Source organism: Dama dama, chromosome 9 (genome assembly GCF_033118175.1).
Source record: "Dama dama isolate Ldn47 chromosome 9, ASM3311817v1, whole genome shotgun sequence".
NCBI lineage: Eukaryota > Metazoa > Chordata > Mammalia > Artiodactyla > Cervidae > Dama > Dama dama.
The window spans coordinates 41,647,673-41,710,528 of record NC_083689.1 but is presented as its reverse complement, the minus strand read 5'-3'; the positions used below and the strand labels follow the sequence as shown (position 1 = coordinate 41,710,528).

At 47.7% G+C, this 62,856-nt stretch overlaps 3 protein-coding genes, 1 long non-coding RNA gene and 1 pseudogene across 12 annotated transcripts; 1 reads left to right on the top strand and 4 right to left on the bottom strand.

Moving 5' to 3' along the window:
- Nucleotides 1–4,868: 4,868 nt before the first annotated feature.
- Nucleotides 4,869–20,427, bottom strand: LOC133062275 (uncharacterized). Of its 3 annotated transcripts, none has more exons than XR_009694135.1 (3): nt 19,258–20,427; nt 11,869–12,019; nt 4,869–5,612 (listed from the first exon to the last, which is right to left on the bottom strand). It is a non-coding gene; the product is annotated as an uncharacterized LOC133062275 (long non-coding RNA). The 3 variants fall into 3 exon arrangements; XR_009694136.1 differs by lacking the exon at nt 4,869–5,612 and adding an exon at nt 6,366–6,469; XR_009694134.1 differs by lacking the exon at nt 4,869–5,612 and adding an exon at nt 9,814–10,420.
- Nucleotides 20,428–20,549: 122 nt separating this feature from the next.
- On the top strand, nt 20,550–24,531 carry NHP2 (NHP2 ribonucleoprotein). The gene is made up of 4 exons (XM_061151073.1): nt 20,550–20,790; nt 20,874–20,943; nt 23,427–23,532; nt 24,154–24,531. Exons 1-4 carry the CDS (start codon nt 20,631–20,633, stop codon nt 24,277–24,279), a joined length of 462 nt encoding a protein of 153 aa, XP_061007056.1. The 5' UTR covers nt 20,550–20,630; the 3' UTR covers nt 24,280–24,531.
- Nucleotides 24,532–25,405: 874 nt separating this feature from the next.
- RMND5B (required for meiotic nuclear division 5 homolog B) lies at nt 25,406–42,577 on the bottom strand. 6 transcript variants are annotated; one of them, XM_061151068.1, is made up of 11 exons: nt 42,435–42,577; nt 42,159–42,279; nt 37,940–38,087; nt 31,280–31,425; nt 31,007–31,147; nt 28,736–28,836; nt 28,387–28,553; nt 27,792–27,957; nt 26,283–26,385; nt 26,037–26,191; nt 25,406–25,949 (listed from the first exon to the last, which is right to left on the bottom strand). In XM_061151068.1, exons 3-11 carry the CDS (start codon nt 38,076–38,078, stop codon nt 25,886–25,888), a joined length of 1,182 nt encoding a protein of 393 aa, XP_061007051.1. In that variant the 5' UTR covers nt 38,079–38,087; nt 42,159–42,279; nt 42,435–42,577; the 3' UTR covers nt 25,406–25,885. The 6 variants fall into 6 exon arrangements, with proteins under 6 accessions (XP_061007051.1, XP_061007052.1, XP_061007054.1 ...); XM_061151069.1 differs by lacking the exons at nt 42,159–42,279; nt 42,435–42,577 and adding exons at nt 32,829–32,892; nt 34,544–34,595 and having other exon boundaries at nt 37,940–38,078; XM_061151071.1 differs by lacking the exons at nt 42,159–42,279; nt 42,435–42,577 and adding exons at nt 34,544–34,595; nt 34,678–34,703 and having other exon boundaries at nt 37,940–38,076.
- On the bottom strand, nt 36,251–37,933 carry LOC133062274 (nuclear nucleic acid-binding protein C1D-like; annotated as a pseudogene).
- A 3,110-nt stretch (nt 42,578–45,687) lies between the features above and the next one.
- Nucleotides 45,688–57,691, bottom strand: N4BP3 (NEDD4 binding protein 3). Of its 2 annotated transcripts, none has more exons than XM_061151064.1 (5): nt 57,562–57,691; nt 51,793–52,143; nt 51,051–51,581; nt 50,350–50,604; nt 45,688–50,223 (listed from the first exon to the last, which is right to left on the bottom strand). In XM_061151064.1, the coding sequence occupies exons 2-5, from the start codon at nt 52,111–52,113 to the stop codon at nt 49,696–49,698; spliced, it is 1,635 nt and encodes a 544-aa protein (XP_061007047.1). In that variant the 5' UTR covers nt 52,114–52,143; nt 57,562–57,691; the 3' UTR covers nt 45,688–49,695. The 2 variants fall into 2 exon arrangements, with proteins under 2 accessions (XP_061007047.1, XP_061007048.1); XM_061151065.1 differs by having other exon boundaries at nt 51,793–52,140; nt 57,562–57,646.
- Nucleotides 57,692–62,856: the final 5,165 nt, after the last annotated feature.

Sequence of the window (62,856 nt, the reverse complement as noted above, 5' to 3'; positions counted from 1 at the left end):
GGCCCACAGCCTAGATCCAGCTGATTTACTGTCTGATTTTGTATGACTCTTGAACAAAAAGTGATTTTTGGTGCGGGGAGGGCACACCTCAAATCTTGTGGAATCTTAGTTCCCTGACCAGGGATAGAAACTAGGTCCCCTGCAATGGAAGCATGGAGTTCTAAGCCTGGATTGCCAGAGAATTCTCAAGAGTGATTTTTTAAATATTTTTAAATGAATGAAAAAAATCAAAAGAATAATACTTCATGACACAAATTCTATGAAACCCAAAGTTAATATTTATAAGTAATGTTTTAAATTCTGTCAACAAAAATGTATGGAAATATGCTTCATCTCTTCTTATATATTTTACTTATCTACATAATATCCTTTAAATTTTCCTCTTGGCCCACATGGCAGAAAATATTTACTATCTGATCTTATACAGAGAAATGCTTTCCCAATTCTATCCTAGGCCATTCTCCTACTCCCTAGACTCCAATACAGGAGCTACAGATCTGGCTTTGAAATCAAAAGGCCCAGCTCAAATCCCAGCTCCCCTGTATCCCAACTCTGGGATTTAGAACAAGTCATTTCCCCTTTTGGGGCCTCCATTTTCTTCATTTGAAAGTCAGGTCAGCACTCAAGTGGGTATAAAGAGGGTGAAAACAAACCCATCGCCAGCCACAGAGCAGGTCACTCATTCACTTGTTTCTGGTCCTCCAGTCTCTTCCAGTTTCCAGTCTTCACACCTGTCTACCAAGCCCCATCTCACCTCACTCAGTACCTCATCCAGGTGACAACTGCACCAGTCACCTTCTCCCAGTATCCTCAGCAATCTCTGCCTCCACTGGCAAAAGCCCCATTTTGTTGGCTTTTGAATCATTCTGGTGGCACAAACCTCTGTCTACCTAGAAGAGCCTCCCATCTCCCTCACCAAATTCTGTTTCCTCCTAGATAACACTCCTGAAGCCCCAGCAGTGCCCTTTGGCTCATAGCTCTGCCCGCCTGCAGACTTGACTTCACCATGCCTGAGAGGTGATCTGGCTTGCACACAGCTGTGGTTCTTCCAGGTGAGGACCAATTCCAGGCCCAACCCAGGCCAGCCCTCAGCACACAAAAAGGGTCTCAACAAATACTTTAGACTGGCCTAGTGAGGCATGGGTCGGATTTCCAGGGCCATGTCCTTTCTTTCCCCTCTAGCTCCATGACAAAAGTCTCATCAACTCTGACATCCGACATGATAATCCTGGCTGCTCCCTGTTTCAACAGAGCCTCCTCCCAGGGACACCCTTACCAATCTTGCCCAGTCCTAACAGCTTCTGCTTTTCTAGAACCAGCTCCAGTTATGCTCTCTCGCCAGTCAATGTCAGTCTGATCACCAGCTTGTGTTAGGCTAGTGTAGGATCTAGCTCAGGGCCCACCATTCCTCCTTTGTCAAATCCTGCCAGTAAATCTTTTCCTGCTAGGGAAGTGTTTCTTCTAAAACTGACTCTCCCTTTAACTGTTAGGTCAGAACTCCCTCTAGCAATAAAGAACAATGGCCTAAAATTGAACTTATTGCCAACAAGTACACTTGGCCCCAATTAATGTTCCTCCATTTGGCCAAAAAGGTGAGAACTAGCCTCCCACTGGTGGGGCTTTGAGCCCTGACCCATGATGGGATCAGCTTCCTCATGCCAATCACCAGATTTTCCTTCTACCGCTAGCCACCTCTCAGTTTCCTTTTCTCCCCTACATTTTTTATTGAGATATAATTACATATCATAAAGTCTACCCACTGACAGTGTACAAGTCACTGGTTTTAGCATATTCAGAGTGAGGCAATGGTCACTATACTCTCAGCTTAGCACGCTTTCATCACCTAGAAAAGAAACCCTTTACGGGTCTTCACCCTTTACCCTTTACCCTTACCCTTACCCTTTAACCCTTTACCCTTACCATCCTTACTCTCCCCTAGCCCCCACAACCACTAACCTCCTTTCTGTCTTTATAGATTTGCATATTCTGGACATTTTATATAAATGGAATCAAATAATATGTGGCTTTTTGCGTCCGGTCTCTTTCATTTAGCATAATCTTTTCAGTGATCATCCATATGATAGTGTGTGTCAGTACCTCATTCCTCTTTACTGCCAAATAATTTTCCACTTCTTTTGCCGGTTCCCTGGCAGAGGCTGAGTCTCAAAATGCTGAAGCACCCCAAGGCTCAATCCTCTTCCCCTCTTTGTCCCTATCTCCTCAGTTCCTGGCTGATCTCATTCAATCTCTTGACACAAAATAACGCCTATGTGCAAATGACTCACAAATCTCTCTATCCAGCCCTTTTCCATGAGTTCCAGACACACAGGTCCCACAGCCTCTTCCATATCTCCACTTGGTCATCCCAGGCATGAGGTTTGACACAACCAATTCAAGAAAACTACAGTCTGAGGTCAGTTATGAGTGGTGATGGAAGAATGCTAGTAAAGCTTAGACGATAAAGAATTCGCCTGCAATGCAGGAGACTTGGGTTTGATCCCTGGGTCGGGAAGATCCCCTGAAAAAGGGAATGTCTACCCACTCCAGTATTCTGCCAGGAGAGTTCCATGGACAGGGGAGGCTGGAGGGCTACAGTCCATGGGGTCGCAAAGAGTCAGACATGACTGAACGACTAACACTTTCATTTCCACACTTCACTTCATAAGCAAACATGCTCTAATAGCACATTAACAATATTCAAAGAAGGTTTACTCCAAAAAGACAAGGATTATTTAATATTAGGAACTCTGTTAATATAAACTACCATGTTATTAGATAAAATAAGAAAGAAGTCTCAATACATGTTAACAAGGCAATTGATAAAATTCAACATATATTTTTAGTAAACATTCTTGATAAAAATATTGATAGAATAAGGTAAGTATTTATAAAAAAAAAAAACCCAAACAATCATCTTCCAGAAGCACTTTCATTAAACTAAGAAGAAACACAAGTTGTCTTCTTCTGTTCATTATTTAACCTTTTTTGGGGATACAATAAAAGCAGTTCGATAAGAGAAAGAAACTAGAGGTATAAAAACAGGGAAGGGTAGATAACCCCATCATCATTTGCAGATAATATGAAAACATAGAAAACCCAAAACCCAGGACCCTATTCCAAACTATAAAAGAAGTCAATATGGTGGCTTTTATATATGCCAACAACACCCAAAGCTATAAAAGAAGGACCTAAAACACCTAGGAATACACTTAAGATAAAGATAAAGAAAATTTGAAATACTGAGCACACAAAAGATCTGAGCAAATAGGAAGATTCAACATTAGGAAGATGTCAACCTCTTATAAACATTTGATGAAGTAATCTGCTAATGCTATCCTGATAAAAATATCAAAATGTAATAGGAACAATCTCCTACTGAAAAAAGCAAGATGCAAAATGCTATGCATAGCATGCTATCATTTCTATAAAAAGGGGACAAGCATTTGTATATAGATAAGATATGGAGTGTCTATAGAAGGTGAAGAAGGAAATGAGTCTCATTGGTTGCTTTTGGTTAGTAAAATGGGTAACTGAAAAAGGGGTAGGAGGGACACTTTTCACTGTAGACCTTTTGGGTAAAATTTTGAACCATGTGAATATATTACTTATTCAAATCTTTTAAAAACTGAAAACAATATTTCTGGGTTTTTTTAAAATATTTTAATGGCTTTGTGTTGCCAGCAAATGATTTAGGTATCTAAAACCTTCCATTGTTGGACTCCAAGTCATGGAGTTACGGATGATAACGAGGAGGTGAGGATAGGAGAAGCCACCACCACCATCATCATCCAAATCAAGAAATTACAGTGAGCTACAGCCCATGTACCAAATGTAGCCCACTGTCTTTTTTTCATAAATAAAGTTTTATTATAAACTCTACATCCATTTGTTTACATACTGTCCATGCTGCTTTCATCCTGTAACGGCAGAGTTGAACACTTGCAACAGAGATTGTGTAGCCTGCAGAGCTTTAACAGAAACATTTGCTGACTCCTCATCTAAATCAAAAAGACTCTGACACCCAAGGTCTCCCTATCAAGCCCCAAACACTCTTAACCCAGTTTCTTCCCCAGTCTGCTCCACTTCAGCCTGTCTTCCCTCCTCTCGTGAAGAAAGAAAAAAATAGATTTCTCCATCCACGCGCAGAAAAGGAAGGTCTGGACAGAAACTGAGTCTGGTCGGGTTTCTGTTCCTCCTCAGTGATACTGGGGGCTGAGGAATAGGAACACAGGACTAGGAAGGGGACCACTTGCTGCTCTCTGAATCCCACCTCTCTCCAATCCCAGCTAAAGACTGACTGAGGAAGGAAGGGAAGCCTGGCCCCTGGTTTGCTCTGCGGTCTGGGGAAAGTCCCTTCCTCCTCAAGCCTCATCAAGCCTCTGTTACTGAAGGAGAGGGAATAGATAAGTCCCAAAGATGCTTCCAGTTTTCACATTCTAGCAGTAAGACCATGACCTCCATGTCCCCCTCCAAAGGCAAAGTAAGAAACCAGCTCTCAGGGGAGCACAGGAATATAAAGCTCATACGCCAGAGACAGCCACAACCAATCTCGGTAATTCCTCACTGCTTTAGAGGGTAGGTGTAAACTCAAAGGAGAGGAGGTGTGAGCCCAGTCAGAGAGGACTGGGATCAGCCCACTTGACAGACCCCAAGCGCAGGGGATGCAGCAGAGCTTGTCCCCTGCTTTCTCCATCCTATCTCATGGAATCAACGACTCTGAGATAGGCTTGGTCTCTGAAAGCAGCAGCCCTTCTCCTGCAACTCCCAGATCTCCACCTACATCTAGGACCCAGGTCTCCCTGCAGTTCCACCCACACCTCCGGTGGCCAACATGTATCCAGCACTTACTTTCTGTGCATTTGATCCTTTCCACAACCTGATGAGGTGGGGGTGATTATCGTCAACTCCAAGTCCTCCTGGGCCTCTTTTATCTGCTGGCCTGTCCTGACCTGCCCCTTCACGTGTGTGAATGTACCCAGCAGTTGGTGTGTTCACTTTCCACTGTTATTGTAACATCAGACCACTTGGGCTTCCCTCATGGCTCAGCTGGTAAAGACTGCCTGCAGTGCAGGAGACCTGGGTTTGATCCCTGGTTTGCGAAGATACTCTGGTGAAGGGAAAGGCTACCCACTTCAGCATTCTGGCCTGACGAACTCCATAGACTGTATAGTCCATGGGGTCACAAAGAGTTGGACACGACTGAGCAACTTTCACTTCATGACCACTTAGTGTCTTAAAACAATATCCTTTTATTCTCTCCCAGGTCTGCAGGTTAGAATTCCAGGATGGCATGATTGGGTTCTTTGAGCAGTGCTTACAAGGGTAAAATCAAAGTTTCCAGCTGTTGTGATCTCCTCTGGCATTTGGGATCCTCTTCCTAGTTCATTACTGCTGTTGGCAGGTTTCAGCTCCTTGTGGTTGTAGGGCTGGGATCCTCATTTCCTGTTGGCCAGGGATCCTTCTCAGCTCCTTGTGGCTATTCTTTGTTCCTTCAAGGTGGCCTCCTCCATCTTCAGGTGCCAGGTTCAAATCTGAGTCCCCTTCAGTCACCAGCAGAGGAAGCTCCTCAGACATACTGTCCATTCTCCTGTTTTCCCAGTTGCCTAAATGATCTTCCAAAAGCATAAAACTAACCAGGTTAGCCTCCACTGAAACTCAAGTCCCCAGTAGCATCAAGATCTAAACAAAAGTCTGTAAATTTCATTCACTCAAATGTTTTCTAAGCACTGACTCCCTGCCACATGCCAGATCCACAGACAGTCTCTGGCCTCCTGGAATTTTGAGTGCTGTGAGACAGAGGGACCCCAACAATGAATATGGCTATAGTAAGTGTTAGTGGGCCCACCAGGCTGTCTTCACCCTTGCCCTCCCCTTTCCATACCTCCAGGCTTTCCCAGCACCACCCCCACCCATTCCATAAATCTCAGTAGGAAGGAGCTTTTCCCCAGATCCCTTCCTAGGTTCCAGTTCAATACTCTTAGAGTTCCTGATGCTTCCCCATCATGGAACACAGTAGTGGAATTCATATGGAACCTCTGGGGAGGCATGGACTTTCTCCAGCTCACTAGTACTTCCTCTAATGCCTGGCACAATGTTTGACACATACCAAATGCTCAGTGCGTTTTTTGGAATGAATGAAGAGTCTGATAGGCAAATGGTGGAGATGCAAAGCTCCTCAGCATCCTCTCTACTCCTGATGGTTTGTCAACTCCACAGAAAATGCTGGCAGCAAAAACTCTAGCCACTCAGCTCTAGTCATGGGTGCCTATGCTGGCATCCTCTGTCCTACCTGTAAATTGCAGCTGGAATCCCAGTTGGGATCAGCTATTTAAGGACCAGAGCTCATTCCATGGCATGAAATCTGGCAGGCATACCAGTGTTGATTCCAAAGAGGCCAAGGGAAGAGGATGAGATTTTCTGGGCCCATCAAGCTCAAGGATCTTGTTAAGCAGTGGGAGGCAGGATGGTGCTGTGAAGACAGGGCAGGTTTTACATGCACAGACTTGCACACAGAAATACACACAGACATCAACACACTGCCAGCTTCTATCAAAACAGCAAAGAAAACAGCAGAGTCTCTAACAGAGGGGAAATTTCCCTGATTTTTGAGAGCATGCAAAGCCAATGGAAGAGGATAACAGATGAAGCAGGTGGTGAGAGCTGCAGCCCAGGGGAGTCTTCAGGGGGGTGACAGGGATACTGCAGAGGAAACTTGCCTCAAGTGGCACCCACAGGCTTCAGGATGGTGTGAATAGGAATCAGACATGAACAGTAGTAGCATAAGCACGCACTGCCTCCTCCTCCTTCCAGGCAGCCCCAGAAGAAATTCCATCTGGAAAAGCACGGGCTTTCAGCAGGTGTTGGTGGTCTTTAGTAGCATTTGCCTGAGGTTGCAAATGGGGGTCCAGGGCTGATAATGGACTCAGCGGCCACCCTCTCCCTCTCTCCACCACCAGCTGGAGCCACAGTCCATGCCCCATGGCAGCTGCATCAGCACAAAGAGCCTGACCAGAACACCAAGCATCTCGCTGGACTGCCTCAGCTCCCATCTATTAAATGTCCAGATGAGGTGGTCCCTAGGGCCCCTTGGATTTCTAAAAATATCATCCTCCCCACTAATTTTATCTCTGTCAGAAATCAAAGCCACATGCTACTGCCCACTCCAGGTCACTGGCTGGAAAAGCAGGAGGAGAGGGAGAGAAGTGCTGATGCCTTGCATTAACCCTAACCCTAACCCTACTAAGAGGCAGTGTTACCCGTGTTATGAGTTAAACTGTGTCCACCAAAACGATCTGTTCAATTGCTAACCCTGGTACCTATGCACGTAACCTTATTTGGAAAGAGGATTTTACAGATGTAATCAAGTAAAGATGAGCTCTTTAGGGTGGGCCCTAATACAATAGGGCTGGTATCCTTATAAGAAGGGGAAAATGGGGAGGGGGGATCAGGATGGGGAACACATGTAAATCCATGGCTGATTCATGTCAATGTATGGCAAAAACCACTACAATACTGTAAAGTAATTAGCCTCCAACTAATAAAAATAAGTGGAAAAAAAAAAAAAGAAGGGGAAAATGCCATGTGATGACAGAGGCAGAGATTAGAACAATATGTCTCCAAGCCAAGGAACACCAGGGAAGGCAGTGACACCAGAAGCTAACAGAAAGGCACAGAAGAGATTCTCCCCTAGAACCTACAGAAAATGCACAGCCCTGTGGATATCTTGATTTTGGACTTCTAGCCTCCAGGATGGAGAAGGCAATGGCACCCCACTCCAGTACTCTTGCCTGTAAAATCCCATGGATGGAGGAGCCTGGTAGGCTGCAGTCCATGAGGTCACTAAGAGTCGGACACGACTGAGCGACTTCGCTTTCACTTTTCACTTTCATGCATTGGAGAAGGAAATGGCAACCCACTCCAGTGTTCTTGCCTGCAGAATCCCAGGGATGGGGGAGCCTGGTGGTCTGCCATCTATGGGGTCATACAGAGTCGGACACGACTGAAGCAACTTAGCAGCAGCAGCCTCCAGGATTGTGAGACAATAAATTTGTGTTGTTTTAAGCCACCCAGTTTGCAGTACTTTATTAGTGCACCCCTTGGAAACTAATACACCCAGCCAGTCCCCAGGATCTGCTTACTGAACATGTGAATACATCTCCTCCCCACCCCACCCCAGGCTATCCTCATGAGGGAAAGGAGAGGAAGCAGGCCCAACCTTCATAAGGGAAGGATTCAGGGCAAGAGTACAGATGGAGTTCCGGTCCCTCCTTTTCTATTTCCACCCGTCCCACTCTGTTCTGTATAGTGAAGGGACCACATGCACATATCTGGACACCCCAAGGCAAACGCCCACGCTCTGTCCACACGCCACCCACACACATCTTGGCCACCCTTCAGGGACAGTTCTCTCTCTGAAGAACAGATCAAGGGAGAGGGCTGGGCAGTCTGTAGTAATGGACTCAGGGCCGACTGGGTAGGGAATTCCTGCAGTAGGAGGACAGAGGGTGGGGGCACACATCCCCTTGATCTTGCACGTGTCTCACCGCTGCTCAGGCCCTGGCAGTGCCTGGTGGCCCAGAAGGCAACAGCCTGACATCCAGCATGTGCCTAAGAGAACCAAGAGGTACTTCCCCAGCAGCATCTCATCTCAACCCTCATTCTATTTTAAAGGTGAACATAACTGAAGCACAGTAAAGTTGAAGAATTTGTCCATGGCTAAAAAGCTGACAAAGTACATTTCTGGGATCAAATCATGATCTGTTTGACTCCCAATTTTTTTTCTTCATATAACCTGCTTTTCCCTAGACATGACTTAATTGGTAAACTGCCAAAACCATATAAAATAGATTAATAACAAACAGATTTCTAAAAAACAAGCAGTACAGCCATTAAAGTAACTTAATACTAGAGAAGAATAGGAGGCTGGAAATAGACCCGAACACATATTAGAATCTGGTATATCACAAAGGTATGTAAAATGAATGGATAGAAAGAGAAAGAATTCAATAAATGGCATCAGGACAATGGCAAGCCATCTGGAAGAAAGCAAAGCTGGAACCCTGCCTTGTTCCTCACACAGTAAAACCGATGATCAAAAATTTTCCTGTAAACAGTAAAACCACAAAGCACTAGAAAATTTCCTTAAAATACAAAAAGCTTTTCTAAAGCACTAAGAGACAATTCTATAGAAAAACTAGACCAGAGAAGAACAGAAAGTTCACAGAAAAGAAACATAAATGACCTATAAAAATATAAGATATCAATCTCTTTCTGAACTAAAGAAATGAAAATGAAAATAGACATTATTTCTCCCTATTAGATCATCACCAGTGCTCTTTTCTCTGAAAAAAAAAAAAAAAAGTTTGCAAAAACCCAGTCTTCCAAAAGAGACACTATTAGGACAACTTTAAACCACACCTCTTTAGAAGGCAATTGAACCACACTGCATCCATCAAAAGTTATATAAAAGTTATGGATTTATCCTTGAAGAGACTTACAAAAGTACCAAAGATAGAGCACAAGAGTCATTGCAAACGTATTCAAAATTGTAAAAACACTAACAACAAACTAAAGTATTTCAGTAAGGGTTGGTTAAATATACAACATGATATGGCAATGTATTAAAAGAATAAGACTTATCTTTGTGATGAAAATAGAAAAATTTCCCAAGATATATTGAGAAGTGGAAACAAATTGTCAGAACAATGTATTATATTATTTAATGTATGTAAACAAATACATGGCATATATTTGCATATATACACACACAAATTTAACAGTGAATATTTCTGGAGAACATTTAAATGAGGGGATAGGTGTTAGGGGAGAAGGATGTTTAACTTTTGCTTTATACTCTTCTGTATTATCTGAAAATGTTTTTAACATAAATATCATCACAATGCTACATTTTAAATTCCAAAGCCAAAATCCTGACCTTAAAGAAACCTAGCGTTCTGAAGTGTCAACCTGATTTTTCTAAGCTCTGAGCTTACACTGAGTCAGGTGTGTCCTAAGCAGCTGTGTCTGAGGAAGGCTCCATGCTCTGGAATCCCACCTGATGGTCCCTCTCCCCTTAGCCTCTGTTCCAAAATCTCAGGCTTCACTCCTGGGGAGACACTAATTGCCACTAAGGCAACTGAACTTCTAATTGAACTTCAGCTCCTAGAGTAAGCATCTAGCTTGACAAATAAAAAGTCAATTAAAACCTCATCCTTAATTTTAAATGGAAAAAGAGTTCATATTTCATATTAAATGGAGAAGAGTTCATATTTCAGGCCAGAAGCTGTGCATCCCAAGTTTCGGGGCTGAAAGATGGAGGACAAGATGTGCTCATTTCCAACAGGAAGCTCTGTGCCCCACGTTTCCAGGTTGATATACTGACAAGTTCATATTTTGGGCCAGAAACTCTGTGGACTGAAAGCTGGAAAAAAATCCATTTGACATTATACTATTCCTGAAAGTTATACTCTTTTCAGGAAAATGTATTTACATATTCTCATTAGGCAAGGTTGTCAGAAACACAGAGAAAACTGCCATAGGAAATCACATTTAATTTCCATCTAAAATAAAACTCAAATTCACCTATCTACGAAGCAGAAAAGTGAAAGTGAAAGTGAAATCGCTCAGTCATGTCCGACTCTTTGTGACCCCCATGGACTGTAGCCTACCAGGCTCCTCCATCCATGGAATTTTCCAGGCAAGAATACTGGAGACTCACAAATCCAGAAACTAATGGATACCTGTGGGGATTTTGTTGTGGGTGTTGCCAGACTGAAGTAGAAATTAAGAGATAAAAATCACTATGTATAATGTAAGAAAAATAATAGGATGTAGCATGCAACAGAGAGAAATATAACCATGATTTTGAAATATCTCTAAATGGTGTATATTCCATTAAAATGTTGAATCACTATGTTGTATCCTAAAGCAAATAGAGTAATGTGAATCAACTATACCTCAACTGAAAAAGAAAGAGTGGATGGATAGCTACAAACACAAGAAATAATCAATAATGAGGGTTAGCAAAATAAAAATGGGGAAAGTTGAGGACTAGAAGCTCCCATCAAGAAATTAATTTGGATGGGATTATTAAAAATCTCCATTTGTTCATCCACTGGAGAGAACAGTATGGAGGATCTTTAGAAAATGGAACATGGGAGTGTGTGAGGAAACAGCAATCATGTGCCTGGGATTAATCTAAAATAATCACGTGCCTGTAATAATCTATACGTCAGGTAAAAGGGACACTTTAGAAGACAAGGGTGCCCATGCCATCCCTGCCGGCCCAACTTCCAAAGGAAAGACACTGCTGCAACCTGAGTGTACAAGGACACGGAAATGAGTAAAGAAAATGGGTTCTATACATACAATGGTATATGACTCAGCCATAAGGAAGAATGAAAAATGACATGTTCAGGCATAGGCAAGAAGGTAGAGATGATCGTAGCAAGTGATAGAATACGATGTCACTTCTAGGTGGAATCTAAAAATGGATACATAGGAGCTCTTTGAGCCAAGATAAACAGTTCACAGACTTAGGAAAAAACTCTTCTCACTTACTATTAGCAGAGAAGAAAGGTGTTGCACACATAGAAATGAGCTACTTGACTAACATGTGCACACTATTTAGAAAATAAGCCACAAGGACCTACTGAGTAACACTAGGAATGATACTCCACTTTCTGTAATAATCTATATAGGGACAGTCCCTGAAATATAACATATACACATCTATGTGTGAGTAAATCAAGTGACTGAATTAAAAACAAAAAACACCCACTGCCTTGTAGTTCAAAGTTCAAAGAAGTGAATAAACACAATAAATATAGAAACATATGCTGACTCTATTCCCCCTCATCCCATGGTTACCTTGGCTGGTATCACATCTCTGAAGACTGGGCAGGCTAGGGTCCCAAGGCTGGGTTGTTTTGGGGCTCAGGGTCCTGGGAGGGTGTGACAGGCAGTGTGATCCCACGATGTTCCTGGAGTGCCTCTTGCCCTCTGCAGGAGCCCTCAATCTCTAGGTACAGGTGAAGTAAATTAAGAGATTTGAATTAATGTAAACACACATATATGTGTCCAATAGATGATCCAAAACGACCTACTGAATAGCAAGCAGGTGGAAGTTTACTGAACACACCATAATCACCTAGGTGAGAATGAGGACCTGAAAGAAAATAGATAAATGGTCATCCATTAATGTGTCAAGTTCCTGTACATCCGAAACACACATAAAATCAGAAATCACCTCTATTCCAATATCACATCACACAGAAATGATGGGGGGTGTGGGTAGGGAATGTGTGGGCTGAATAATGCTGCTGTCTTGTGGCCATTTTCTGTAACAACAGCTTGAAAAGCTGTGCTGATGGGCATTGAGCAGACTGAAGGCCAAAGGGTCTCCAAGTCAAAAACAGCTGATCTCAACAAACATCCTAGGGGTGTTCGTCAGAAAAGAATTCAAAACAGGGCCGAGTTATAGGAAGCTGAATCAAGAGGTAATGCAAACTCACCTTTGAAAAGAAATCGCATGAAAAGAGGTCAATTTCACTAAACATTAGAAATGCAAATCAAAACCACAGGAAGGAATCATCTCAGCATTCAGAATGGCCATTGTCAGAAACTTGACAAAGACTAACTGATGGAGGTGTGGAGAAAAGGGAATATTCCTCCCCTGATTCTGGGAATATACACTGGTAAGGGACACTATGAAGGATCGTGCGAGGCTTATTAAAACAAAGAAAATGAGAATGAGGTTAGAACACTCTCTAACCCCATACATGAGATTAACTCCAAATCATTAATATCTAAAGGTCAGGAGGGATTCTATGAAAGTCTTAAGGAAAACATAGGAAGGAGACGTGATGATATAAACTACAACATCTTTTTGGATTTGGATGACATCATTGCAAGGTCTTTTGGAATCCATCTCCTAGAGCAATGAGAAATAAACCAAAACCAGGGAAATGTGATCTACTTCAATTTCAAAGCAGGTGCCCAAAAAAGGAAATCTTAAGGAATGAAGAAGGCAACCCAGAATGCAAAGAAATATTTGCAAACCAAAAAAAAAAAAAAAAAAATTGCAAACCAAGATACCCACAAGCAATTCATCTCCAAAACTAACAAACAGCTCACAGTTTGGTAATATTTAAATAAAGTCGATTCCATAAAAATATTGCATTACTATGTTGTATCACAACACAAATATAGTTATGTTAATCAAATGTACTTCAATTACCAAAAAAAATGGGATATATAGCTACAAACACAAAAGAAAACAAGAAAAAAGGAACAAAATGAAAATGGGAAATTTTGTACAACAGAAAAACCAATTGAGAAATTCCTTTGGATGAGATTACTAAAAATCACACAAACTAGATTTACCATTTCAATCTTTGCTTCAAAAACAACTGATTAGTCAAAGGAGGCCAATGAACCTACAAGCAAGATAGATACAGACAAGAAAGCCATGCAAAAGTCACATTTTACCAGGCCCATGTTCTGATAACAAGTACCATCAAATAATACGTAAAAGTTTTGATGATTTTTTCAAAAACTATTCAAAAGGTGTTAGCTCTGAAGATGTGTTTCCCATATTTTTATCTGTGCCCAAGTTTCCGTGCTGAAATATGGAGAAGTTTAGATTTTAGGCTGGAAGCTATGCACCCCAAATTTCTGGGCTGAAATATGGAAAAGAGTCAACATGTTCCCAAAGGTATGCAAACAGCCATTAAGCACATGAAAAATTGTTCAGCATCATTAGTCATCAGGAAAACACAAATCAAAACCACAGTGAGATACTTCTTCATACACACTTGGATCACTATAATGAAAAAGTCAGATAACAGCAAGTATTGATGAGAATGAGGAGAAATTGCAACACTTACACACTGCTGATAGAAATGTGAAATGGTATAGCCACTTTGGAAAACAGCCAGGCAGTTCCCCCAAAAGTTAGAGCTATCACTGACACAGCAATTCTATTTCTAGGTGCATACCCAAGAGAAGAATCAAAAACATATACCCACAAGAAAACTTGTACATATATGTCCACAGTAGCACAATAGCCAAAAGGTGGTAACAACCCTCTCCATCAACTTATAAATGGATAAAATGCAGTATATCCATACAATGGAATGTTATTTAATAATGGAACACTGACTCATGCTACAATATAGACAAACCTTGAAAACATGCTAAGTGAAAGGAGCCAGACACAAGAGGCCACATATTTTATGATTCCATTTCTGTGTAATGTCTATAACAGGGACATCTAGAGAGACAAAGCGTAGATTAGTGGTTACTTAGGTCCAAGGAGGATAAGGGGGTAAGATGTGATAGCTAAAGTGTGCAAGGGCTCTCTTTGAAGTTAATAAAAATGTCCTAATTAATTTTGAGGATAGCTGCACAACTCAGTGAATACGCTAAAGCCACTGAATCGTACACTGTAAATGGGTGAATTGTATGATACAGGAATTATGTCTCAATTTGTTAATTTAAAAAAATACTTAAAAAAAAACTTTATTTATTTATCTGGCTGCACTGGGTTGTAACTGCAGCATGCAGGATCTTTTTTCGTTTTAGTTGCAGCATGTGGGATCTTACTTTCCCAACCAGGAATCAAACCCAGGCCCTTGAATGCAGGCCCCCTGCACTGAGAACGCAGAATTTTAGCCACTGGACCACCAGGGAAGTCCCATGTCTCCAATTGAAAAAAAATCATCCTCCCAAGTTTTTTTAAAAAAACAGATCTTTAGTCCATCAAGGTCTAACTTTCTCATTTTCTAGATGAGGCACTGAAGCCCAGAGAGGTTAAAATGACTTGCCCAAAGTCTTTTGCCATTTAAAATCCTGATGGCCTGACTACCCTTTAGCAGTTATGTCCTCACCCATTTTACCCTACTTCAAGTGCACATGAGTGGCCATTCAGAAAAAATCAGTGAGGTCACACAAACCACCTTAGGTCTAGCACAGAGCTCCAGACTGGTGTTAGAAATATATACAGAGTTGTTTACACAGAGTTGTTTACTGAGGACAGGTTTGTTCTTGGCATTTCATTGTCTTAGAGCTCAAAAAGATGACACTTGTGACCTAGACAAGCCAAGATACACACACTTTCATTATCCAGCCATGTTTCATCACCTTTGAACTAAAGTTGAATATCAAGTCCACAGGAAATGAGCAGAGCATGAGTTTGGACACTAGTGGACAGGATTCAAACTCAGTTTTGTGTGAACTGTATGAAGCTATTACCTTTATGAGCTTAAGGAAATTGTGAATAATAGAGGTATTCTTTGTGAGCTATTGCATATAATGTGCTTGGCACATGCATTTTTAATTCCTCTTTCCACATAAGAACTGAGAGGTCTTCATATCTGAGACCTTGGTGAGGTCAGTCAAGCACATTTGCTTGAATTGGGTTTCGTGGGGATGAAATTCTCTGCTGAGTTAATCATGCCCAGTGCACACATCTGGGAACACCTTTCCCCTTTGCAACCCTGATACATTGTCACCCAACCAACAAGTTTGAAAGAGGAATAGAAAACCACCTGGGGAGCCAGCCAGCTGTGAGCTCAGAGGAGCGCTGCTTTCATGGTCTCATGTGCCATTTGGGGAGGGCTCCCCAGGGAAGGCCAGAACTTCTACTGCAAGACCTATAGGGAGGAAGGCAGGGGAGGGTTTGGGGTGAGAAATGGTGTAGCAAAGTGGTAGACAGTAAGGCAAATCTGACAGTAGCCACCAGTCCTAAAGCTCAGGACAGGTTATCTTTACTCAAGAAATTACACAGTAAAAACATTTGAAAGATCAATTTTTTATTACATTGTGCATACAAACTTTATTTTCAAATTATATTTTATTGCTTACATAACCATTCTCATTGCTCAATTGATATATTTTTCTATTTGTGAAATTATTTGGGGTCTAAGGTTGGAATGGATTACATCCTACTTTTCTTATTAAAATACTAAGTTTCAAAAAACTACTTGTTTTGGGATAGTATAGTCATTTTTTTAATATTGATTCTTTCAATCCACAAACATGGTACACCTTTCCATCTGTTTATGTCTTGATTTCTTTCTTCAGCAGCTTGTAGTGTTCAGAGTATAGGTCTTTTGTCTCCTTAGATAGGCTTATTCCTAGGTTCTTTTTTTATGTGATGGTAAATGGAGTTGCTTCTTGAATTTCTCTTTCTGATCTTTTATTGTTAAGTGTATAGAAATGCAACAGATTTCCGTGTATTAATTTTGTAACCTGTGACTTTGCCAAATTCATTGCCGAGTCCTAGTATTTTTCTGGTAGTATCTTTAGGATCTTCTATGTATAGTATCATGTCATCTGCAAACAGTGACAGTTTAATTTCTTCTTTTCCAATTTGGATTCCCTTTATTTCTTTTTCTCTGATTGTTGTAGCTAGGACTTTCAAAACTATGTTGAATAAAGTGGTGAGAATGGACATCCTTGTCTTATCCCTGATCTGAGAGGGAATGCTTTCAACTTTTCACCGTATGATGCCAGCTGTAGGTTTGTCATATATGGCCTTTATTATGCTGAGATATGTACCCTCTATGCCCACTTTCTGGAGAGTTTTTTTTTTTAATCATAAATAGGTGCTGAATTTTGAATCTTGTCAAAAGGTTTTTCTGCATCTATTTAGATGATCATATGGTTTATATTCTTCAATATGTTGATGTGGTGTATCACATTGATTTGCAGATGTTGAAAAGTCCTTGCATCCCTGGGATGAATTCCTCTTGATCATCAGAGAGGTTTACTAATGACAGATTTATTCTTGGCATTTCATTGTCTTATGACTCAAAAAGCTGACAGTTTGTATGATTTTTTTAATGTATTATTGGATATGGATTGCTAGTATTTTGCTGAGGACTATTTGCATCTATATTCATCAGTGATATTAGCCTGTAATTTTCTTTTTTTTGTGTGTGTGTGATATCTTTGTCTGGTTTTGGTATTAGAGTAATGGTGGCCTCATAAAATGAGTTTAGAAGCTTCCTTCCTCTGTAACTTTTTGGAATAGTTTGAGAAAGACAGGCAATCTACAGATTCAATGCAACACCTATCAAATTACCAATGGCATTTTTTGCAGAATTGGAATTTAAAATCTCAATATTTAAAATGTATGGAGACCCAAGACTCCAAATAGCCAAAGCAATCTTTAAAAAGAAAAACAGAGCTGGAGGAATCAGGCTCTCTGACTTCAGACTATATTACAAAGCTACAGTCATCAAAACAGTATAGTACTGGCACAAAAATAGAAACATACATCAATGGAACAGTATAGAAAACCCAGAAATAAGTGCAAGCACCTATGGTCAATTAATCTATGATAAAGGAGGCAAGACTACACAATGTTGGAAAGACAGCCTCTTCAACAAAAGGTGCTGGGAAAACTGAACAGCCACCTATAGAAAAAAATGAAATTAGATCATTCCTTAACTCTACTCACAAAAATAAACTCAAAATGGATTAGAGACCTAAATGTGACACCAGATACTATAAAACTTATAGAGGAAAACATAGGTAGAACACTCTCTCATAAAAATCACAGCAACAACAACAACAAAAAAAACAGCAAAAGTCAAAATCTTTTTTGACTCATCTCTCTGAATAATGGAAATAAAAACAAAAATAAACAAATGGAACCTACTTAAACTCAAACGTTTTTGCACAGCAAAAGAAACAATAAACAAAATGAAAAGACAATTCAGATTGGGAGAAAATATTTGCAAATGACATTACTGATAAGGGCTTAGTCTCCAAAATTTACAAATAGCTTATGACACTTAACAGCATAAACAAACAACCCATTCAAAAAATGCACAGAGGACCTGAATAGGCATTTCTCCAAAGAGGACATACAGATGGCCAATAATAGGTACATGAAAAGATGTTCAACATCGCTAGTTATTAGAGAAATGCAAATCAAAACTACAATGAGACATCACCTCATACTGGTCAGGATGGCTATCATCAAAAAACCCACAAACAACAAATGCTGGAAAGGGTGTGGAGAGAAGGGAACCCTCCTACACTGTTGGTGGGAATGTAAATTGGTATAGCCACTATGGAGAACAGTAGGGAGGTTCCTTAAAAAACTAAAAATAGAGCTATCCTATGACTCAGCAATCCCACTTGTGGGCATATATCTGGGGAAAAAACATGATTTGGAAGGACACATGCACTCCAGTGTTCATTACAGCACTGTTCACAATAGCCAAGACATGGAAGCAACCTAAATGTCCATCAACAGAGGAACGGATAAAGAAGATATGATAATATATATGATGGAATATTACTCAGCCATTGAAAAGAATGAAATAATGCCATTTGTAGCAACATGGATGGACCAAAAGAGTGTAATACTGAGTGAAGTAAGTCAGACAGAGAAGGAGAAATATCATATGACATCCCTTATATGTGGATTCAAAAAAGAAACTATACAAATAAACTTACAAAACAGAAAGACACTCACAAACTCAGAAAACGACTTATGGTTGCCAGAGGGAAGGGATAGTTAGGGATTTTGGGAAGGTCGGGTACACATTGCTATATTTAAAATGGATAACCAACAAGGACCTATTGTGTAGCACAAGGAACTCTGTTCAATGTTATGTGACAGCCTGGACGGGAGGGGGGGTTTAGGGGAGAATGGATTCCATGTATATGTATGGCTGAGTTCCTTCCCTGTTCACCAGAAACTACCACAACATTTTTAACCAGCTATATCCCAATACAAAATAAAATGTTTAAAGTCTGAAAACAAGAGTACTTGTTTTTTATGTAACGGCTGCACTTGGTTACAGGGTTAAAAGTTCAGGTTTTCAGTTGTCCCCTGCTGTCAAGGCCACCTGCAGACTTTTAAAGTTCCATTTTATGGCCTGTTCCACTACCACAAAAATGGCCCGCCTACCACCACATAATCAAAGGCAATTGATTTATAGCAATGATACGCTTCCCTGGTGGCTCAGTGGTAAAGAATCTGCCTGCTAATACAGGAGACGCCTGTTTGATCCCTGGGTTGGGAAGATTCCCTAGAGAAGGAAAGGGCAATTCACTCCAGTATTCTTGCCTGGGAAATCCCATGGACAGAGCAGGCTGGTGGGCTACATCCATGGGGTCACAAAAGAGTCAGACACGACTTAGCAACTAAATAACAACAAATATTCATCCAACGTTCCAAGACAGAGTGCAAGAAATAAGTCAGAGGTACAAGATCCACCCCGGTCTAGGCCTGCTCACCTCCCCAGCATTGTTATGTGTGTGTTAGTCGCTCAGTTGTGTCCGCCTCTTTGCTATCTCCATTGACTGTAGCCTTCCAGGCTCCTCTGTCCATGGGATTCACCAGGCAAGAATACTGGAGTGGAGCGGGTTGCTATTTCCTTCGTCAAGGGATCTTCCCAACTCAGGGATCGAACCCGAGTCTCTCTCATTGCCTGCAGATTCTTTACCATCTGAGCCACCAGGGTAGCCCAATCAATCCTCTAGAGTTAACTGCAAACGCGCCGCCTACTCAGCGCACTTCCCCACCCTCAAGTCTCAGCCCGTGTTCACACTGTCTTCCCTCAGCTCCCACCAGCGGTCTGCGTCATGCCTTCTGTGGGTGTGATGCCAGGCGGCGGCGGGAACTACGAAGACAACAAGAGGGTTAGAGGATGCCGGCGGGAGGTCGGCAGAGAACTTTAATTTTAGGTACGTTGGTCAGGAGACTCTCTCCCGTGATTAACAGCTGAGCAGATTTCTGCGGGAAGGGTGGTACCGAGTTCTCCGAAGAAAAGCGGTCTAGACCGAAGCGCTTAGTGAGTGAATGGTTCCATCCCTCGCTAGGAAAGAGAAAGCAGAGTGTGAGAACCGTGATAGAACGAAGAAATCGCAAGTAGTGCCACGCTTTACCTTAACCTTGGCACCTAGGGTACACCACCCAGGAGCAACTCAGGACCGGGGGCCAGATGGGACTGGGCAGATCGGAACTGCCCAAGTGAGGGATCAGATTCTAAGGAGGTTTGGAATCACACTTAAGACTTCCATTCCACAACCCTGGTCGCAGACCCCGCCCTTTAGGCAAGGCTCCGGTCCACTTAGATGCGGCCACGCCCCTACAGGTACGGCTTCCTCCTCCCAGCGCCTACACCTGTGACATTGAACTCTCACACAAACTCAAGCCGGGGTCTTAGCCCCTCTTCGCCTCCTCCAGGGCCCGCCTCCCTCCGGCCTTCGCCCCTCGCCTCATAGGCCCTCCGTTGTTGTTGTTCAGTCGCGAAGTTGTGTGCGATTCTTTGCGACTCAATGGACTGTAGCACGCTAGGCTCCTCTATCCTTCACTATCTCCCCGAGTTTGCCCAAATTCACAGCTTGCCTTCCAACTTCTGCCCTAAACCGCTTCCGCCTCGCCTGCGTTGTGGGAGTGGCCCCGCCCCTACGTCCAAGATTCCACCCCTCGGCGCTCCGTGTTTGGAGACCTGAGCTTCAAGGATTGGCCAGTGGCGGAGACATGAGTTCCTAATTGGTTATGTCGTGCAGCCTCTTCCCGCAGAGCAGCATGACCCGGAAGTGATTTCTGAAGTGCCGGCCGCGTGGATTTGTGCCTTGCGTGCTGGATTGCCACAGTCGCTGCCATGACCAAAATAAAGGCAGATCCAGACGGGCCGGAGGCTCAGGCGGACGCGTGCTGCGCGGAGCGCACTTACCATGAACTGCTAGTGAATCTGAACCCCATCGCGCAGCCTCTGGCGTCTCGCCGCCTCACGCGGAAGCTCTACAAATGCATCAAGAAAGGTGCGGTGGACGCCGGGCCGGGCCGGGGCGGGACGCGGGTGGCAGGCCGAGGGCCCCCCTGACTGACTGTTCTGTCGTTGCAGCCGTGAAGCAGAAGCAGATTCGGCGCGGGGTGAAGGAGGTTCAGAAATTTATCAACAAAGGCGAGAAAGGGTAAGAATCCCCCCTACCCCCCGCCGGCTTTCGGGGATGGTATCCTGCTACTTAACAGGTAGTTGGTAAAAGTGCTCCGACTTGGGTCGTATGCAGAAGGTACATTCCCTTCCGTACAGATGTCGATACCACGTACAAGAGCTCAAAGGGACACCTTGGGGAAGGTGAATTCCAGGGGAACCAAATAGTATAAGCCAACGTACTTAGGGTTGATCCCAGCTTCATTCACTTAGCGACTATTTACCGAGTGTCTACTGTTTTTCAGGCACTGTGCTATGGGGAGACAATGGCAGTAATCAAATACAAAATTACAAGTTGTCATGGGTAAGCATGAAGGAAAAGTACAGGGTGCAGTGAGAATGACTTCATTATCCTAAAGCTTTCCTTTTTTGGCATTTTTCAGAATCTGAAAATTATTTGCGTTTTTATTCCCTGTCTCTCTCACTCAGGCCAGAAAGTAAGCTCTTTGAGAACAGAATAAAGCCTCTCACTGCTTTATTTTCAGAAGTGCCTGGTACATTGTAGGTGCTCAAGAGCTAAATAATGCTGGGAGGATTTGGTGCTCTATGGAGTCTGACCTAGGTGGGGTAGCTGAGGTCTGAAGATACAGGATTCATTTGTGGCTTCCAGGTTTGGGGGGCATTCTGCCAGAAGAAAGTAGATTCCAGGGCAGGAGAGGGTAGTAGTGGATAGAAGTGCTACCTTCTCATGGGACTCTATAAGCCATTGTAAGTTTACTTTTTGTACTCCGGAATTTTGGAAGCCAATGAGTGTTAAAGTGAGGGGGTGACATAATTAGACTTCCCATTACACACCTTTAGAAGGTTTTGTGGCAACTTTGGAAAAGATCAGAGATGGAAGAATAGATGGAGAAATTGAGATAGGTGGCTACTCTGGTGCAGAAGAGATGAGAACAATTTTGACTGGGTTATTGATTGCAGAGATGGAGAGAATTAAAGTGGATGGATGAGAGGACTTTTGCATACAGAGTGAGGCGGTGTGGGCTCCAGGCAGATGAACAGAGGGCCCGTTCACTGAGACAGTGAACAGTGAGGGAGCCAGGTTTGTATGAGATCATGAGTCTGGTTTTAGACAAGTTTTCAAGGTGCCTTTTAAACATGGGATCCCTCTCCCTAGCAGAACTGTCAAATAGGCAGGTGACTGTATGGGTGTTCAGTTTGGGAGAGGGTTGGGTTGGAGAGAATAGATTTGGGAGTTGTCAGTAGAGAGTTGGCACTTGAAGCCTTGGTTACAGATGGGGTCAGCTGAGAGAACGAATTGACAGAGCAGAAAGACCAGGCTGTGGGAATACCAGCATTGAAAGGCTTCTCAGGAATTTCCTGGCAGTCCAGTGGTTAGGACTCCATGCTTCCACTGCAGGCGGGCCAGGGTTCCATCCTTGGTTGGGGAACTGACATCCCACAAGCTGCACAGCACGGCCAAACACAATAAAGGCTACTCAAAGGAAGCGGAGCCTGCAGAGGAGGAGAGTCTATGAGCCAAAGGAAAACTAAGGAGTGTGGATGTAGTGCTTTGAACCCAAGAGCTCTTTCCTTGTGTTTTCCTCTCCCCAGAACAGGCTCTTCCTTCTGTCATCAGGGCTCCTGAGGCTGTTGCCGCAGAACCCCATCAGCTTGCCAGCTAGAACAGTTATAGATTCTCTGGCAAGCTTTCCTTGGTTCCCTATCACTCTTAGGAATGAGCCTTGAAGCACTCAAAACCCTTACACGTGACTAGTTTTTCTAGCCTTCATATCAGCCTCATCTCCCCATCCTGGACTCCAAAGCCATCCCTGGCTCCCAACAACAGCCATCCCCTGTGTATCTGGTATCTTTCTGATTCTCTCAACCTTAAATGCTTTCCCTGCCCCCAGCCCCCCTATGGGCTTCCCTGGTAGTTCAGTGGTAAAAAACCTGCCTGCTAAGGCAGGAGATGCAGGTTCAATCCCTGATCTGGGAAGATCCCCTGGAGAAGGAAATGACAACCCATTCCAGTATTCTTGCCTGGAAAAACCCCATGGACAGAGGAGCCTGGCAGGCTACCATCCATGGGATCACAAAGAGTAGGACATGATTTAGTGACTGACAGCAACAAAGCCCCTCCATGGGGACCTGACAGATGTTCATCATTCAGCTTTCCTCTCAAGTGTTGCTTCCTGATTCCTTTCTTGACTGTCCAAGGAGAGCTGAGCTCTTACTCCTTGGCATCTCTCATACTTCATCTGTCCCGGTACAGTACCTTTTGTCACACTTGGTGGCATTTACTTGTTGCCAGGCAACAGAGATCACCTCCCCAGAGGAATGCACTCACCAAACAAATCTTAATGCGTTTCTTGAGTTTGGGAGACATACATGATGGGGCTACTTGAGGGCAGGGGCCAGTTTACCCATCTCTATAGCCCCCAAGACCCAGCTCAGTGGCCTCCTTTATGACTGAAAAGGGAACCAGCAAGCTGGGAATGACATTGGTTTCTCTTATTTCAGGATTATGGTTTTGGCAGGAGACACGTTACCCATTGAGGTATACTGCCATCTCCCAGTTATGTGTGAAGATCGGAATTTGCCATATGTCTATATCCCCTCTAAGACGGTAAGGAGCACCTGAGCCCCTGATCTTGGTCAGCACAGAAGAGGGTCTGGGATCAGGTTGGTGGCAGCAGGCCATAGTGGCAAACAGCGTGAGCTTTGGAGCTAAAGACAGGCCTGGATGGATTCTTGGCTCTGCTGCTTCCTAGATGAGGGAATGCAGATAAATCACCTCTCTGTACTATTACTTTCTTGTAAAATGGGACTGTGGGAATGAAACAGGTGAACTTGAATGTGTCAGTCCTGTTAGGTGGGTGCAGTGTTCAGAAGAGATGTTCTAGGGACCTGCAGCTGTCCTTACCCTTACATAGCAGAGGCCAGGTCTGGGCTCCAAGGGGTGGGGAATAGCAGGGCCCTGGAAAGCATAGGCCCTGCTTAAGGGGACAGCCCCTACTGAGCTGGAGCCCTTTCACAGTTGCCACATGGAACTGTAGGCCCAGTGTTGCTGGACCACAGCTTGAAAGTCTGCTAAGTTTAAATGGTGGCAACCAATTCAAAATGTTAACAGTGATTGACTAGCTCATGTCTGTGGGCTGGATTAAGCTGGTGGATCATCAGTGCGTGACTCCTTGGTGCACAGGTTCTGTGGCCTTTGTTCCAAACAGCCTTTTTCCCTTCTGTGCAGGACCTGGGTGCAGCCGCTGGCTCTAAGCGCCCCACCTGCGTGATAATGGTCAAGCCCCACGAGGAATACCAGGAGGCCTATGACGAGTGCCTGGAGGAGGTGCAAGCCCTGCCCCCACCCATGTGAAGGACTTAGGCACAACCTGGGCACCTGCTCCAAAAACAGTTGGCTTGGTGGCGGGCCAGTTGGCTGCCCTCCTGCTGCCCACATTCAGGCATCTCCGTGGTCCCCTGAGGCACGTATTCTTCATAAGCAGCTCCAACAGCGACTTCACAATGGCAGAGCCAGCATCTTCTCCATCAGCGCTGTTTCCTGTTGAACTTCAGTGAAGATAGTTCCAAGAATGTGATGTGGGGGAAGTAAATCCTAAAACTAAAATGTGGTGAGTCTGTGGGTGTTTTTTTTAAGCAGCAACTACTGGTGGGGCCAAGTTGGTGGTGGGAAGGAAAGAGCAGAAGTAACCTTTCTCACCAGATGACCCCAGGACTTCAATAATGCTCAGTGTGAATGTTTGGCCACCAGGGTCAGTGCTGGACTCAAGCTGAGAATGGACCCTGCTACCACCCTCAGCTTTCCACTCTACTTCTAGAGTAGCTGGGAGCTGCAGGCAAGCCAGCTGAGCCCAGAGCCCACTTCATGGAGCCTGTAGTTCCTATGTTGGGGACACCCCCATTCCTCTTTTCTTTTTTCCCCAAGAGCCTCAAATGCCACTGGGAAGCTGACAGACACAATTTACCCACCCACACGGTAAATTTTAAGTAGGTACATGAAACTTAAATGCAGAATCCCAGGCCATCTCTCCTACTTTGCCATTATGGCCCTGGTAACCTCATCTCTTCAAACATTTTAGACTTACAGTGCCTTCCTGCTCTCAGAGGCCCAGCACAGACTCAGTACACACAGCAGCCAAGCTTCAGGAACCCTGCAATAAACTGGAAGGACCTTGGGCTTGAGGATTGGAACTGGTTTAAACTCCAAGCTCTCTTCCTGATAAGTTGTGAGCCCTTCTGGGCAAGTCATTTTATCTTTCGACATCCCTTCACACTCGTTTCCAACAAGGAGGTAACACAATTATGTGTATGTAAAAGCATCTTGCCCAGGGTTTGCCATCTTCTAGTGTTTTCTCCCAATCACATGCAGGTTAGGTTCCTTCCAACTGCACTCTGTGGCTGCCATGCTCCCAGCCAGCATGCCCAGAACCTGTGCACAGGGGGCACATGGTAATTCTTTGCCAGTGAAGCTAAAGGCAGGCAAAGTAAGGAGGCCTGTGCATATATTTGCTCAGTCATAAAACAACGGCATTCAGTTCTATCCCGGACTACAGTGGGGAATCGACACATAGAGCTGTAAGGCTGTACAATGGGAGGAGTGGACACAAGCCTTGATGGGGCAGGAAAAGACCTGGCTTGAGGGCAGGGATGTAAGACATCTGCTGTGCCCACCAAGTCCTTTGCTATTCTGTCAGTTGCCACTTAAGTCAACCACAAATATAAAGAGCAGGAGTACAAGACGCCAGAGTTTCCCTGCCGTTACAGTCAAGAAGCCAGTTGCCTGCTGTAGGCTGTCTCATCTCCCTCCTTGGCCTCTGCCAGAGGGCCAGCCCTGCTTGTGGTGGCAGTCCTCAGCTGCTCTGAAATGAACCACAGTACATGGAAGCCAACCACCCCCACCGAGACAGACCAAGGCTTGTGGGTGAAAAACCTCTTGCAACAAAGTTCCTCCCCAGCAGGAATCAGAATATGATGCGTTTCCCATCTGCTGGGTTCTGCTCCATGGGACAGTAGGGACACTTCAGCCTACAAAGGGAGAAGAACCAAGAATGTCCCAGGTGGCCAGCCAGCAGAAGAATCAGCCTAAGGTGGAACAGAACCCCATGAACTTACTTTCCTCCGTTAATGAGCTTGTTGAGTGCATCTCGGGAGATGACATGGCCACAGATGAGCTTGATGGGAGGGTTGGAATCGGACGTCTGCTGGCGGAGGATGGGGCAGGCGAACACTGAGTGGTACCAGCACTTCATGCCGAGTTCAATCTCAATCTGGGGAGGCCAACAGTGGGGTGAGTTCCACTTCCTGTGGCGGCTGTCCTCCCCAGTGCTTCATGCTGTACCTCCCCCTGCTGGGCCTCACCGGTAACTCGTCCTTGTGACTCCAGACCCCAGAGCACTGCCTCTGCTCCATCACAGCTTTGATATTCATCAGCACAGGCAGCGCCACACAGCCAGAGGCAAAGCTGCAGAACAGAGAGCAGAGGCTGGAGTGACCAGCCTGACCAAGAGCCCAGCAGACAGACAAAAGGACCAGCACACTGTGAGTACGTGACTCAGGACAGGGTTTCAAAGTGGCACTTGATCAAACCAGTCCTTAAAAATCTCTCAGGTCACGCATAAAGCTACATATGTGGTTCTGTGTCTTAACTCTAGAAAGTCATTCTAATGCACCCCAAAATTTGGACAAAAGGAATATCCAGGGGACAGATCCCTGCTCATCCAGTGACAAGTCCTTGGTGTGACAGGGACACTCATGTCTGGAAGGGCCTCCTCCTGCCTGTGTCCCCTTCTGTCATCACAGCGCATCTCCGTAACGGGTTATCACCCAGGGCACTTAGAAATGAGAAACAGTAGATTCAGTTTTCACTAGGATTGGGGCGGGGATGGGGAACCAACTGACTGGAGCCTGGGGTACCAAACCCCTACAATTCGCAAAGCAGGTGTGCAAACCAAACCGTCCTAAGGTGCCCGTGTTCGTGCTGGGGAAGACTGTTCTGTAACCAGAGTCCATGGGAACAAACTGGAGGATGGAGCCTCTCACGACCAGGCAGGCAAATGTGCCCCATGCGATTCCACAGCCAGCCTAAGTAAAATACACCACTGTGGTGCAATATGTGGTGGGGTCAGGTCCAGGTGACCTTCATTCCCTGTGAGGCCCTAGGAGCCTCTGTTTCTTCCTGGAAAATGAGGGTAACAGTACCTGTAACTCTTTGGTTGGTTTGAAGCCATGAGGAGAATATTACTGTAAAGAAGCCTTCCAAGTGAAAGCTCTCAGCACCTGTGACTCAGCTACTCAGTGTCCCTGAGGGAAGTGGTGTTTGAGACATGAGGTGGCCAGAAGGCTGGGCTGTCAGAGGGTCCTGTGATTACCCAGAGGTGAGATGCAGGAGGCACAGACTTCATTCAAGAGACCTTACAAAATGGGAACCTTGACTCTGCCACTGACCTTGTGGTGACCCCAGGCCACAACTCAATCTGGTCTCCAACTGTAGTGTGTGCTGAGTCACCTCAGCCATGTCCGACTCTTTGTGACCCCATGGGCTGTAACCCACCAGGCTTCTTTGTCCATGAGAATCTCCAGGCAAGAATACTGGAGTGGGTTGCCATTTCCTCCTCCAAGAGATCTTGCCTACCCAGGGACTGAACCCACGTCCCTTATGTCTCCTGCATGGCAGGCAGGTTTTTTACCACTAGCACCACTTGGGAGGGGTGCTAGAAAGAAAGGTAATTCCTATCTAGAAGAGTGACTGAGCAGCCAGTTTAGGTCTGTGAAGGCACCGAACACCATCCCTGGACAGGGCAGGGCCTTGACAAATTGGGTTTCCCTCAGCCCTCCCACTTGGGACTGCCCCCACAGGGCTGACTATACCTGACACTGAGGGGTGACTCCACAGAAAGGCCCAACAGGGAACAAGCATCACGTGTAAAGGTCTCACAGATCTCGGCCCAATGGCTGTTGTCCAGGAGATGGCAGTAGGGTGACTTCTCCAAACCCAGCTGCAGGTACACTAGACTGCCCATCATCACCTGGATCTCTACAAGGCAAAGGGGAATCAGGGTGCAGGAGGCAGCCTTTCTCCCAGCTCTGCCTCCAGCTCTCGGGTGGCAGGGCTGCAGAGACAGTATGGAGAGCAGGCTGTGCCCCATGGCTCCCAGGCCCATGACCTGGCCAATCGATTAAAATGCCCTCTGGCAAAGCCAGTTTTCCCTAAAATCCAGTGAGGAAGGTTTCAGGGCTGTTTCTGTGGCAAGCATGACCCCACAACGTGAAGTAGGGAGGGGTTTCAGTTTCTTCCCCATCCTTCCAGCTGCATCAAGGAGCGGGTCTCAGGCTCCTGTCCCTCTGTTCCAGTACTAGCTAATCTTTTTTTTTTTGGGGGGGGGGGGCATGCCATATAGCATGTGAGGCAGAGCAGCTAAGGGCATGCATGTTGTAGGGGCCACCCCAGCACCCGGGCACGTACCCCGCTGGTGCACATGAGCAAAGGGCTGGAAGTGCCGGGCGTAGCTGAGGGCCTCCAGCTGCTTCTCAGGGCCACCTGCCAGGAGACGGATGAACTGCAGTCGGTGCAGCTTGAACTCCAGGGAGCTATTGAGCTCCAGCAGGCGCTGCCTGTGGGAGACAGCCCATCTGGGAAGAAAGAGGCCAGCTGAGTGGGAGCTAGTAAGGCAAGAGAAGTGGGGCCTGGCAGGGCCTCCAAAATCTTATGTGATGCCCGTGAGACAGGGCTGGAGGTGTGTCAAGTATGCTGGGTGACGTGAAGAGCACAGACAAGCCCTGTCCCCTGTGGGACCACCCAAAGGCCAACGTACTCCAGTGCTGGCCCCAGGTCTTGTTCATGCAGAGCTTCCAGGATACGATTCAACTCCAGGAAAGGCTGCTTGAAATCCAAGTCCACATTCAGTGTTGATTCCTAGAGGGAGAGAGAGCCATCTACCACTGGAGGACTGTGTTTCCAAACTTCTCTGCTCCACACCTAGTAAAGCCTCATCCACCAAAGACAAGCTAGAGAGGGGCCATGGTCTCTTGCCAGTCCCTTGGACTCCTCTTTTTCCCAGTTCAAGTTCTGAGAGGCTGAGTAGCATGGAGAGAAATTACTCTTTTTCAATCCCCCTAATTACATTAAGGGAAAGCATCCTTTATTTTCACTGCCAGGGTGTCGTTTAACACCTAACAAGTGCAACTTTGTCATTTTACTAGTCTTCCCTTTTAAGATTATCAGGCACTGAGAACTCTGGTGGACAACCAAATCTAGCTAAAAATTAATAATTTCACTTTTTATTGTATATATTTTGTAGCTACTTTCCATTGATGGCAGGGGCACTGATTTCTAAAATAAATTTAAGTAACAAAAGCAAAAGAAACAAGTAGCACTACATCAAACTAAATTTAAAGCTTCTGAAACAGTAAAGGAAACCATCAACAAAATGAAAAGGCAACCTACAGAATAGGAAAAAATATCTGCAGATTGTGTTATCTAAGGGACTCATATCCAAAATATATAAAAACTCAATAGCAAAAAAAAAAAAAAATTCTTATAAAAAATGGAGAGAATATCTGAAGAGACATTTTTTCAAAGAAGACATGAAAATGGCCAAGAGGCACATGAAAAGATGCTCTACCTCATTAATCATCAGGGCAATGCAAATCAACACCACAACGAGCCATCACCTCACTCCTGTCAGAATGGCTGTTATCAAAAAGACAAGAAATAACTGCTGGCAAGCATGTGGAGAAAGGGGAACCCTCATGCACCTTTGGTGGAAATGTAAACTGGTGCCGCCACTATGGATAACAGTATGGAAGTTCCTCAGAAAATTAAAATATAGCTACCATATGATCTAGCAATCCCACTTCTGGGTATTTTCCCAAAGAAAATGAAAGCACTAACTTGAAGATATCTGCACCCCACCCCCATATTCACTGCAGCATTATTTACAATAGCCAAGATAAGGAAACAACCTAAGTGTCCGTTTATGGATGAACAGATAAAGAAAATGTGGTGTGTATGTGTGTGTGTGTGTATATATATATATATATATATATATAAAATAAATACACAGTCGCTCAGTCATGTCTGATTCTGCAACCCAATCAACTGTATCCCACTGTCCTTGTGTCCATGGCTCCTCTGTCCATGGAATTCTCTAGAATACTGGAATGGGTAGCCATTCCCTTCCCAGGCATCAAACCCGGGTCTCCTGCATTGCAGGCAGATTCTTTACCATCTAAATATATATATGTATATATATAATGAAATATTGTTTCCCAGATGGCACTGGCGGTAAAGAACCTGCCTGCCAATGCAGGAGACATAAGACACTTGGGTTCAATCCCTGGGTCAGAAAATCCCCTAGAGTAAGAAATGGCAACCCACTCCAATATTCTTGCCTGGAAAATCCCACACACAGAGAAGCATGGTAGGCTACAGTCCATGGGGGTGCAAGAGTCAGACACAACGCGACTGAGCACGCACGCATTCAACCATTAAGAAAAGTTGGGGGAGAAAAAAAAAAAGTGGGAAAATCCTGTCATTTATGATAATATGGATGGGAGCATTATGCTAAATGAAATGTTCCAGAAAAAGACAGCTACTGTATGATCTCACTTATATGTGGAATCTAAAAAGTTTTTAAGAAAACCAAGCTCATAAATACAAAGAACAGATTGGTGCTTAAAAGAAGTGGAGGGTAGGGTGTGGGAGCAATGGATGAACTGTTTTCGTTGTTTTTCGTTTTAATAAATTAAATGCAATTTTCAAAATAGAGATTAAGTCATTTAAGGAAAGACTGCATCAGTGGAAACAGGTAAAGGCAGGCAGTCTTGAAGGACACCTTGGACTTCCCATGTGCAGTCCAGAGGGGAGGATGCCCTGCAGGCCAACTGTCCACGGGAAACGGGTCTCTGGGAACAGGCGTTCCCATCAGACAATCAGAGACTGATGACACACACGTCTGAGTCATGTAAATAAACTGACCTGTCTGGATATAAAAAAAAAATAATAATGGGGTCCTAATATAAAGAACGCTACCAAGCAGAAAGCAGAACAGGCAGGCCCAGCACCTCCCCGGTGAGCCCGTTACCTGACACAACTCCTCAGCGACGCTGAGCATGCCCTGCTGATACAAGTGCTCCAGGATGGCCATCTGCAGGGTCTGCTGCTGCTTTTCCCGCGAGTCCCACACTGCGTCGGAGACCACACCGCAAATCTCAGAGTCAAAGTTCTGACAAGGACGGGAGACAGGGCCCTGTGACTCAGGCCTGCCCTTCTCACACAGGCTTCCCGAGAAGCCCTGCTACATACGCGCCCGCCACAGGTATTCCCGCCCCCAGTCTGGAGCTGCCCACATGCTCACCCTGTCAATGGCTTTGCCCACTCGGGAAACACTGCTGTGAATGTCCTTGTGGTCCGAAGCCAGTTTCTGCACCGTGTCTTTTATCTTCCGGCAGCATTGTGACATAACCAGGGAGAGGGTGGCTGACAGAGGGGTTCCCTGGATGGCTGCAGAGAAACAATGGTAATGCATCAGGACTTGGACACAGAGGAGCAGACCTTGTCTCAGCTTCCCTATTCTAAATGCCAGCATGGAGGCCTAGGAAGCAGCCCTAAACTCCAGAGTGAAAGACTCAGCTTCTATTCCGGGTCCCGCCACTTTTAAACTGTGTATGACTTGGAATTAGCCAAGTGGGACAAGCCAATTCATTGCCTGGAGTCTTCATTTCATCATCTATAAAACAGAGGTGATAGCACTGGCCGTGGAGCCTGCTGTGAAATGAAGACGTTCTGGCACTTACTGTGGGTCAGCACTTGGTTTCAGCTCATTTAATCCTCACTACCATTCTGTGCAGGGCACTGTTAGTAGCCTATACTCCAGCTGAGGAAGCTGAGGCAGTAACTTGCCAGAGCTCACAGCAGTGCCAGATCTGAAGCGCTGGCTCCTCACCACCACACCAGAAGGTTCCTTAACATCTCAAGGGAGACAGTGTGTGGGAAGGCTTTGAATTGTAAAGTATTATCCCCACATTAATGCCTCTAACCCAGAGGACAGCAGGCAGGCCAGGGTCCATCAGGGAAGCACAAGGACATTTCTGTCTCACAATACAGTGCTTTCCACCCCCATGGCTGGGTGAACCGCATGAACTACCAGAAGCTTGTAGGGCTTGGAATAGAGAAGAGCAGACAGGTCCCTTCTTCCAGCCAGCATCTCTGCCCCTTCTTTAGATGGTAGCCTCTGGGTTCAGGGAGGAAAATATGACCCAGGGAAGATAACATGACCCATGAGGACCAGGGAGTGTCTCAGCTCCGAGACCAGAAGCCCTGGAAGAGAAATGCATTCTGCCAGCTTGCTAAGCAAACAAAATGTGAAACTCCTGGAGTTGCTGGAGCACCATGGCCACCTCCAGAGAGCACTGCTCTGAAAATGAAGTCAGTGTAGATTGAAGGCATCACATGAGCACCCAGATCCCACTGGGCTGGACCTTTCAGTTACTTGAGACTATAAATCCAGCAGCCCAACACCCCAGTTTGTGTTTGTTTAAGCTAGTGTGAGCTAGGTTTCTGTCACATTTAACTGAATGAGTGCTGACAAATACAAACAGAAGGTGGTGGCTGGGCCTACACCTACTAGGATGGCTATAAGCAAAAAAAAAAAAAAAAAAAAAAAACACCAGGTAAAAACAAGTGTTGGTGAGGATGTGGGAAAATTGGAACTCTCATACGTTGTTGATGGGAATACAAAAAGTTGCAGTTACTTTGGAAAACAGTGTGCCAGCTCTTCAAAAAGTTGAAAAGAGAGTTACCATATGACCCAGCACATAAAAAAGAATGAAGTAATGATTCATGGTACAATAGGGATGGACCCTGAAAACACACTACGTGAAAGAATATAAAAGGTCACATATTACATGATTCCATTTATATGACGTATCCAGAACAGTCCACAGAAAGTAGGTTAGTGGTTGCCAGGGGCTGGAGGAGAAGCAGAAATGGAGTTATAAGGTAGGAAGTTAGACATGAGCAACCAGGGGAGGCCTGGCTGAAAGGGATGCAAGCTGATCTCTAAACTTCATCCCAGATACACCCAGACGAGCTCACAGATGTGCTACAAAAATAGCCAGAGATGTTTCCAACTCCTGCACATGCATCCCAGACACACAGTGGATATAAACTAACTACAGGGGCTTCTCCAAGTAACCTCAGGTAGCTAGGAGCCCATTAAGGGTTCATAAATAGTCTGTCTATATATATATGATTATATACATATATGATTATATGCATATATGATTATAAATATGATTATAATATGTATGTATATGTGATTATCATCAGAGTGAATTATGGGAAGACATAAGCAACAGAGCCTGCTTTTGTATAACTTGCAATTGTCAATCGGCCTTGAGCGTACGCTGAAGGATCTTCCCAACCCAGGGATTGAACCCAGGTCTCCCTCACTGCAGGCAGATTCTTTACCAGCTAAGCCACAGGAAGCCCAAGAATACTGGAGTGGGTAGCCTATCTCTTCTCCAGTGGATCTTCCTGACCCAGGAATTGAACTGGGGTCTCCTGCATTGCAGGTGGATTCTTTACCAACTGAGCTATCAGAGAAGCCCCTATATGTATATTATAACATGTATATATGATTATGACAGACTGAATTATGGGAAGACATAAACAACAGGGCCTGCTGTTATAGAACTTGCAATTGTCAGTCGGCCTTGAGCACACACCCATTTGCATTCCCTTTCATTGATTATTGGTGGGTACAAGCCCTATTCTGCACAGGGCATAACCAATAGGAGGCGACAGGAAATATAAAAAGGGGGAAGCCAAGAGGGAAGGGGAGGACAACTCCTTTGGGGTTGGCCTGCTCCCATGTCTTTTGAGTGTCTGTCTTATAAAAGATCTGTCTGCTTGAGCTGAACTGAGCTCTTAACTTGTCTGTTGTTTTAAACCCTTTAGTTCATTGTTCTAAATTTTTATTGTGACAGACAAGAACTGAGGAAGAGAGATAAACCGACCTGACAGAGTGTTTATTAATGGGTGGGGGATTCTTTTTAGAGAAATGAAAATGTTCTGTAATTAGTGGTAATGATTGTACAATTCTGGAAATATACTAAAATCCACTAAATTGTATACTTTAAAAGGGTAAGTTTTAATGTGAGTTATAGCTCAATTAAAAAAAAAAAAGACATAGGAAATAGGGGTTACCTCTGGTCAAATCTTAGACAACTTGATGGTTAACAGTAATGGATTGTAACCCATTGAATAAAATAAGAATTTATGAGCATGAACTTAAGTAAGGAAGATGGGCAAGCTTCTTTCTTATGTTAAATGTCTATTAACAAGTGTATAGGAAATGATAGAGCAGGAAAAACCACCTACGTTGAAACTAACTCTGTAATGATTTGTTCAGGGAAGAATTGTCAAGCAATGTGAAAACCAATGAGGCAGAGCCTGAAGAAGCACAGCAAATATATGTAGTCTCAAAGTATCTCCCCACAAATTACTTATTAACTCTAAAGAAAGAAATATTAACATTATTAGGGTGTAGGAACCCTGCAGACACCATCTTAACCAAGTGATCAAAGTTAACATCACCCATAATGGAACAAGCTGATACCTTGTACCTCCTGATGTGATGCACTGAGAAACACATCAGTTCTGAAGTAATCCTGCCCAAAATGCAAAAAAAAAAAAAAAATGAGGAAACAGCAAACAAATTCAAATCAAGAGACATTCTGCAAAATCACTGACCTTAATGTTCCCCAAATGTCAATGTCCTGAAAGACAAAAGCACGTGGTAGAAATGTCCCAGACTAAAAAAACTGAAGATTAGACACAAGAAACTATGTGCAGTGCTTGATCTTAGATCAGAGCCTGGACTGGGAAATAAAATGCTTTATGAAAATTACTAGGTAATGGCAAATTGAAATATGAGCTATATTCATTAGCTATATTCACTTAATTTTTTATCTTAACATTTACTTCTCTCATAAAGAAGTTACTTTTTAAAAAACTACAATGTAGAGGGGATGAAGGTGAAAAAAGGAGTTTTTGAAGTAACTATGAATGTTCTTCTACTTCAAAAACTGTCTGACATCTGCATCAGAAGACTTTATGCATCTATCAGATGCATCTGTCTACATCTGTCTTTCTGCGTCTTCCTCTTCATGTGCCACAGAAAGAGTTCAATACACTTTACAAAATCCATTACATTGAAGACCACTTCCCATATCTGCTACCATAAACCAAGAAATCCATTTATTCCAGGTTACTTATGGAGAATTAGTCACATGGAAAAATTTAACACTTCTTTTTCAAAAATTAAAGTACTTTACTGTACTTGGCATTCCTATACATAATGATATGAACTCAAAGACTGAAAGCATTGGGACTTCCCTAGTGGTCCAGTGGCTAAGACTCTGCGCTCCTAATGCAGGGGGTGTGGGTTTGATCCCTGGTCTGGGAACCAGATTCCACATGCCACAACTAAAAACGTCCTACAAGCTGAAACTAAGACCCAGTGCAGCCAAATAAATAAATTTAAAAAAAAGACTCAAAGCATTAATGATATATAATTAAAGTTCATGGGCTTAGTTAGATATTTTAAAAGTTTTAATATTTAGAATACTCTGTAACAAATATTGCAGAACAATAAATCAGAATATAAACACAATGTACTCTCCTTTGGGTTTCTCCTCTGCTTAAGTGGTGGCAGTATATAACATACAAAGTTGTTCCAAAATAATTGTACATACTTGCTGTAGCCTCAGAAACAAATAAAAAGAAATCTGAAAAAGTAAGGCCAAAAGAATAATGGGCATGACGCATAAGGACAACCAAAAACTCATAAATTCCTCCATCTCTAAGGGTTTCTGAAACCTACCTTCCTAATTTCAAGGGAAATTTTACTCAAAAGAGAAAAATAAAAAACACATCCCACACATTTACAGCTTTACTGATAGGGTATAGCCATTATGTCAAATTCAGCCATCAATGTACAACCTCATTTCCCATTTAAATTTAACAAGAATATATTTTATTTTAAATGGGACACAGTGGCAAAGTTGGAGAAGGAAATGGCAACCCACTCCGGTAATCTTGCCTGGAAAGTTCCATGGACAGAGGAGCCTGGTGGGCCACAGTCCATATTGTCGCAGAGTTGAACACGACTGAGTGACTAACAAGTGGCAAACTGCCGTGACTTGAAGAATAACCTTAAAGTTCATGTACACTCTGATTCTCTCCAATTCCTGCTTTTCATACTTCAAATATCACAAAAATCATTAATTCCTCAAATCATGAAAGCACAATGAAATAACTGCACAGAAAAAAAATGGACATTTAAGTCATTTCATTCTTTCTTAATACTATATAGTGAAAACAGATGTATTTATAACTTCAGCATACTTCATAAAATCATTATTCATCAAAAATAGACAAATGTTTACAAAGAACATTTAACATAAATTTCATAATTGCTTATAAAATGACACTTGAAAGAGTGACCTAATAACATAAGTCTGATCAAGAGACAGTAAACTATAAATACAAAATATACCACAATGTTGTTTGGGGTACACGTGTATACATTGCTATATTTAAAAAGCATAACCAACAAGGACCTACGGTATACCACGTGGAACTCTGCTCAGTACCATGTGGCAGCCTGGATGGGAGGGGAGCCCTGGGGAGAACGGGATACATGCACATGTATGGCTGAGTCCCTTCACTGCTCACAGGAAACCATCGCAATACTGTTAATCGGCTATACCCCAATACAAAATAAAAAGCTCAAAAATATATATATACCACAATGTTAAAAACCTCATAGTGTTCTATAAGAAAATCAATAAAGGCAGCAATCTTACTGAGGAAAAAAGTATTCGGCATTACACATTTAAAATGCAAGTTTTATACACGAATTCAATAAAGGATACATTTAAACCTTACAATACCACATAATCATCATCTATTTTGTGGAAAACAATAAAAATTATGTACTTTTTAATAAGTGTACGTCAAAACCGAAAGGTTAATTTTTACTTTTTCCTTTATTGGCAACTTTGGATGCATTATTAGGTTTTGGATCCCAGAGGGGATTTTTTTTACAAATCTTAAAGCTGCACCGCTGTCCAACTTGCTAGTCTTTTTCTTGCCTGTTATTTCTTTGACTCTGTTCATGTACACTCTGATTCTCTCCAATTCCTGCTTTACTGGATGTTCCTTAGGACTGACTCCACAAGTTGCCAAATAAACCCCAAACATTGAATTTAATATGTAAGCCAGAGACTAAATCCACTTTACCTGTTCCAGTGGGTTCAACTTCTGCAACATCTCATTTCTAGAAACAGACATCTTGGTCTTCAGCATCTCATCCACACCACCAATTGAGTTCTCAAAGGTTGATAAATATTCATGAATTTCTACTAGATAGTCCTCATTAATTTCCTCACCTGCCATTACCATCAACTGGCAGACCGTCTACTCCTGCCTCCCAGAAAGTAATCAGTGGCTTGTTTAACTTCTTGATTTTAATAATTATACTGAACTTATGTAAAAGAATGCCCTTGACCTTTAGGTCATACTTAGCTATATAATATCTGCAGCTTACTTTCTAGTGGTTTAAAAAGTAACAAGAATATGTGAGAAAACTGATAAAACAAATACGGCAACCTATTAGCAGTTGGTGAATCTAGGTAAAGGGGTATATATGAGCTCTTTATACTGTTCTTAGAACTTTTCCGTAAATTTGAAATCATCTTAAAATGTCTTAAACATTCAAAATAGAAAAGTAAATTGAAAATTAAATGTAAATGATCTCAGGTAAATTAACAATTTCTGTTGGGTTTTCTGAAATAGCTCAGAGACTTCCATTGTCCCAAGCTGAAGAGGCCTAAGGACCCATGTTATTCATGCCCTAACCACCATCCTTCCAGAACTGTCATCAAGCAGCCCTGGGGCCTCCGGGGCCCCTGGGGAGGCAGACGTGGGACTCCCGTGAGGGGACACCCACCTGTGCTGGCCAGCTCGGCCCGCAGCTGGCCCACGTGGTGCAGTAGCTCCTCCAGGCTCTGCTCACAGTGCTGCCCGTAGGTCAGGAACCTCTGCAGGACCCTGTCCACCTCTCTCTCCACGCTTGCACACTGCTCCATGGCCGCCACCTGGGTCAGAGGGGCAGTGAAGAGGGCTTCCAGACCCCACCCCACCATGCCCATAGCACATGTCAATGCTCAGAAATCCCCAGCCTAACATATATGTGCACAGCTTCCATAACCCCCAGCCAGGGTGCCCACTGGAGGGTGCAGGGAGACATGAGGACAGGGGTTTTCTGGATCATGGTAAGAAAATTACTCCTGTTTTCATTGTTTTCAGCTCTTCATCAGAATCTTCATTCCTCTCTCTTCCTTTTTTTGGCTGATCCCAGCATACAGGGATCTTAGTTCCCCAACCAGGGATCGAACCTGTGACCCCTGTAGTGGAATCATGAAGTCTTAACCACTGTACCACCAGGGGATTCCCTTCATCTCTTTTTTAAATCAAAATGGAGAGCAGGCCATGCAGAGCCCTCAGTAGGCAATACTATCTAAACTCCATCACAGCTCCATGCCTTGGTATGGTCTTTATCACCCTTCACCTCCTCAACTGCTGGAGAAGATGGCCCATCAGAGGTCATCTTCTGCAGCTATCCCTAGGCTGCTCCCACCTGGCTCCCTCCACTCTCACTTGGCACCCTTCTATTTCAGTTTTGATCACTGGGTAATGATCTGTTTGAAGGCCCGCCTCCCCCACTAGACTAGAAAATCTCTTGTTGTAACACAGCTTTCCTTCTCATTATACCATTGAAAGAGAGTTGACTTTTCTTGTCCTACCTTTCCTACTACTGAGGTCCCACTGCTAAATCCCTTCAACACTGGGCCACCGCTCCCTTCCGTTTCAGAGCAGCCTGTGACACTGAACACATAGACAATCCTTAAAATGTTAGTGACAGAGTTGATTTCACTCCTTATCCCTCCATCTACAGGATTTAAAGTGAAAGTCATTCAGTTGTGTCCAGCTCTTTGCGACCCCATGGACTGCAGCCTGCCAGGCCCCTCTGTCCATGAAATTCTCCAGGCCAGAATACTGGAGTGGATAGCCGTTCCCTTTTCCAGGGGATCTTCCCAACCCAGGGATTGAACCCAGGTCTCCCACATTGCAGGCGGATTCTTTACTGTCTAAGCCGCCAGGGAAGCCCTCCCCCCAAAAAAGTGAGAGGGTTCTGTCAAATGCACCTCTCAAATGATCAAATCTAGCCAGTTGTTCTCTCTCTCAAAGAAGGATACAGAGTAATACCACAAAGAGAGCTCTGTGTCCAAAGTGACCATTGGGATTCTCCCAGTTTCACCAGACTCTGTTCCCATTCCCACCAGCACTGTTAGTTCTGGCCCCATCATCTCAGCCCAACCTGCAACCAATGTCACCTTATCAAACAGGTGATGAGTGATGGAGAAACGGTACGCAGGGCCTTGAGATGTATTCATGTCCTCCCTCCTTATGGTTGACACTATCACACTAGAATTTGTTCATCATTGTGTCTAGAAAATGTGCCCCCATTTTCATGCTCCCTGAAGAAATACCCTATAACTGGATATGAACCATTACAAGCGAAATATAATAGGGATACCTGTTGGAAATAATACACTATAATTATTACTATTAATAGTTAATATTTCATAGGGGCTTATTATGTGATAGGAACTATTCTAATGACTTGGCATTAATTAATTTACTTAATTCTTACAATTGCGCTATGAGGCAGGTACAATTATGAGACCCACTTTACGGAACACAAAATAAAATTCAGATTAAATAAACTGCTCAAGGTCACATAGCTGCAAAGTAGAAGATCTCGAACTAAAGCTGGGCAGTCTGGCTCCAGAGCCCCTCTCTGAAGCATTCTGCATCACAGTCCTCTCTGGACCAGCTTAACAGGCCACCATCTCACCAGGAAAGGAACACAGCCAATATTTGTGGTTGGAATGAGTATACAGCAATGATTCATGATGACAAGAAACAGGAAAGTAACCTTACAGCCTATGAGATGATCAACTACGAAAGACGGCAGTACAAAAGAGTATTTGCCAAAAGCGTCTGGGAACCAGAATCACAATTTACCAAAAATAAACACAGCTCAAGAAAGGTTAGGACCTCACCAACATCAAAGAGTATGACCCTGTCAGACATCAACTAATACCAGAATTATTAAAGGGAAGCCCAAGTCAGCAACTTGAAACTGAATTAAAAAGCTGAGGAAGGAGATGGAATTTTTATCCCAGGGCTGTGTGTTGTGGCAGGGAGCTTGACACAGCTCAGGAGCCTAGAGGCAATTGTAAGTCAAGGAAGTAAAATCTGGGAGATGCATCTGTGGAAACTGGGGTAGCACTAAGAAACCACAGCAACATCAGTAAGATCCCAAAACATGGTACTGAAAGAAAAAAAGAAACAAAATTAAGTCCAGGCAGAATACCATTTATGCACTTTTAAAATATAGGTATACAACCAAGGGCACACGCAAATAAAAGGATATGTATCAAACACATAAGAGAGTGCCTTTCTGCAGTCAGGGCGGAGGTGAAAGGAATGGAGGGAGGAATAGGGATAAAAGGGAAATATGTAAACAAATGCCAAGGAGAAAAATGGCCTGTGTGGACCAGTTAAATGTACCATGAACTGACAAGTGTGATTACCTCAATAAAAATTTTTTTAATGAACGAGATGGGAAAATAGAACTGCCTGCAGGTATTCCATCTGAAAAGCCCAAGAGGACAATTCAGTGTGTCCAGGGTAAGCCACTCTGTCTTAGTCACAGTCGGTCATCTTCACCAGGCACAAGGATGGATGAGTGGGAGTCTGCCTTCAGGATTAATCCAGGGAATTTCACTTCCATTGTCCTAAGCCCTCCTCCCCAAGGTCTCACATGGACAGAAATTATCTACCGGGGTGATCAACCCAAAACATCAGATCCTGTCACCCCTTTACTCATCACTGCCATTGTTTAACACAAAAGCCCTTTGCGATTGTACATTCATTCACTTCCTTTGCATGAGCTGTTCCTACGTCTAGAGTGCCACTCTTCCTATGTCTAGAGAGTTCTCTGCAAGAACACAAGATGACATTTAATCGTCAGCTCCCCCATGAAGCCCTCAATGAAATCTCCCTGCCTCCTCCCCTGCTTCACAAACCAAACCTCTATCAAGGGCGCCCCATACCACAGACATCTGAGTTCTCAGCACTTTAGCACAGTAACTGCCCATTCACATGTCTGTCTCCCCACACTAGACTGTGAGCTGCTCAGGGCTGGAGTCCAATCTCGTCTTCTCTCCCCAGGCCTACGGCCTGGTCTACAGTGGGTACATGCACTTCCTAATTAGGGGACCAGAACTCAAACTTGTCCTGTTTGGGCAGGAAGAGACATGAGTGAAATAATGAAATCCCCACCAAGGCGTGTGCACAGGGGTCTTGTCCTCAGTCTTCAGTATCCCAACACAAAAGGGGCACCTTCTAGGGTGAGCAGATAAGGGGAGAAGTTTGTGCAAATCACAGAAAGTCCCCTTCACTTGACGCAGAACTGAACAGCCTCCGCTGGCCCAACACTTAACCTTTTACACCCCCCACCTCTATCCATTCTTCACCTTATACATCACTCCTCTGCTTAAAACCCAATAGAGTGGACTTTCCTGGGGGTACAGCGGATTAGAATCTGCCTGCCAATGCAGGGTTCAATCCCTGATCTGGGAAGATTCCACATGCTGTGGAGCAACTAAAGCCCATGTGCCACAACTGAGTCTGTGTGCCCCAACTAACGAAGCCTGCATGCCTAGAGCTCAGGTTCTACAAGAGAAGCCTTTGCAATGAGACACCTGTGCACCACAATGAAAAGCAGCCCCTGCTTGCTCCAACTAGAGGAAGCCCATGAGCAGCCACAAAGACCCAGCTCAACAACAAAAAGATAAAGAATTAAAAAAAAAAAAAATAGATTTACACGTACTTAAAAACCACCCTTGTTTTTATGGTCTACAAGGTTCTATGTGACTCCAAACCACCTCTCCCACCTCATCTCCTACCACTGTCCCTCTCAATGGCCACATTCCAATCACACTAGTTTTCTGTTTCTCGAACATCAGCTTATTTCTACCTCAGGGTTTCTCCCACTGCCTAGAACACTTCTCCCAGGTCTCCCTATGACGGGTTACCTCCAACTCGGCCGGGTCGCAATTGGATGGGACGTGTCGGTTCGAGGGACTTCCCCAGTAGGGGCGGCTCCTCAAAATTCTCTGAGAATGCAAGGGTCCAACTCCCTGCCCGGGCCGAGCTCTGCGGAGAAAACAAACCCGAGGGAGGACTGGAGAAGGACGCTTAGTCCCGAAGCTTGGAAGACGATCCGCGGCCTGGGAGCCTGGCGGAGCAGCCGCCCACCGCGCCACGCCCTTGAGCCGCACCTCCCCGCCCGGAGGCCGGCGGGATCTCACCTGGTCCTGCAGCCGGGTCTCTGGTTTCCGGTGCAGCTGTCAACGGAACCGGAAGCCGCGGCAGTTGCTCAGCAGCTCCGGACTCGCCCACTCACGGCTTCGCGGAGGGGTGGCCGAGCCTCCCCCTCCCGGGCACTAAGAATGAAGTCGGCCACAGGATCCCGGGCGGCGGCTAGAAATTACAGCTTAGATGTTTGCTGCGGCTGTGATGGGGCTCCCCTGGGCAGCCCGAGGGGCAAGGGGCTCCAGCCGCCGACGCCGCCGGCTGGGCCCCGACTTTCCACGTGTGCGGGAAGGAATCGGAGAGCAACCCACTCACTGGCCAGTACGCGGGGCGGCTCAGCAGTAAGAAGCTCTAGACTAGAAATGACTGTGCCGCCCCAGCTCCCCGGCCTCCACTCTCATTCAAAGTAAAGAGAATAGCACACAATACAATGCACGTAAGGTCCAACAGTTAGGCTTTCCCGCGATGGCGCCTGACACTGGGCAATTAAATTCAGCTGTGAGGGACTCAGCCCTGCCCTGTTGCCCTCCATTGGTCGCCCTCTTTGCAGAATGAAGACACAGGGGTTGCACAACCGCCCTGAGGCGGAACGGTAAGAGTTAGGAAGGAGCAGAGAGTAGGCGGTGACCCTAAAGACTGAATTCATAACCCTCCCAGGCACTCTTGCTTTGCAGGGAAGGGGTAGAGAAGCCCCTCCCGACCCACCCCCTCCAAAGGCTTCAGGGACTTGGACTAGAAACATCTCGAGAGAAAAGACTCGGTCTCTTTTTCCCTGACTTCCTGCTTCCTTTCAGGGCCAGTCTCATTCTAAGGCCTCTTGCCTTCCAACCTTCCGTACCTCTTACCCATCCCAACAGAACACCCTTGCACAATCTTGGTTTGTTTTCTCTATAGCACTTGCACAATCCAGTTCTGTTTTCTTTATAATCTTTGACTTTTAAATTGTCTTGAGCGTTTATTTGTTTATTCTGGTTTCCTGCCCCTAACTCTCCCCACCCTTCCTTTCAGGATAAAAGCTCCATTGGGGCCAGCAATTGGTACTCATCGCTGTTGTATCCCCAACACCCTGTGCTTGGAACAGTGGAGGTGCTCAGAAATAGTCTAAAGTAGCCAATATCCTGTTTATGAATGAGGAAACCTCGGCTACAAACCTGATGAAACTTGCAGGGAAGAGGGCGGTCAACAGCCCCTCCAGGAACCTACAAAGGTGTCAGAGCATCCCGGAGAAGCTTATCTGCACCGGGAGCCTGGGTGGTCCTGGCCCAGGTGGGAGTTGTAGGGGTCGGAGGGTTGAGTGAACCTTGCCTGGGGCCACTGATCTGAAGCTGAGTTCACTCCAGCAGGACCTCACAGGCTTTCGCAAACACACGCCCCAGGCTTCCCCACTTTGGAGGAACCTGCTTCTCATCCACACTGGAGTGTGAGCAAAGCCTACCTTCTGCCAGTACTTAGAATGCCCAGCTCACGTGTCAGGCTCCTTCACCTCTCTGTCATGATGGTTTTGTCACTTTTCAGGGCACAAGATGTCTTCTTACCTAGCTAATTTTGTCAATCTTTCCTCGTTGGGACTGTGTGATTTTATTTCATTTTATTGGAGCATGGCTGGCTTCAAAGCAGAAAAACTTAGCTGTTCTCCACAAACTCATTAACAGTCTGTTTCACCTTTTGCTTGTTTCCTAGAATTTTATTTTTAAAATGTAATTCCATTTTATTTTGCAGGGAATGGTGCAAAGTATGACTTATTTTCCCCCACACTTCTGTCTAGTTATCCCAGAACTGCTTATAAAATAATCCTTCCTTCCCTTCTCATTTTGGAAGCCCATTACCATAATACCAAGATTTTTCTTCAAAATGAAGTCTATTTCTAGTTCTTCATTCTTTCCACTGAGGTATAGTTTTATTTTTACACCAATGTCATATTGTTTTGGGCTTCCCAGGTGGCTCAGTGGGTAAAGAATCTGCCCACAATGCAAGAGACACAGGAAATGCGTGTTTGATCCCTGGTCAGGAAAATCCCCTGGAGGAGGACATGGCTACCCACTCCAGTATTCTTGCCTGGAAAATCCCATGGACAGAGGAGCCTAGCGGGGTCATAAATAGCTTGAAGAGACTGAGCATGCACGCACCCTTGCATATTGTTTTACTCACTACTTTGAAATCTGGATTAAACACTGCTCACAAAAAGAAAAACACAAGGTTATTGAGAAAGCAGATCACTGGGTGACTGAGGGTGCAGCAGAAGGGTAAAGGGACCCAGGAGGGGGTTGGGATTTGGGAGGATGATGAAACCATATTGTATCTTGGCTTAGGGCTGGTTGTACAATCCTCTGTATTGTCAAAACACTGAATTTTTCTCTCTGTAAATTATACTTTTAAAATGGCAGGGGGCAGGGAGACCACTACACAAAAAGCACACCAGATAAATCTTTAAGAAGAAAGAGAGGTTGGTCCTTGACAGAGAGCACAAGCCTTGGAATTCTGTCCTGAAAACACAGTCTTCCTTGCCTCCCAGAGTGTGTCCAGGAAGGCCAGGTTAGAAAAAGATGAACCTGCCCCTGATAGCTGATGGGCTAGGGGACAACAGCAGGTGGGACCGCCACTGCCTGCTCTCTGCAGAACCTGGGAGCATCAGGGCTCAGCCTATGGAGCTCAAGTTGCCTTCAGGCCCTGTTCTTCCTTCCACCCTTCAGGTGGCTCCCAACCAGTCTCCTGTTTCTCCCTGTCCCTGCCCTTCCTTGCAAAGCTTTGGTTCAGGCCAGAAGCAGCTGTGTCATTTGCAGGCCCCAGAACAAAATGAAAATGTGACATCCCTTGTTCAAACATCATTAAGTTCCAGATAGTGTCAGTAGGGCACTGCACCAAGCCTAGGCCCTTCTGAGTGTGAGGCCTTGGTGACTGCACAGGTCACACACACAAAGTTGGTCCCAATTCTGGCCCTTTCCCTCGGCTACCTAAGGGATCCACCCAGAGTCACAGGACGTGAAGTTCTGTGCCAGCTTGCCGAGCTGCCCAGTTATCTGTCTTGCCTCCTCTCATCCCTTCCCAGACAAGACCCTCTGCAGACCTGCCCCACACTTCCCCATGCCCATCCTGGCCCATCCTGGAATGCCCTCATCCCACCCTACTCCACAGGAAATATCCCCCCACCACCCCCCCTACCCGCAGCAACTTCTCCTCCTCAGGGAAGCTTGCCTCTGTTAAAGAAAAAAGAAAAAAAAATCGCCATGACGTGTGTTGAAGAGTGGTAAGGAAGACTTTATTCAGTGGGGGCTACTGGAATGGGATTTTATGTAAGGGTCAGAGAATGGCCTCAATTCCAAATACAAGGAAAAGTATATTTCATAGTCAAGGTGCAGGGTGGAGGTCAGTGGATGAAAAATTACTAAGAGGAAAAATCAGGGGGCAGGGGGAACTGGCTAAACGACCGCAGAGAATTCTCAATGAAGGCAAGCCAGAGTGACCAGACATAATGTGGGAGATGGTGGAGGTGGAGGAACCAGATTGGAATATGGAGGGTGTTCAGACATAGAAGATGGGAGACTCTGGCTAACCTAACTTAGCAGGATTCTTGCTAGAACTGGGCTGCACAAGGAAGCACACAGGAAGGCACAGTCAGAAAGCTTGGAAGTGCCTGCCCAAAGTTTGGTCAACCTTTATCCCCTCGCCCCACCCCACCACCTGGAGTGATAAGTGAGCCAGCTCTCCTCTGAACTCCCATGGCATTCAAACTTCACCTCTCATAACATATTTCACTTTTTGTTTTTGCTGCATTATTTCATATTTCTTGTTTTTTCTACAAGAAAGAGCACGTTATCTTTTCTGAATCCAATATAGAGGGCTCAGCCTCCACCTACTAGAATGGTGGGTTATTGCCATCTGAATTGTCACTGTGGGGCCTACACCCTCCTTGGGAAAGGTTTCCCTAATACCCACAGCCAACCAGTCTCAAAGAAATCTACTCTCAATCCCCCAGATGGACTCCCTCTGCCTTCTGCGTGCTCTGCTGACCTCCTCACCACTGTGCGGTGCCTTTGTTGTCCTCACCTCTGTAATGTTGGCACTCTTCTGGCCCAGCCACTGCTGTGAACCCGTATGTGTTGTCTCCTTCCCTCATCCTCTGGAAAGGACCATAGGGGCAAAGGCCTTGACCACCTCAGCTTCCTCCCCGAAGGAGGCACTCAATACATCACTGTGCGGTGAATGGTGGTGCTTGACACAGACCTGGTCGGACCAGGTGGCATGAACGGTGAATGAACGCTTGGCATTTGAGCCTTTGCCACCACCCCCTACCACCTCTAGCTTGAACCCATGCCAGTCAGGGAAGGGGTCTGGTCTCTCTTGACTCCAAAGCCCCCCCAGTGCTTTCTGGGCCGGAACCACAGCAGGCACTGGGGATGAAAACAGAAGATGTGGCCCACAGCCCAGTGAGAAACAAAGGCGAACTGACCATTCCAACAGAACAGATAGAGCTGGTGGAGAGAAACAGGGGCTGTGGGCACAGGGAGAAAGGAATTGCCTGGATAGGGTGTGAGTTCAGCGAGGGCTTCCCTAAGGAGGGAAAATCTGAGCATCATGGTCGGGGAGTGGCGGGGAGACTGCCTGGAGAACGAGGGCCCAGAGAGCTGTTGGGATTAGGAGGGGTGCCACCATCAGTGATCCTGGAGGCAAGACTGTTGGAAGCCTCAAGTGACAGGCTAAGGGACCAAGGAGCCACTGGAGGACGCACACTATCGAGTTGAGAACAAGAGGGACCAAAGGAGGGAGTCCAGTGCAGGGAGCTAGTCTCAGTTCTGGAAAGAATCAGCTCTTGGGCCTAGTCTGCTGGGAAACGGGGTCAGAGGACAGCTGGGCTGCTGAGGGATCCACTGGGGGCAGGATGGAGGGGCTGCCCCAAGGGGTAGCCACTACAGTGGCACCTGTGATCAGCTGGCCCTAGAGCTGCCCAGCCGGCTTGGGGACAGGGAACTGGTTTTCCTGGCAGCGATGAGCTAACAGGAGCCGGTTCCCTCTGTGCCGCCCCAGCTTCAGCTCTCTCGCGCCCTCCCCTACGTTTGGGCCTGGCCCTGGTTTCTGGCACAGATGCCAAGTTTTGGTACCGCCCACCCACTCCCTGCTGGCTGTGCTGGCCGGCCCAGCTCCCTAATTGCTGGGTGGGGAGCTCTTCTGCAGAGCTGGGACACCACCAAGTAGACCCCAGCCACCGTGGACCACATGGGTAGCCAGCCTGACCAGCTCCAGCCCATGGGGTGAGCCAGGCTTCAGGCTAGCACTGAACTCTGGAGGGACCTTTGGAGGAACCATTGACCCAGAAATCTTGATTGGGTGGGGTGTGTACAATGGGTATCAAGGCCTGTGAAGAATAGGCCTGCCTAACTCAGGTGTCCCTACTTTCCCTCCCCAGGCAGAGGGCCTGGCTCAGGGGTGAGCCCAGATAGCTCTCAGCAAGGCCCAGGGGTCTGACCTGGCCACAAGCTCTAGTCAAGCCTGGCCAGGACTAAAAGGGGCTGAGAAGGGTGGGAAAGAATGGAACAGAGGGAGGAGCCCCAACCTAGCCTCCAACCCAGGAGGCCCAAACACACCCCCTTAGACACACCCACCACCCACAGCACATCTCTGCTGAACACACCTGCCACTCACACAGACATAAACACATTATCCCCACAGCAGACAGCACACACACCCCACTCTCCGCCCTAAAAAGGCGAGGCCCACTGGCTCACACTCCACAGCTGTGTCCATACCCCTGCACACCACTCCACCATCAGGGCCCACCTGAGGGGGCTGCCAGGTGTGGCCAGGGAAGGAGCAGAGCACAGCCACAGGGAGCAAACTGGGGGTGTCTGCAGAGATCTGAGGTGGCCCCTGCCCCACCAGGCAGCCTGGGAGGGAGATGTCTGTGTATTGATTACCCTGCAGCAGGAAGCACATCTCATTCAACCCTGAGCCCCCAGGCCCCAGACAGCCTAATGCAGCACCAGGCAGACAGGAAGTGCTCCATGTGTGGCAGAAGATACACTAATGCATCTGTAAGGACACCAAGTTTCACAGCAAGGGCTGGGGAAATGCCACTTGCATAGCCCGACTGGTTCTGTGCTCTAGGTAACCCACCAGGAGGGAGCAAGGGTCCAGGGAGGATGGGAGTGGGTTTTAGGGGCAAGGACCAGCAAGCCTTGGCTAAGAGCAAGGATCAGGCAATGCAAGGCTGGGTACAGAGGTGCTTCCTCCCAGGATAGAACTTTCCAGAAAACAAATCAGATCACACCTCATACTCCTGCTCAAGAATACCCCATGGCCCCATATCCCTATGGGGAAATGTCTGCATTCCCTGCTGCGGTTCTAGTCCTTTATCGAACTTTCTCTGCCTCATTTCCTGCATCTTTCCTGGCCCTCATCCCAATGGAGGGAGGGGTACACAAGCCAGAGAGAAAGGTGGGAGGCAAGTTCTGGGAGGGGCAGACTACTGGAGGCATAAGGCTCTCCAGCAGAAGCTGTCTTAGGCTGGCCCCACATCCAGCCGGGCCTGGGACCTGGGAGCCCAGACATTTTACCAAGAGGACATTTCATATTCTAGCAATGCCTTGGTTGACTTGTCCCTTTGTTTTCTTGGGTTCCCTGGCATTGTTCCCTATTAAAAGTCTCACTGATGCTAAAGAAAGGAATTTCAGCTCACATGGCAGCTAAGAAACTTTGTGGTGCCAGGGCAAGGATCCCTCCACTCCCGAACGTGCCTGTCCAGCAGCTGCACACAGAGGTGCCGGGTACACCCTGCTCGCCAATCATGGACATGGCGGAGCTACAGTCCAGGCCAACAGCCCCAACCCGGACCTTCCACAGTCCTCTGCACTCAGGCCAGGGACAGGCCTGACGTTATCACCTAGTAATTCCTCGTAGAAAATGTGATTTTATTCTGGGGAGGCCAAAGTTCCCATCCCAGCCTCCCCTCCTCATGCTGGCCCTATTTGCCTCACAGGGCTCTTCACTTGCAAACCTCCTTTCCTGGGCCACCCCTACTCCAGGGCTGGGCTCTGCCTGGAGACTCCTCAGCCAGGGGGATCTTGCCCTGGCTCCTCCTGCTACTGGCACCCCATCCAGCCCACAGCCCCACTGGATCCCTCCTCTCGGCCAGCCTCTCCATCCCTGGCTGGTCTCAGCAGCTTCCATCCCAGACCAATGTAAGGAAGGAGCTGGCCGTCTCAGGGTGGGCTTGTCCAAGCCATCTTCTGACAGTGCCTCTGCTGTCAGCTTGCTCCGAGGGCCTCAGATCTTGGAGGACTCAAGCCGAGGGCTCCAGGGCTCCGGGGGCTCCCGCAGCGCCCGCAGCTCCTGTTCCAACACCTGGTTGCGGCGATACATGTCCATGTAGCCGCCCTGGATCTCCCGCTGGTAGCGCAGCACCCGCTCCTTTTCCTCCTGCCACGTCCGCCGCTCCTGCTCGAAGCGCAGCGCCTGCTCCTGGCCTCGGAGCCGCTCCTGCAGGAGCTCGGCCCGCAGCTGCTCAGCCCCATCTCTGGCATCAGCGCCTCCCGCCTCCCCCAGCAGCCCCCTGCTCTTGCAGTCATCGGTCTCACAGCTGCCCGGGGCCTCCTCCCGAGGGGCCTGCTCCTGCAGGCTCCGCACGGCCTCCCGCAGCCGGGCCAGCTCTGCATCCTGGGCCTGGGCCTGCGCCCGGCTGCCCCGAAGTTGTGTCTTCAGGCTGAAGATCTCAGCTAGCTTCTGAGCCAGTTCCGCCTGGGCTTCCCGCAGCTGCTGCTTCAGGAGGCTGATCTCTGCTGTTTTCTGGCACACCTGAAGGGGGGACAGGGACGGGCAAGAGCCAAGCCAAGCAGGTTAAGGGGGGGAGCGGTCAGAGGGCAGGCAGAGGATGGCACGACAGCAGTGGGGGCAGGAGTCTCTGAATGCCGGGTCGCTCACCTCCCAGCGGGCTTCCTCCTCTGCTCGGGCACTAGGATCGGCCTCTGGGAGGCTGCCTGGTGGCCGGGGCTCCGGGCCCAGGCCCCGCTGTGCTAGCAGCTCCTTGCGTAGGCGCCGCTGCTCCTGCTGGGCCATGAACAGCTGCAGCTGGAGGTTGCGCTCACTACGCTCGGCCTTCTGGGTCACCTCGTGCAGTCGCTCCAGGTAGAGGCGCTTCAGCTCAGACAGCCACAGCCGCTGGCGCTCTTCCAGCACCTGCCCAGGGGAAAGAGCACTTGCCAGGGCCCAAGATTCACACACCGCCCTGCCACCCCTGGATGCCAACGGCCTGCACTCCCATGGCTGGCCTGCTGCTCCAATGCTCCAGCTGCTTCTGATATCCTGTCTCAACACCACGGGGTCCAGGGTGCAATGCTTTGGGCACACATGTGCCCCAACCCAGGATGTGTCCTCTGCAGGTGAAGTGTCCCCAGCACGCGGCCCTCCCAGGGAGTCTCCCTCCCTCACAGCTTCCTGCAAGGACCACCAATGACATGACATCCCCACCATGTGGGGCGTGGGGAGAGATGCAAACTCATCTCTCTCTTCCTTACTCTCCTATACCCGGAGCCCTGCAGGAGAGCTGGCAGGTGACCCTCTGCCTGCCCTGTACACTAATGCCAGGGGTCAGAACAGGTGGCCAAGGCAACAGCTGCTCTCACCTGTGTGAAGGGACTGGCGCCATCCTCCTCACCCAGGCCCCTCTTGAGCTCCTCACAGGTGTCCGGCAACACAGCCACCATGTCCTCGGCGGCGGGGCAGGAGAATTCGTAGGGGGGTGGTGGTTCGGGCAGGCAGTTCAGCAGAGCCAGTGGACAGCCAACCTCCTTGGAACCCCGTGAGGCCCGGTCCAGGGAGCCCCCAAGATGGTTAATGTGGCCCAGGGAGGAGCTGAAGGGGCCGGGGCCAGTGCTGGGACTGTGGCCAAAGCTGCCCCCGCTGGAGGAATCGGACAGACTGGGCTCGGGCTCGGGGCCGCCCTCATCCAGGCTGAGGGCGTGCAGCAGCTGGGCACGGGCCTGGGCCTGGCTGGCCCGGGGCCCGGGGCTCAGGGGTGGGTGGCAGGCCAGCGTGTGCAGGCTGCCATTGCTGCGCCACAGCTTCTGGCCCTTGTGGGCCGCCAGGCTCTGCATGGACAGGAAGCCTTTCCCGGTGCCCGAGGCCGGCTTGAATACTGATGGGCGAATGCGACACTGCCAGAAAGAGAGGGCAGGGATGAGGCTCTGGGCTGACTGCTCTCTGGTGCTCCCTCCCGAAGCCCCTGGGAATCCTCTTTGAGAATAGGGGGTACATGTCACCAGGCCAGCCCACAGCAAGACTTCCATGTCCTATCCCAGCCTCGGGGTCTTCAAGGAGGGCCCCCTCCCTGCCCTGCCAGTGGGGAGGGGAGGAGCCGAGACACACCTTGTCAAAACGCCCCCGTTCAGGCAGCGAGGTCTTGCTGAAGTCACCAGCCCGAGGGTGCTCCCGGTAGTAGAAGCTGGCATAGTCAGCAGGCTCATTCCGAGGGGCCCGCTTGGTGGTCTTGCCATCCTTCTTGGGAAGGTGCAGGTAGCTGAGGAGCTCGCGCTGGCCCAAGCCTTTCCGGAGGAGCCCATCAGGCTGCCGGGAGCCCCGAGACCCTGCGAGTGCCGCCCGTAGCTCTTCAGGGGAAAAGTCCTGCCGTTCCAACAGGCTGCCCACGCTGCCCATGGCAATGCCAGCAGGGCCTGGGGCTGTGGCCATGAAGCTTCACCAGGGCACAGGCGGCTGCTTCTGGGGGTTGGGAGGCTCCATCAGGGGCAGGCACGCACTTGCTGCCCAACTCCCCCCCCCAGCCCACCCAGGAGTGGCAGATGTGGGTTCCAGAGAGAATCCGGAACAGGACCCCTAGAGAAATTAGTAGAAGTCCCAAGGCTAACCGTCTAGCGCCCTAGTTCCGACGAGGGGCCAGTGTGTGACTGGGGTCACAGGGGTCCAGGACCTGAAGCAGTAGGATAGGGGCCCCTCCCAGGACTGAGCTGGCAGAATCCATCTCTGACTCTAACTTTGTTCATTCTCCTGCCAGGCACCCAACATGGTGGGTGAGCGGAGGGCACAGGGAACCAAGACCAGTGGCCTCAGAAGCTCCAATCCTTCTTCTTCCCTTGGGAGGGGGGAAAAAACCTCATTCAACCCCTCTTCCTGCAGAGGGTCAGAGTTTTCCCAAGGGAAGCACCTGGCACGGGTGGGGTCAGGGGCTCCAGAGGGACGGATACAAACAGGAAGGGCCCAGGGGAAGGAAGGATGGCAGGAACAATGGCCACAGTTTCCGGAACAGGTGCTCATGTTGGGGCAGTGGCAGGAGGCAGGGAGACGGGGCAGCCAGAGCCCCTGCCAGTCCCTCTAATATGCTGCCACTTCAAAGCCCACCGCCAGGCATCAGGGCCCCATTCCTGACCCAATGTGTGGAACCAATCAGCGTGTGGGCCCTGGCTTCCTCATCTGGACAATGACTATGTCAACTCTTATCACTCATGGATGCTGGGAGGGCTGGCTAAGATTAGAGGATAAAATGCCCAGTCCATGGCCTGGCCCACAGCCAGGGTCAACACGGGCTAGCTGAAGCTGATTTAGCTGGTAGACACACTAACACCACCGGCGAGTGCCCAAGTGACGGAGTTATGGGTTGCCTCCCACCTGTGCGGGACCACACTGTGACCACACCTGTCCCCAGTGCCCCGCTGGATCCCCTGTGTCCATCCCAGCACTTGGCACACAGTAAGTGCTCAGAAAGGAGCTGCCAAACGAACGAATGCCCCCTTCTCTGCCTGTGTGCTACGCTTAGACACCGTCATGTCCGACTCTTTGTGATTCTATAGACTGCAGCCACCAGGCTCCTTTGTCCAGGGGGATTCTCCAGACAAGAATACTGGAGTGGGCTGCCATGCCCTCCTCCAGGGGATCTTCCCCACCCAGAGATCGTAGCAGGGTCTCCCGCATTGCAGGTGGATTCTTTACCATCTGAGCCACCAGGGAAGCCCAAGAATACTGGAGTGGGTATCCTCTCCAAAGGATCTTCCAGACCCAGGAATCGATCCAGGCTCTCCTGCATTGCAGGTGGATTCTTTACCAGCTGAGCCACCAGAGAAGCCCCCTTCTCTGCCTCCTACCCGCTAGTCCCATTCCTGAACAGACACCCAGCAGGCACGATGCAGCTACAAGTCTGACGTGCCCCGCCCCAACTGCCCCAATCCAATATCCTTCCGGGACACAGACTGCCCCAAACAATGGTTAGGAGGTTCCATCTTCCTCAACCATTTCCAGGTTTTGTGTTTGTAGAAGACAAAGCTCTCGGCGAGGAGGGAGGGAGAGGGGTGGAAGGCACGGCCCTGCTCCTACACCCTGCGATCCTCAACTTTACCTTGGGCGAGAGAAACCTTCCCAAGCTTCCCTTTCCAGTCCCCAGACAGCTCAACCCCTCTGGGGGTGCCACAAGCCACAGAGGTTAGGGGAGTCATTTAGATAAGGGATGACAGGTGCTGGGCACCTACAGTGATGCGGCCCTGCGTAGGGGTCTCACAGAGTCCTGGCACATGATTAACTGTCTGTGTTTTTTAGGTAAGGGCAATGGGGCTCCAAAAGGTGAAGTGGCCTGCCCAAGGTCACAGAGCTGGTCAGAGTGAGGTGCTGGGCTGTGATTACAGTACAATGACTCGAAATGTCTAGTAGGAACCGACAATGTCACCCACAACCCAAGAGTTGGAATCGAAACATCTTGCCTCCCACTCTGACACCCCTTCACCATGACAAGCCCACCGAGCAAAAGACAAGCCCACTGAACTCCTGTGACTGCTTCCTGGGGAGGTAGACAGCAGAGAATCTGGTCTCCAGTCCACCCTTACATTATCTCTCCATGGGACACCTCCCTTGACCATGCCTCAGTTTCCCCCAAATGGGAAAGACTCTACTTTCTCTGCCTTCCTGTAGGGTTGCTGTTGACAGCCAGCACAGGGATAGGGAGGTGAAAGGGCTCCTGAGCTGCAGGCCTGGTGAGAGCCTGGGGGCAGGGATGGTGGCAGGGGGAGCAAAAACACGCCCACTTCATCTCAAACACACACTGCTTAATGTTCCCCTGGCCACAGCCTCATTTCCTGTCTCAGGGAGCAATAATCAACACCCCATAACCCCCACAGAGGGTCTCAGATCCAGGGGAGAAGCAGTCATGGGCCCAAACACGCACACCACGTACATACTGCAGTCCAGTCGGTGCCACCAGCGGCCCAGAAGCTCCTCCGTGAGAGGACACAGCGAGGCTCACAAACACTCAAGGTCATCCACGCAGCACTGAGCACCTTCCACACACAAATGCCCAGCTGTCCTTCCTAGCCCCGAGGCTGCTAGATGTAGGCAAGTGTGTGTGTGTGTGTGTGTGTGGCAAGGAGAGCATGGGATCGGCTTCTCTTCACACTTGAGTTGAGCAATTTGAAATAATTCCGGAGCGACACAGAGGGGCACCAACAGCGCTTCCCTTTGTCTTTATCTAAGGCCCCCACCCTCCCCCCTCCTCTCTCCACCCCTCCTAGATAACTTCTCAAGCTGTATTATTAGCTCCTCCCCCTTGGGCCAAGACCCCCGGCTTTCAGGAGGCTCTACCCTGCCCAGGTCTCAATCTGGGGACAGTCCTTTTTCCTAAGACTCCATCCACCTCCCCTGCCTTCCCCACATCCCCCAATACACACATTCCTTCCCGTTGCTTGGAAGCCCAGGGACTGGCCCAGGGCAGCTGTGCAGGAGAGGATGTGGAGGGGGAGGAGGAGGGGAGAGAGACAGCAAGTGCCTTGCAGCCCCACTGGGGAAAACAGGGCCTCCTCCTCCAAGTGCCTGGGCTTCTCTACTCAGAACTCATGACGTGCCTGGGGCCCAGAGCTCTGCACAGAGCAGAACCTCGCCGCCGCCACCCCACTGCTCTGCCAGCAAGCTTTCAGCTGGTCACGTAGGCCGTATTCTGCACAGGTCCTGGTTGGTCCCAAAAGGGTCCTTTTACTCCTGCTTCCACCTTCCCCTCCACCCACTCCAAGATCAGACAGCCTGGACACTGGGAGCATCTCTCTGGACCAACTCTTGGTGGAGACCAGAGAATGGGGCTGGAATACGGCCCTGGCCGTGAAGCAGAAAAAGACAGGACGCTCAGGGAGGCATCCTGGTGTCCCTTAGTGGGTACTTCGCTGGGTCACCCTGATGCTGGGCCTGGCTCATGCTCACAACACACATGGGAGGGGAAGAGTGTCATCCCCCACTTCCGAGGAGAAAACTGAGGCCCAGGAGGTAAAATAAGGTGCCTAAGGTCATGTTCAGCTGCACAGGAAAAAGTCCATAGGCTCTATACATTTAGAAGCCTGCCATGACCCCATTGTGCCATCTCCTCTGGAGTGCACCCAAAGCACTTGGGTAGGTAGCTCCCAGTCCGACCTCGACTGCCTTTAGCCCCTCGTGAGCCCTGGCTCCAGGGAGGGTCCCACCACCTGCTGGAGGATCAGCTTTGCTGAGGGGAGTGACTGCAGCTGCTGCCCCTGAGGAATGGGACTGGAATGTCCCAGCTCCAAACGAGGGGGCAGTGGGTAAGAGGGGCCCAGGGAGGAGACGGGAGAGGCTGGCATTCCATAGCCCCATTTCAACTCATGAAGAGGCAGAGTCCTGCTGGAGTGATTCTTAGTATCACTAAGTCACTTGCACTCTACAGTTTTTATCAACCCTTTCATCATCTGATCTCCACGACAGCTTCGTGGAGGCAGGCAAGACAGTAGTTACCCTTACCCCATCCTTCAGCTAGGTAAACTGAGGTCCAAAAAGAAGTGAGCTGCCCATGATCTCACATGACCAGCAATCCCAACTCCCCAGGCAAGGCCCTCTCTTCTGCCCCAGGTTGTCCCAGCCAAGAGTTACCAGCTGCCCTCCCTGGGTTCACACACTGCTGTGGATCATGTCTGCTCAGCTCCCCACACCTGCTTCTCCCAAGGGTACCTGCAACCAGGTTGGTTTGGATCCCAGTCCCCTCAGCCTGGAATACCCACTGCCTGCCCCTGGGTCAGGTAGAAATAGTGGAAACACCGCTGCATGGGCACTGTGAGCCCTGGAAGGTGCTAGTTCCATAGTCGCTGGCGTGAGCAGACTGGCCGCTCTCTTTCAGTCTGGCACATACACACCCACACACAGCCAGTCGGCAGGAGAGGAGCCCTGCCCAGGAGGGCTCTGGGAGGAGGCAGATCACCGGTTCCAGGACGGCCTCCTGCCTCTCTCCTTCCCGGGGCGGGCCAGGGAGAGAGCACCACTGCCGCGGGACAGGCTAAGCCCCCGGTGCAAGCCAGGAGAAACCCGGTCTGCTCGTGGAGGCGGGAGGGAGGGGACTGCCGCGTCGGAGACGACAGGTCCCGGTCCTTTTTTCAGGACGCAGTCACGGCCCCGATTTCCGCCCGGCTCCAGACGGGCCCTCACTTTGGCCGAAGGTAGTGGCCAGACTGGGATGGTGCCCAGGATCTGGGAGCGTCCGCTCTTCACGGGACCCCTGACAGCAGGCTGGCAGCTGCCGCTCATACAGGGCTCATATAGTGGAGGAAGGGGTATCCCGGAGTGGGCAGGAGAAGACAGGAAGCCGTCTCTTGGGGAAGGTGGAGGTTGGCATCTCCATGGAATTTCCTCGCGGAAGGATGTGGCAGAGGCGAGGGCTCCCCCAGAAGTGGGGAAGGTCCCCAAGCTACCTGGGGGTTGGGAGGGGATGTCTCTCCCAAGCTTCTCTCTAAGACTTACCCCAAAGGGATGGGCTGTGGGCGCTGAAGCCGAGGTCAGACTCCCGCGCCAAGGGCATCTGCCCCACCCCAGTGGTGGTTCAGGGGTCCCAGGAACTCCTCCAAGGAAAGCGCGTTTTGCATGGGTTACGGAGAGCATAACCAGTCGCCTGCCCTTTCAGCACAGCTTCCCTGCCCGCGGACGGTCCCCGATCCCGCACCTCGGTGCTTCGGTGTCTGGAAGTAAGGGGTACCTGGGCGCACACCTCACCTTGCCACCCCTGCCTACTTCTCAGACGGGAACCTCGCCCGCGCAGGGCTGCGGGCTTGGCCAAGGTCGCCGGGAAAGCTAGACCTCGGCGGCGGCCAGCCCCACCCCCCGAGGCCAGCCCCGGGCCGCAGCTCCAGCCCTTCGGTGCGCGCTACTCACCATGCTGGCGCCCATCCGCACCCCTCGCGCGCTGCAGCTCCCTTGCGCGCGGATTTGAACCCTTCCTCCAGGGCGCCAGCTCCGGCCGAGACTGCGAACCAGGCTGGAGCGGCCAGGCGGCAGGCGCCGGGAAAACGCGGGCGGGCGGGCGGGCTCCGGAGCCGGATTGGCGAGGGAGGGACGCGTTCGGCCGCGCTCGCTAGCCTGCCCCAGAGGCGGAGGGAAAACCCGGCCTGACTCACCGGCGTGCGGCCGACCCACAGCCCGGCCCGGGCCCCCGGATGTGGGGGGCGGGGACGGGGGCCACCCCCCGCCCACCGCGTGCCAACCTGCGCCCCGCCCGGGCTCGCGACTCCAGCCTAGCCCAGCCCGCCGAGACGTCGCGAGCCGGTGGCGCCCAAGCCCCCTGCCGGTTGCGCACTGTGCGGCGGACGCCCGGACGCACCGGCTCGGACCCGGGCCGGTCTGCAACCCGAAGTGCGGCCTATGCTCCCAGAGGGCGTCCAGCCCACCCCGCTCCTCCGCCTCCTCCTCCTGTTCTAGCCTAGCCCGTCCGGCTCGGTTTCCAGAACCCGGCAGCTTCCGAAGAGGCGCATTCCGTCCATCATCTCCCTGATTCTTGCCGCCTCCCCTTAGGTAAGCAGCATTATTCCCTGGCGAGGCTGAGCTAAATGGTACTCCGAGAGGTGTGGAGAGATTTGCCCAAGATCTCGGGCTCCTTATTAGTTGAATTGGGCGCTGTGTTTTTGTGGAGGTTTTTTGGTGCCAAAGATTTATAAGGGGAGCAAATTCAGATGTCTTTAGTTCAGTTCAGTCGCTCAGTCGTGTCGGATTCTTTGTTACCCCATGAACTGCAGCACGCCAGGCTTCCCTGTCCATCACCAACTCCCAGAGCTTACTCAAACTCGTGTCCATCTAGTCGGTGATGCCATCCAACCATCTCATCCTCTGTCGTCCCCTTCTCCTCCCGCCTTCAATTTTTCCCAGCATCAGGGTCTTTTCTAGTGAGTCAGTTCTTCTCAGCCTGTGGCCAAAGTATTGGGAGTTTCATCTTCAGCATCCGTTCTTCCAGTGAATATTCAGGACTTATTTCCTTCAGGATAGACTGGTTGGATCTCCTTGCAGTCCAAGGGACTCTCAAGAGTCTTCTCCAGTAACACAGTTCAGAAGCATCAGTTCTTCGGTGCTCAGCTTTCTTCACCGTCCAACTCTCACATCCATACATGAATACTGGAAAAACCATGGCTTTGACTATACGGATCTTTGTTGGCAAAGTAATGTCTCTGCTTTTTAATATGCTGTCTAGATTGATCATAGCTTTCCTTCCAAGGAGCAAGCATCTTTTAATTTCATGGTTGCAGTCACCGTCTGCAGATGTCTTCAGGGGCCAGACAAATAGTGTGAGTCAGACTGGCAGGTGTAAGACAATAGAAGAGATGGAAACCGAGACAGAGGTGGACACCTAGAGGCATTCAGGTTCAAATATGAAAACAACTCGTCTTCCAAAAAAGGTTATAAATATATAGTGAGGTATGATCCAGCAATTCCGCTACTAGATATATACTCTGAAGAATTGAAAACAGGAATTCAAACAGACACTAGTGCACGGATGTTTGTAGCAAGACTAGTCACAGTAGCCTAAAGAGGGAAACAACCCACTTGTCCATCGACAGATGAATGGCCACACAGAATGCGGTGTGTCCAGAGATGGAATATTATTCAACCATAAAAGGGCGATTTGGATGATCCGCCAGTTTTGCTGAACCAGACACTAAAGACTGCATGTGGTATGGTTCCACTTACATGAAGCAGATAAATCCAGCAGAAGGCAGATTAGGTCTAGATGCTGTGGGGGGGGGGGAAGAATGAAGAGTGACTGCTTGATGGTGTAAAATGGACTGATTCCTGCCATATCAGTAAATAAGGATGTCAGCGATTTCAAGGCCTCCAAGAGTGAATTTCTGAGCCCCGAGGGGCCCGAAAGGGAGAACAATGCCTGCGATCCAGCAGCTGTCAGCTGCCATCTTTCCCTATGTCACTCCCAGCAGTGAACAAGGAACTAAGGATGTAAAAAAAAACCAAGAAGCAAGATGCTGGCCCCAGATAGCTGAGATGTGTGTGAAAGGAAAGATTCCAGTGAGCCCAGAGCTTGCATCTTCCTATACATAGAAAAGGGCTAGATTCTTTAACTTGGGATATCTAGTTTTCCTTAATTAACAATAATCTTTGATGTTCAGTCTACCTGCTCCCTTTATTGCAAACTTCTGTATAACCTGACTCCTTCCCCTGCCACCTCGGAACAGTTCTTTCAAAGTTACTTGAGATGCCGTCCTCTGGGCTTGAAGTCCTAAACATTGCCACCAAATAAAACAACTTTTCACTTTCAGGTTATGAGTTTATTTTTTAAGTCGACAACAGATGTGGGGTTTCCTTTTGGGATGAGGAAAATGTTTCGGCACCACATAGGAATGGTGGTTGCACAATTTAAAATGGTTTGTTTTATATGATGTGAATTTTACCTCAATTTAAAATAAGAGAGACATCAGGACTTCCCTGGTGGCACAGTGGATAAGAATCTGCCTGCCAATGCAGGGGACATGAATTCAATCCCTGGTCTGGAAAGATTCTACATGCCACGGAGCAGCTAATCCCCCATACCACAACTACTGAGTCTGTGCTCTAGAGCCCACATGTTAAAACTCCTGAGCCCACGTGCTGCAAGAGCTTGTGTTCCGCAACAAGAGAAGCCACCGTAATGAGAAGCCAGCTCACCACAGCTAGAGAGTAGCCCTCGCTCCCCACGATTAAAGAAAGCCCGCTCAAAGCAACGAAGACCCAGTGCAGCCAAAAATAAATAAATAATTAAACAAACAAAAAGACATCATGTTACCCTTGAATCAGATTTGGCCCACAGGCCACCAGTTTGCAACCCCTGTCTTCTATGCTGTCCTTACCAGTGTTCTAACAGTGGAAGTGCTAGAATTCAGAGGACTTGTCTAATTAAGAAAACTCATTAATAAGTATTTGGGGTTTCAGCTCTTGGGGAGCCCCTAGTCTGATAGGGTTACATATGAAGCTTTAGCACAAGTACACACTTTACCTTTGGGGGGACCTGAAAGAAGGCCTCATTGGGAAGTGGCTTTTGAGATGGTACTTGAAGGTTGGGAGGCATTTCCATAGAGGAGGGTGCTTATGATGAAACGAGAGCCTGTGGCTTGAGAAAGCAGCACATGGTCAGTGAAGGCAGAGCCTTCACCTTACTAGTGAACCCAGAAAGCTTACTAGTGAACCCGGAGCCGAGGGGTAGGAAAGGTCAGTGTGGGAAATGGAGCACAGGTGGCACATTTGAGCAGACTGAGAAAGGCCAGATGATGGGAGCCTCAGAGGTGTTGAGAGAGGGGAGTGGGAGAACCAAGCTGGACTTCCGGGCATGTACACAGGCCCTGTGAGGTGATTGAGGAAGGCAGGATGGATTAGAGGAGTGTTAAGGAATAGAAACAGGGCTACGGAGGGAAAGGGAAGTGAGGAGAGGAAGAGAGGAAGGATGTTCATGAGATGGTCTGAGAGAATTGACTTGTCTTGGCAAGAAATTCCATGGGGAGGAGAGGGAAGGGATCAATGCTAAGTGACTTATCCAAAGTCTTCTAATCACCCCCCTAACCCCCAGTCTGTTTTTTCCCAGCCAGAGGGAGGTAGGAGGGGAAGGGTGTTCAGTATCTTAGAACATTCCAGGAGGAGGAAAAGAAATCAGATGATATTCTGGAGCCCAGAGATATAAAAACAGGGCAGGGAGGAGAGAGGGGCGAGAGAGTCTCCACTGAATGGAATACCAGGAAAGTGGCTGCAACCAGAGACAGCAGCTGGTGGTGGGAGGCTGGCAGACCCTTGGCTGCTGGGCACCACGATGCAGAGTGCAGTGGGTTGGGGCAGGAGTAGAGAGCAGCCTGACTCCGTCTCTCTAGCAGAGCTGTCATGAACCAAAACAGAGCTCAGGTCTGTGGCCCCATCTAGCCTGGACTGGGCTACTGGTCCCAATCTGCACAGGCTCTGGTCTCTATACTGCTAAGAGCATCCCATCACTTCCCCTCAGAAGTTGAGGAGCTGGCCTCGCAGATGTTCCTTCCTGCCTGGCTTCTTGGAGCCCTCTGATGATGTCCGTGTCACCTGGATGAGGAGTGCAAGGCTGAGGGGACCAGCTGCCTTCAGCACTAATCTAGAAAGTGCCTCCTCCTCCTCCTCCTCCTCCTCCTCCTCCTCCATAGCCATTCACCCTCACATCTCCCCATGCATATTCAGAAGCTTAACGGTTGTTCAGTTGCTACATCGTGCCCAACTCTTTGTGACCCTAGGGACCACAACACACCAGGCTTCCCTGTCCTTCACTATCGCCTGGAGTTTGCTCAAATTCATGTCCGTTGAATTGGTGATGCTATCTAACCGCCTCATCCGCTGCTCCCCTCTTCTCCTTTTGCCTTCAGTCTTTCCCACCATCAGGGTCTTTTCCAGTGAGTTGGCTGTCAGCATGAGGTGGGCCAAAATATTGGGGCTTCCAGCATCAGTCCTTCCAATGAATATTTAGGCTTGATTTCCTTTAGGATTGACTGGTTTGATCTCATTGCAGTCCAAGGGACTCCCAAGAGACTTCTCCAGCACTACAATTCTAACGCATCAGTTCTTTGGTGCTCAGTCCATCTCTCACATCCGTACATGACTACTGGGAAAACTGTAGCATTGACTATATGGACTTCTGTTGGCAAAATGATGTCTTTGCTTTTTAATATGCCGTCTAGGTTTGTCATAGCTTTCCTTCCAAGGAGCAAACATCTTTTAATTTCATGGCTGCAGTCACCATCCACAGAGATTTTGGAGCCCAAGAAAATGAAATCTGTCACTGCTTCCACTTTTCTGCCTTCTATTTGCCATGAAATGATGGGCCCAGATGCCATGATCTTAGTTTTTGAATGTTGAGTTTCAAGCCAGTTTTTTCACTCTCTTTCACCCTCATCAAGAGGCTCTTTAGTTCCTCTTCACTTTCTGCTGTTAAAGTGGTATTATCTTCATATCTGAGGTAGCTGATATTTTTCCCAGCAATCTTTTCTTGTTCTCTCTTTTTCTCCCAGCAGTCTTGATTCCAGCTTGTGATTCATCCAGCTTGGCATTTTTCATGATGTACTCTGCCTAGAAGTTAAATAAGCAGGGTGACAATATACAATCTTGTCATACTTCTTTCCCCATTTTGAACCAGTCAGTTTTCCCATGTCTGGTTCTGTTACTTCTTGACCTGCATACAAGTTT

Excerpts from the sequence above, each read along its gene's own strand:
- RMND5B (XM_061151068.1), bottom strand. The coding sequence starts at position 38,078 with ATGGAGCAGTGTGCAAGCGTGGAGAGAGAGGTGGACAGGGTCCTGCAG. Across the intron at positions 28,837-31,006 it reads TCGCTGAGGAGTTGTGTCAG|GAATCAACACTGAATGTGGA; the intron begins GTAACGGGCTCA and ends CTCTCCCTCTAG. Across the intron at positions 26,386-27,791 it reads GAGTCACCCCTCAGTGTCAG|CTTTGCCTCTGGCTGTGTGG; the intron begins GTATAGTCAGCC and ends TCTGTTCTGCAG.
- N4BP3 (XM_061151064.1), bottom strand. The coding sequence starts at position 52,113 with ATGGCCACAGCCCCAGGCCCTGCTGGCATTGCCATGGGCAGCGTGGGC. Across the intron at positions 51,582-51,792 it reads AACGGGGGCGTTTTGACAAG|TGTCGCATTCGCCCATCAGT; the intron begins GTGTGTCTCGGC and ends TCTTTCTGGCAG. Across the intron at positions 50,224-50,349 it reads AGGAGGAAGCCCGCTGGGAG|GTGTGCCAGAAAACAGCAGA; the intron begins GTGAGCGACCCG and ends TCCCCCCTTCAG.
- NHP2 (XM_061151073.1), top strand. The coding sequence starts at position 20,631 with ATGACCAAAATAAAGGCAGATCCAGACGGGCCGGAGGCTCAGGCGGAC. Across the intron at positions 20,791-20,873 it reads CTACAAATGCATCAAGAAAG|CCGTGAAGCAGAAGCAGATT; the intron begins GTGCGGTGGACG and ends CTGTCGTTGCAG. Across the intron at positions 20,944-23,426 it reads ATCAACAAAGGCGAGAAAGG|GATTATGGTTTTGGCAGGAG; the intron begins GTAAGAATCCCC and ends CTCTTATTTCAG.